Here is a 50,722-nt window from a genome sequence, read left to right on the forward strand (position 1 = left end):
TGTTCTTACAATTACAAAACAGCACAAATCTAGCTACCAATATATTTCTGGACTTACCTATCCATCAACGATTACAGCTTAATAATAAACTTTGTTGGACTTAAAAATCGTATGTACGTAGTGTAAAATTATTGTGATCTTACAATTATAAAACATAATATTACAAATTGCAAGTAACAATATACTTCTCCACTTAACTCATCTGCGTGATATGTCGAGCTTAACATATACCATAAAAAAGGAACTATATTAAGATCCTATTAAGTGTTTCGATTTAATAGGATGATAATAAAATATTTGAAATAATCTTGGTACTAATAAAAAAGTTAATCCGACCTTTTTTTTAGATTTGACAATAATATAATTTGACATGTCCGCTAAATTGGTAGAAAAAAGCCACATATCCACAAATGTTGCTTGACATTTTTAATCTAAACCAAAATATTAGCTTCTAATATTTTTATCTGTTTAGACTGAACCAAAATATATTTTATTACGCAATTTAATTAAATAATATTGCCAAATTAAAGGAAAATAAAAATTACCAAATACAATCCATTTACACCTATTCATATATGTAATTTAAAATAAAATATCACCACTTAACTTATTTCTCAGATAAGTTAATAATATTATTTTTTTTAATATGTATACCTGTATATACCTGTATATACTGATAACTTCCGAGTTCAGTACGTTAATTTGCACAGCACGTGGCCTTTTCGTCGTACACTGTACTTGCATATAATACCTAGCCTAAAATATTGCCCGCGATCTTCTCCAGCACTACACAATCTTACAATTAACGTAGAGTGCTTAGCCGAGCAACAAAGTTACTTTCTTAACAAAGTAGAACCGTCAAAAAACTACTACTGTAACAATACCACGGCTATACAGACCTGTACAATCTTCTTCGACACCTATACAATCTGCTTCAACAGTACAAGAGCGTAATCACCATACACCTGTAACGATCTCACGCAAACTTAGCTGTAAACCCTTATAACTCAGCTATTAAAGATTGGACAAAAGGAACTCATTGTGGCGCATTCAAGTTTGCAAATCATCACTGTAACTTCGGCTATTCTTCAGGTCAGTTAAAGCCTCAACAACTCATCTTTAATTCATCTTGCAGATTCTGTATTTAATACGACAATTTACCATTACTTTTATTGTTAGGGCTTTAAGATGGAGCTTCAAAAATATGATTCAATCCAAGATTTGACAACCACACGGTTCGATTGGAACTGTAGACTACGCTTACAGTGTGTTTGGAGAGCTTCTAACCCAAAAACCAAAGAGCTCTGGGGCTTAAATATGATCTATATCGACGACTCAGTTAGCATGCTAAACTTATATAACTATTTTTTGTTTTCGTGCATTATTCAGTTTGTTATATTAACTATATTCGACAATAAAATTTGTAGAACTATAGGATTCATGCCTTTGCCAGTTCCAAGTACTGCAAAGATTTGATTAATGAGTTGAAGGAAGGAAAAATTTATATCTTAAGCAATTTCAAAGTTAAGAATTATGTCGGAGATGAAACTTATAGGGCCGTTCGCAACAACAAGCACATTTACTTTACTACACACACAAAATTTGCGAAAGATGTGGACAATGGTTTACACATTGATAGACATGCTTTTGATCTCTTCTACATGGGAGAGATGCAAAACCTTGCAGCTGACAATTGTTTCTTAGTTGGTAAGTTTGATTTATTTTACTCGGTCGTAGGCATTTGTTGAAATTATAATATCTTCATTGATGTGTGGTTTTTTTAGATGTCCTAGGTGAAATCCGAAATGTGCGTGCCAACATTAAGTCTACAAAAACTGCTTCTGAGAAAATACTAACTAAATTTGACCTATTCGATGGGAGGTATGCTGATGCAAATGTAAATATAAATTACAAAACTTCATGTATTTAAAACCATTAATTTATCTTCACATGTTAACAGGCATACTCTTTCTGTAACTCTGTTTGACGATTTTGGAAAACAGTTTGAACAAACACTGAGATGTTGCAAAGAGGAACAGGTCTTTGTCATAATATGTGGTGCCAAGATTGGCATGTATGAAGGTTAGATACTCTTTCTGACTAAAAAAATGACAGCAGACTGAAGATCTTAAATGTTTTTTACAGGCTTACCTAATCTAACAAACTACTCTGCTACAAGGATCTACATAAACCCCGGCCATTACAGCGTACGGCAGCTCAGAGAAAGGTTAAGTAATTAGAAATTAAATTTGGGTTGTTAAATGAGAAAATGTCAATATACAAACACTGACACACATAGTTTGCATTTAGGATGGTTGCCATTAAACAGGAGAAGGCTGACTCACCACCTGCTGAAGTAATGATTTATCCAATGCTGACCGTTAAAGAAATACAGTCATTGGCAGCTGATTCTGGCGAGGTAATCTACCTGAAACCTACAATTCAGTAATCCACAAAAAAATTTTGCAAAATTGTTCATGTTTATAATAATATGTTAGTACAGTGTAAAGTTAAATGCAAGGTTCGTGTGACCAAAGTGGAGGAAAATGCATCTTGGTATTATTCAATTTGCACAAAGTGTCCAAGAGAAATTGTGCAAGAAAAAGGAGTTTTCAACTGTGTTGACTGTAAAAGAATCATCCCGTATCCAGACAAGAGGTTAAATTTGAAATTTAATTTATAGGTTCCTCATTACCTTGAGGAATTTAAAAAAACCTTACTAAATTTAAATCTTTATAGGTTCCGCATTTGCACGTTATGCAGCGACAGCACTGGATCCATTGCAATCATATTTCTTGATGAAGATGTTAGCCGAATTCTGGAGAAATCTGTGTTTGACATTGAAGCTGAAGCAATTCAGGTATATAAAGGTTTTTTGGCTAAGATGATATGAAGCATCCAAGAAATTTAGTTGTCAGAAAGAAATATTATAACCACATGTTTATTCCCATTTCTGACACTGTCAATTTACAGGCAAATGCTGAAGGACAATTCCCACATGACCTTAAGCAGTTTGAAAAAAAATTGTATGAAATCACGATAAACATTACAGCTGACAATCTCAAGAAAGGTTCAAGAGTTTACGAAGCTTATCAGATCGTTGACAAAATTGAAAGTGGAGCCAGTTTTGATCCATCAGCTGGGAGAGATAGCGAAATGCCAGATGTACAGACGGTGGACGTAAGATACTATCCATTTGTATTCAAAATTTAATATGATGCACTACAACTGATATTAGTTCTTCCAGCTCCAAGATGACAACAATGACACTCCGAACACTGGGATTTCTTCAACAAAAACAAGAGCTCGAGTTGATATTGAGCCAGTGCCATTTGATCCTAAAGGAGAAAGTCCTGCCAAACTTCTCAGGAAATCAAATGAGAAAAAGGTTTTGTCTTTATTAATTCAAATTCAAAATTTGTACGCATACACAATCTTACTTTTTTTCCTTAAATATATGCAGTAATTGGCCAAGGCGCTCTACTTTTGCTGATTAGGATTGGATGGCTTTTGCTGTTTCGGAGCGTTAAATTATGAACTCTATGACCTTAAATTATGAACTCTATGACTTTTGTTGTCTGTATTAATTCTCTCAACTCTAAGTACACTACTGTATTAACATAACTCCACATCCATCCATCCATTATTATTAATGCATCACTTTTTAGTACATTTGAACCTGAACTAATATATGTCTCATCTATGGCCGTTTATGAGATCATATATCATTAAAATATATTTATTTTCTGAACTATATTAAATGCATTAACAATAGCACCAACATACTTCTGTGCTATAAATTAGTGGTTCCACAGCTCATATTGTTTACCATACTAAAAACACTTTCTACACCATGTCAAGCAAGTTTGCATCAGTAGCAAGCATTCAAACAGGGTTCCATGATGCCAATCTGAAGATCAAAGTTCGCGTAACACGTCTATGGAGGGGTACAACAAAGAAAGGAGAGGAATTTACTTCTTTCAACATACTGCTACTGGACTGCAAGGTCAGCTATGTTTGTTCTGTAATGCTATTATTTATGTTGTCCAACAATTAACTTAAAGTTCATGCAATGCAGAATAGTGCAATTCATGCTTTCATACCATCTGCCTGTGCTTATGACCTAGAAAGGAAAATCACACTGGGAACCGTAAACATTATTTCCGGTTTCACCGTACAAGCTTACAAAGATACCGACGGTTTCCGTTGTGTTCGTGCTGCGAATCAGCTCATCTTCTCGACAGACACAAAGATACAACAGGTTGATGATAAAGGAACAAAAATCGCAAATGAGTTCTTTGATCTTTATGATCACAGTGAAGTGAAACCTTTTGCCGCGCAAACAACTTATCTGATTGGTTTGGAAATGCAAAACTAATCTACATTCTGTTTGCTAAGTTCTTTGATCTTTATTTTTTTAACTTGCTCATCTGCATGGTATGTTACAGATATTGTAGGTGTTATCACAGATCATGAGATTTTTATCAACAACATCACCAACAGACATGGAGAGGCACAAGAGCAAGCTAAGTTTGCTATAACTGATGGAAGGTAAACTCCGACTAAATAATGGTTCATACTCAAGTTGGTAAGGTAAAACTTCTTACCAGGTTTTTGTCTTAAACTGCTACAGTTCACTGTGGAAAGTCACTTTCTGGGATAAGTTTGCAAGGCTGTTTGTAAAGGCCATTTGGGAGAAACTGGAAACACCAGTTATAATCATAATTGCAGGATGCAGAGTTCAAAACTTCAATAGTATGTCTTCTGCATAAACTATAAGTAGACAGTATAAATTTTGTTTAAACTTTGGTGTTTGTATCATTAAGAGACAAATCCTCCAATGCAGGTGAAGTTATTCTTACAAACGTTGCTGGAACAAAGTTCTACCTCAATTATGAGCATCACAGTGTCCAGCAGCTGAGAAGAATGTGAGTTGTAGGTCCACAAAAGCTCCACGCTAAGTAAAATAGCAATTTCTCACCACTTATTATGTAACAGGCTAAAAGATCCACAGTTTGCCAAAAAAGTGGCAGCAAATAACATATCAAGAAAGGCAGAACTACTCACAGTGGAACAGATTAAGGCTTTGGGTGAAGACTTTATTCAGGTACCCAACTGCGACCAAGTTGTTTTCGGTGGTACATTTGCTTTCATGCTATTTTCTAACTTATTTATATCATGTGCAGAGGTATGTTCTCGCACATGTGAACATCATGCATGTTGATGAAACCCCAGGTTGGTTTTTGTGCGTATGCACGTCCTGCAATCTACAAGTTGAACAAAAAGATGATGGCCTATACTTTTGTGAACCCTGCAAGAGGATTGTTCCTTATCCGGAAATAAAGTAAGATCATACATTATGAAATCTTATTTTACATTACCTATAAATTGTAAAATTTGTTTCGCACAGATTCCGGATAGTCGTGCTTGCTTCTGATCTTACTGGGACAATTCAAATTATCCTACATGATCGTCAGATAAGAAGCCTGATTGGAAAAAGAGCCAGACAAGTTATACAAGAGGTGAAATCTTTTTCATTCTTATTCTTCACAGATTTTAGTATTTTGCACTTACACAGACCTTGACCAAAACATGATTTCAGCAAGGACCAGCAAAGCACTTCCCACAATGCTTCAAACTTCTGACTCCAAAACCGTACACTGTCAAACTGGAAATCAATGAGACGAACATTACCAACAAGAATTCATTGTACTGGGCAACCAACATCTGTAATGGATTCAAGCAAGAAGAAACAGAAGAGAAAGTGCAGCAGACAGCTACAACAAATGACCCGGAGGCTACGTCATCAAGCATTAATGTGCAAGGTCTGTCAGGACTCAAGTGCACTTCATCAGAAATGACAAAAGATTAAGTAGAAGAAATTTAATCAAATTTTGAATGTTTGTCTTTCGCAACAAAAAACACCAGCGAATGTGCTCCTTATGTCTGTACTTAGGACATTTTGTTTAAATCGGATAGCGGATGATATGTAATGTTTTCTTTATTATGATGGAATATTATATTTATGAACTTTCTTTATCTTTCAACGCCAAGCAACGCGGGCTTAAATACTAGTATGGAATTACGACTGCTTATTTTTCCTCGTATAATGTTGTTCTGGGCTGGTATTTTAATATACTAAAATAATAGAATTTTATTTTGTCAAAAAATAAAAATAATAATAATAAAATTCTAAACAATTTTTTTATTAATATCGAATATTTTGAAAAGAACATTAATTGATTTTAGTTATAGGGCAAAAAATTTTAAAAGTAAAAGTGTATATTGAAACTCCTATATTCACCCGCTTTCAATTTATACCCATCGATAACTTGGGGGCCATTTGTTTTAAACTGATCGAAGATGAATGAGTTGATTATGATTCGCTCATCTAATTCAGCTCATTTGAAGTTGCTTTTTATCATATAGAATGAATCAGAAACATCTGAATCGGCCAGCATTAAAATTCCATCTGATCGAGTCATACACGCTTGTGCAGTATATCACATGTGTCTTGTTTGTTTGTCTTGTTTTAATTCTTCCTGAGCTTCATAACATAGATCCTTTATAATATTTTATTATTAATTATTATTTTTTTTCATAACATTTAAAACTAAAAGAGATAATTCTAAATCGTCAAAAATCCTTTATAAGTATAAAATAAGTATATCACATGACTAAATGAAATAGTATAGATCATAAAAAGAATATAAGATAGTAATTTTAAAACTTTATTTGCACGCTATTACATTTTATTTCAAAAATGTAAAATTGTATGTTGAAAAAATATTATTCAGATGACTCAGATATAAATACTTAACAAGTAGTATTATCTATACAACATTCAGATTGCTTATTGATTTGACTCATTCGGATATGTTTTACATGATTTAAGGGTCTATTTTTTGTAACTTTTCGCAAGGATTTCAAATATACAATTTATTTTACAGTTTGAAATTAATAAAGAGTAAATTAAAAGTACACGAGTGTATCATAGGGAGTAAATTAAAAGTACGAGCGTACTATCGGTAGAAGTCAAAAATGCGATGATACCATTGAAAAGAACCAATTCTACGAGGATACCATCAAGAATTTCTCAAAATATATCATATATGCAATCGCCATTTTCCGCTACTCCTGCTTTCACAACAAAGAAATAGGATCAATCTTCACTTTAATGAATACCCAATATAATGGAAATAAGGATAGAGTCAAATAAAAATTTCAAAACTTGTTTAGGCAAGAAAAGTTATTCGCACCAAGAAGGCATAAACTATCACGATACTTTTATCTATTGTGAAATTTGTTACTTTTCATGCATTTTTATCCATTTCATTATAAAGTGATGAAATATATGTCAACATGATATCAACAATGTGTTCTTACAATATGACTTTTTAAAAGAAGTATACATACGTATGACACCATTTTTTCAACGAAAAGTTTTCACACGTGTTTGTCATTTAAAATAAATTCATTTACAGTTCGCTTAAATGATTTGCCAAATTTTATGTGTATTTATTCATCAATTGAAAACCTTCAACAATATTTAAAAAACTTACAGGAATTTTATTTTCTTGTCATTCCTTGCCTCCTTCCAATAGCTCATTTGCTCACTCTACTCCTCCACCTTTACAACCGAAAAGTAACCTGCAAGTATTCACTATGCTCCACCGTATATTTTTTTGGGATAAGCCATAATAATATTAATGGCTTTACAAGATAAAATAAGCGCAACCCATTAGATAATATCTCAAGCCAATAATAAAAAAATACCTGAACTGAACTAAAAGGAAACTACTGATAGATAAATGATTATTAATGCGAACATAATCTATGCACTTCATAATTAGATAGTCTTCTCACCTCTATTTTTCCAATTTATTTATGATTTAAAGCAAGTTTTACCTAAATGATTTACCAAATTCTGATCTACACTCATTAATAAAAACTTCTCGGAGTCTTGTGCTGATCATTCTATCCGACCTAAATTTTATTATCTTATTTGATTTTTCCCGTATCAAATACAAAAAATTAGATATAATATATAATTGGGAAAAAAAAATCAAAAATTGCATCATTACAAAGTATTGATAATTTATTTTAAAATATAATTCTTTGTTCTTAAAATTTTGAGAACTCCTGGTGTGTATTTGACCTTTCTTTATATTGGAAGTAGTTATTTGTATTTAATACTATATTGAAACTAGTAAAAAATTGCATGGGTTGAAGATGTATGACACATATTTGGGAATTTTTTTTTGGTAAAGTGGACACTTAAAATGGGATGGAGGGAGTATTTGTTTTGTTTATCGGACATCTTTGTTGTATTATTCATGCATTATAGACCGCTATACAGGAAAATCAATATACTTATATGAAGGAGAAGCGAGGGGCGTGTAGGTGGCGCCTCTCACATCGCTCCGTTCTATTTTTCTAATTTTCTAGAATTTTTGGATGAAAAATATCAAAAATTGCTCCGTCAAGTGAAGGCTGTTTATATAGTAATAAAAAATAAAGGTTGTTAAGTTATAGATCGCTATCTCACGGATTTAAGTTAGATGTTTTTGTGCACAATCAATCCAAAAAAAAATGGAGGAATGTGACAATGTAAGAACATGATTACTTTTAAAAAAAAAACACACAAATAAAATTAAGATTTGTCGTCTTTTAATTGTTAATTACGTGTAGAAATTTATTTTCATTTTTTCACCATGAATTATAGTCCAATTTTAAAATTTTATATATTAGTATTGGTATTACATCAAGATTTTTATAATATAAAATTTATTTTATCTTACAAATATTAATTTTGAATCATTAATATATTTTTTATCGACAGCCACAAAATTATTCCATTCTACAAATATTAATATTGAATCATTAATATAATTTTTATAGGCCGCCGCAACGCGCGGCTTCTCAACTAATTTTCATAAAAAATTAAAAATTTTAATTTACGAGATTCTGACTAATAAACTAGAAGTTGGCTCATAAATCTTTATGACAAAAAGAAAAAAAATCTCTCTTAAATCTTGCCGGGTGCTGTAAACAACATTCTCATCAAATCTATACGGACACAGAACAAGAACAAGATGTATACCAGGACACTTATTAGTCAAACAAAAGGTAAACTACATTATCATGACCGTACAATACATCTAATCCAACGGTGCAAAATCGATGGTCCAAACGGATAATAATATATTACAACTGCTCTTCATCCAACAAAAGAAGCGCTTTCCCTTGAAAATCTGAACTTTAAAATCCAAAATTTAATTAAACTCTTCCCCCCTTCTCCATCTCTCTATCTCTACATATACATATACATACAGTAAATACACATATTCAAAGGTATTTAGTGTGAACTGATTTCGCTGTAGCTTGATTTCAAGTTGGGAAATTTAGCTTTTTGGTGAGCTGAATTTCAAGATTTGCTCAAGGATTTCATCATTTGAAGTTGTTAGGCAAAAAGGGATTTTTTTAGGGTTCTTGATCCGGGTATTCTAAAATTTGGGCTTTGGGTTTTTGAATTGATGGGTGTTGTAAAGTTTTGATTTTTACAAGTGGGTTGTTGTAAGTATGTGTTGTTTAAGTTTATATGAGATTTGGGGTCTTGATCGGCGGGTTTTTATCAAGGGGGAGTAATTTGGGGGAGTTAAGATATGGGGTTTTGTGGTGTTTTTGTTTGAGAATTGTGTAAATTAGGTGTTTTTAGGGAAAAGATTTGAGGGTCCAGTTGAAAGAGGGGAGATATTAGAAAATGTTTTATTCCCAGTTTATATTGGCCAAGAAGGGTCCCTTAGGGACTATTTGGATTGCTGCACATTTGGAGCGAAAACTTCGAAAGAATCAGGTGGCTGACACAGATATTGGTGATTCTGTAGGTAAGTTATGATGCATTGTGCTTCCTTTTTGTTTTTGTGAGTGTGTGTGTGTGTGAGTGAGTGTGTTTTGAATTATAATTTATAAGTAAATTTAATGGAACTTAGTTAAGAATTTGAATTTTGTAATTAAGTACGATGATTTTCAAACAGTTCTTTACTGATTTGAAGTGGTTCCTATTTCAGAGTATGCCTCATTTATTGCTTCTTCATGCATGTTTTAAAGCTGGAAGCTATAATTGGTTTAAGAAAATTAGATTAAGCTTGCCTTCAGGCGTGTAACTGAGTTGCAGATAGCATGGGTTATTGACCAAATAGATTAAGCTTTTTCTTTTCTTGGTTGAGTGGAAAGAGCCAGAATCCTTTTACTCAACTATTAAAATGGTTGTCAGTAGGACTGAAGTAAAGAGGTCAAAATTATATAGAGAGCTTAATGAAGAATTTCAACATCCGTGCATCTATTGTCAAGTGAACTTTGAGCTCATTTTTTGTAATGATTCTTGAAAGAGTATATAGAAGAATAAGATCTTCCATCTCAGTAAGGCAGTACGTAGAGACTTCAAGGAAGACGGTAATTGGCAAAATGCGCTTGAAGTTAAAGATATATTATATGTATTACGGGACTGCAAAGATTTTAGCCTAATAAGTTAGTTGCTGGTGGGGGTGCTCTAGATCCTGAAAGACTGTTTAGTGTTTAACATGCAAATATCTGAACATAGAAGCTTAAATGGGACCAACTATGCTATCACTACTAAATCATAATATATATTTGTAGAAGTTAAATTTGATATAAACCTAATAATACTAATATATAAGATGATCATGGTTGCTGTGTAGCTGATGAAGCTGACATGTCATTACTTATAGCTAAATCCGTACACCATATGATGTGGTTGATACTTGATGCATTAAGTGAACTTCTCAGCAAATATATTAATATTCGTGTAATATTATTGTGCATATTTTATGGTCTAGCCCTACCATGTAGTGAATTTTTTTTAAGTGTGTATTAAGTTCTAAATGTTGCTTTATCAACGACACTTTTCTAAATTTGTTGACAAATACTTGCGTTATTGCTGAGGTGAAGCCAGCCTGAAGCTATACTGTCCAAAGGGAATGAAAGAAAAACCAAATGCCCTCTTATAATTCCTGTGAAGTTATATATACACACATGCACATGTAATCTTACTAATTTCATTTTTAAATGCGAAATATGAAAATATGGTCTCTCTGCAATTATTGAAATATGTCTTTTTTGACAGACTCGATTATCTCTCCTGATGTACCTATTGCTCTCCGTTTGTCGAGCCATCTTCTGGTTGGTGTGGTGAGGATATATTCAAGAAAGGTGAATTATCTGTTTGATGATTGCAGTGAAGCACTGCTGAAGATAAAACAGGCATTTAGATCGACTGCAGTGGATTTGCCACCTGAGGAATCTACTGCGCCATATCATTCTATCACTTTGCCAGAAACATTTGATCTTGATGATTTTGAGCTGCCTGATAATGATCTGGAGGGGTATTTAATGACTACCTCTGGTTTCTAATTAACTATATGTTTTTTTCCAAATCAATTATTAGCTTACAATATTTTTTATCATTATAAAGATAATAGTAAAATTAATTATGAACAACTTTAAATATGAAAGCTATATATGGGTTATAGGTCCTTGTGTTAGAGCAAGTCCAACAATGTCCTAAAATGATGTCCTCACCCAAAATTTGAGGCATTTGGAAGAAATGAGTGCTCCAACAATGTCCTAGTGGTGCCTTAAAACACTAGGAGATCCAACATGTGCTTTATTTTTAAGGCACCACTATGCATGTTCTAAACTATTTTCATCAATAAAAATAATAGTTTCCCTCCATTTCAATACATCTCTCTCCTCTCATCTTTTCCCTTCCCTCCAATACTAATTCAAATATGTAATTATTTTAACAATAAGGCATAACTATAAGGCATATTGTTTGTAATAATTTGCTTACTATGACATTGTGCAGGAATTATGTTGATCATCACATAAGTTCCAAGGACCAGATTACACTTCAAGATACAATGGATGGTGTTGCTTACTCTACATCACAGTTTGGGCTAGATGGTTAGTCTTAATTATAACAGTAATATATAATTACTTGGCATTTTTGTATGTAAAGGTTAGCATGCTGTGCTGATTTTTAATTTTTTTTTTCCATTAGAAAGATTTGGTGATGGCGACACTTCTGGACTGGACCTTGATGAGGTAATGAGCATATTCTTTGACAAGTTCTGTTTTGTTGCAAAATAATATAACAGAGAACATGTCCCATTATGATTCTTGTGCAATCATATTGAGCTTCTTTAGATGCCTATGCTTTAATTTTTTTTTAATGCATTTTTTTTAATAAATTACGTGTAGAAACACATGGTTTTTTAGTAGACTCGTGTGACACTTTCATCGGATCCCCCAATGGAAATCTTTGCTTTTAAATTTTCAGGACAGTGTTGCTGAGTGCTGAATGTCACCACACTTCTACACCAAATGACCAAAATGTTGTTTCCAACTATTTTTCTTTCCAGAATCTAGAAAATCATAATTATTGTTTAGGACTCTCCTCTGTGATTGATCCGTGAAGTGATATTTTTGGAGATTCTCAAGCGTTGTATAGGGCCAATAGTTGCATAGTGACCACTGGCCAATTAAATACTGACATATACTTGGGGCACATTTGCAGTTTGGCTTTACTTATTATATAATTTATTATAAGAATGCTTTTGGTCCACATATACAGTACCGGCCTTTTGATAGACAATGAGTCTATTAGCAGTATGTTAGTATGTTGCATGGTGTTCATATATGCAAGCCTATTCATATAGTCATATAGAATTACATGATTCTTGATTTTTTTTGAACAGGAATTGTTTCTGAGCAAGGTTGCTGCTGGGCATGATGAACTCACTTTTAATTCAGGGTATGTTCTGAAATCAAAGTTATGCATAAGTTGTACTGACCACCTTTTATCTCTTTAGCACTATTGGTTTTATAACTTTTCTCATGAGAAGTAATTATGGGGTGAACAAAATTTTTAACATCTATGTTGAAAAGGCCATTTTGGGCAATTTAAAAACAAATAAATTTATTGTGTTTTCAGAGGTGGAGCATGGGAACAAATCCTGTCCCTAAATATTTTTGTAGAAATGCATTTCCAGCTTGCACTATGGTAGAAACTAGGCAACCTAAAATTTTAGGTGAAAAGAAAAGAAAAGAGAGAAAATAAACGTGACTACTGATACAACATTTTCATTATTTATTTTTTACTTTCAAAATTTTATTAATTTTTGAAGTATAGTTAAATGCAAATTAAATATGCTTTTATATTAAAAACACAAATATTTTGTGCATTTTTCAGATCATATGTCCGAGTTCTGTTTTGGGTTGTTTTACTCGTAGTTGTGCCCAAAAGGGTGAACACCGCTTGAAATCCCATGGGCTTTAAACGTCAAACTTTATCCATTTGTATAATTGAATCCTAAGTAGTACTATACTCGGTACAAGGTTCATGAATTCAAAAGTAATTGTTTATATCTTATCATGAATGTTTGTAAATATCAAGATTTCTTTTGTACAAATATTTCAATCCAAGGTCTAGAGTGTTGGCAACTATATCGTAAATTTGTTGTTTATTCTTCTGATTTTTGTTCTTTCATTACATATGGTTAGCACTTAGCAGCATGCTGAAAAAGTTTAATTGTTAAATATTTATGATTGCGGTTAGCTAGGTATTGTTTCAGTTATCGAATGGAATTTCATTGAAAGAACTGAGACTACGAGATGTACGTGTGTGCTGTCTAGTGTCGAGTTAAGTTCTCATGTAGCTAGATATTGTTTCAGTTACCGAATGCAATTTCATTGAAAGAACTGAGATTACAAGATGTACGTGTGTGCTGTCTAGTGTCAAGTTAAATTCTCATGTAGCTAGATATTGTTCAGTTATCAAATGGAATTTCACTGAAAGAACTGAGATTACAAGAAGTTCGTGCTAGCTGTCTAGTGTCAAGTTAAATTCTCAGCTATGTCAGCTTGTTTACAAACGGTGGAGCCATTATTGTGTTTAGTGTCAGCGCCTAGCTTGTGTTAAGTTAGCAGCAGTTTATAGGAATAGATCTAGCTAGCAGCTTATACACTATGACGTGCTACTAGAAATGATGAAAACTGTCTAGCCAATGCTGAGTTATTAGTGTACTTGTTGAATCTTGTTGATGTTTCCAATCTAATGCAGCAGGTATTATATGTATACATCACTTTGTTTCGTGGACTATTTTATTTTAAATTTTAAATTCAGTATGGTTCGCTGAAATTGTAGTATACATTTAAAAATGTTAAACCAGCACAGTTTGTCCGCAATTATTGGTCTACATAGTGAAAAACTTCTATGTTATCTAGTGAATTAAACCTCATGTCAGTGATGATTTTCAGATGCCTTGTTATATCAGAAGCTGGTATATGATGCCATGATTGCCTAGTTCTGATGATTTTCTTTATGTCTATTATGCATGAAATTTTTAACCAATAATTTTGTGCTTTCAGCACTGATCCTCAGTCATCTGTCAAACCAATGTCATCATTCAATCATGAGGGAATTGATGAGATGACTGAAAAGTCTAAAATCATGAATACTTCCACCAGTGTAAGTTGCATAACTTCAAAGTTGAGAGCAGAAATGAATGGTTAACTTCTATTTCTCTCAGTGCGTTATTTGTTCCCACATTTACATTTCTGCAGAAGCATATTGAAGAAAATGATGGTAATAACAGTAATTCCTATCAAATTGAGTATGATCAGGCTCCACGCACTCCCGGATTACTTGAAGAGCCAAATTTGTCAAACATTCAAGAGACTTCTGCATGTGATGATCATCTGGAATCCGAAAATCAAAATTTAACAGATTTGGCAGGGAAGGAGAACTTGAAAAATGCTTCTAGTAATTCTGATCTATATCTTGTGCATAAGAATGTGGCGAATGATTTGTTGGGTAGCAGAGTGGAGACTGATTTGCCATCTATGTTCTCCCCTACTTCAGGCGATCCAGTTGGAGCAATAGCTGTGGAGAATAATTCATCACTCAATACTTGCCTGGCTCCTAGTATTCCAAAAGGGGTTGAAGATGTGCAGAATGGTAATCACAGTAACCATAATTGTCATGTTAGCTTCGCTGATAAAACATGTGAAGATTGTCAGGAGTTGCAAGAAGTTAGGCCAGGTGAACATAATATTGGTAACCCTAATTTAAGTATCACCTCCGAGCCAGTCTCGGAAGGTATTTTAAAAGAGAATGAAATATTGTATAAGGTAGAGCTCTCAAATAATGTGGAAAGTGAGGTAGATATCATGCAATCTTGTCTCCTTGACAATGCGATGAAATCAAATAAAGAATTTAATGGTACATCTGAGCATGAAAAGTCAGAAACCCAGGATAAGACTGACAAATCAAGAGATATGTTGGAATCGGGTGGTTCTGTTCATGATCTTGTGTCCTGTAACGAAGAGACGAACCAAATTGAGTCATCTGGCGCTCCCATCATACCGTTTGAAGTTGCTGGATCATGTCCGGAAACTTTAGAAAGGGAAGAGGATCCCTTCTCCGTTAAATTATCCACTGTCGTACGAGGTTAGTGCAACTAGCCTATACATATGAGAACTTTAGGTATAATTTAGGTATTTTCATTCTTTACAAGTCTTGATCCCTACTATTCCAGGTGAAGAATGTGGTGAAGGTGATGGGTTAAAACAAGTCGCCGAGGGGAACCACACAGCAGTAGAGGTTCCATGTAACAAGTTAAAAGATAAGGCGGAAAATGTAACTGCATTAGACTGCCAGTTAGAAACCATAAATAGTTCCGTATGTTCAGATTTTCCTGCTCCAGAGAAATTGCTGTCTGTACCAGAGGCGGATGCGCTTAACAATGTGTCGATGGGGACTACTCCAGCCCAAATGTTTGCGCAAAATGACGGGAGTAATGATACCAGTGTGACTATTATAGGGAAGAAGCGAAGTTTTACTGAAAGTTCATTAACAATGCAGAGCTTGACTTCAGTTGACTCTTCAGCCATAGTACGTCATAAAACAACTCCGGAATCTGTTCCTGCTGATGATGATCTATTGTCTTCCATATTAGGTATAGTGAAGCTTATTTCTTGCACTTTGGATTAAAAGCATAGTTGCTTAGAATTGTGAAGGTGGTGTGCCTTGTTTTTCTAAGTGTTATGGCACAAACATTTATTGGCTGTTAAAAGGTTCCCTTGTGTTGTAGTTTTCGTTCTGACAAGCCGTGGCTTTCTGCTTCTGTAGTTGGAAGAAAATCTTTTGCTTTAAAAGTAAAGGAAACTCCACAGCAGGGCCTTCCATATCTGAAACGTCACAGGGCCGCTCCTCGGTCCAGTGCTTCTAAAAGAAAGGTGCTGATGGATGACATGATGGTTTTGCATGGCGAGTATGTGGCTTTTTCTGATTTTACTTAGTTCATCATGATTAATTACATTTTTTCTGAAGGCAACAGTATGTAAGGTTAAAGTGGGTAGGATCATGTTAGCAGTCTATTATGTATGTCATGACAACCGGAATCTATCATCTTTAAAGAAACAGTTGAAGACCAAACACACACACACACACACACTAGTAGCACGTGTACATGAATACTTGGTTTGCCTACATGTATATCTTCACTGGGTGATCAATAATGCTTAACAAGTAATAACTATCTTATCTCTTACATGCTGGGTGGGAACCTATATCTTCCGGCCTCTGTTAAAATTGTCATGTGGACAAAATTATGTATTATTGCTCTATTGACTGACCTTATTTAGTAATTACGATTGATTGTTATACGTTGCTCTGATGATTCACTGATGAAACTTCCTCTGGTGCAAAGTATGATACGACAACAATTGACAAACACAGAAGATATACGCCGATTACGAAAGAAAGCTCCTTGTACCAGGCCTGAAATATTGATGATCCAGAAACAATTCTTGGAGGATGATATGTTCCGTGAAACTCTTTTCACAGGTAATCTTTTATTAGCGAAAACTTTAGCATGTATAGACCTTTTTTTATAGTGAATATTTAACTTAAGTATATTGTACAAGTGAACAGTGGAGGACTTTGAACCATGGACATGGATTCTGACATCATCTCTGTTCTTTGAGAACCTTAATTAATAATTTAGGTAACATTATTAATGTCATAAACATATGCGGACTCCAGAGAGTCTTTTTTAGGACTAAGTATATATATATGTCTAGATTTTTTAAATTTTCCCACAGAGCCAGTCTTTTGTACGCTATTTTTGCTTGTGAAAATGGCACCAGCTATACTAGTAAGAAATTAAATGTTTATTATATGGTTGTTAGAGTTAAAACATGAACATGCCATCTGAGTAAACTATGGGCTATCGGTTGATGTTGAAGTAGTTCCTGCCTGCTGGTACTTTAAAGTGTTTGTGTTCTATATAATTCACTCTTGTTAAATAGTTATGTTTATAATTACGTAGTGCAGCTGATATTTATTATTCAAGGGTTTATCCTTTACACTATAAATAACTAAATTGATATAATGATTCGATTTATTAGGCATGTCACTGGAATTGGCGTCTCTGCACAATGAAACATATGATTTCAGTGAAACTAAAATCTCTTTGGATGATGTCACTATCAATGATGCTTCTCTTGATTTTGGGATGAACCGAAGCATGGTTTCTCTGAAAGACAAAGCTGTAACTTTCTTAGGAGCAGCAAATGATATGGATCTCTATGATGAGTTTGATTCCAGAGTAGCTGAAATGGGTGGGAGTAGCAATATAATGGGAGTTAGAGTCAACAATAAAGCTCAACCTGCTCAGACTCCTGTGCTTGTGGAGAGCCAGCAGGGTGATGGGCAAATTGTAGGCTTGGATCTGACAAATGATGTAGCAGAAGCTAGAGATATACAAGATTTACATTCAGAAACAGTTGAAATGGACGCTGATGCTGCAAATCTTAAAGAACCTGTTGTAGTTTGTTCCTCATCCGCAGTTGATGTTATTGGAAATGGTGTGGATAACCGGACAGATGGTGTTCTCCACTTGGCCGCTGACATTTCCAATGAGGTAGATGCTTCTTTGCAGGTAAAGGAACCAGTTGAGACGACAAATCAAGAAGCAGCTGTGCTCTCTATTGAGATTGATGCTTATACAAATGCTGACAAAAAGGATCTCGACATAGATGTAACAGTGGTACATGATGTTCAAAAGAATGAGGAAATTCCAGTGAATGAAATGGAAACTTGTGCTGAAGTTCAAGTTGAAACAGATAATCAGGCAGATGGTGTTGCACATACTGAGATTGAACCAACTAGCCTCTCATATCTGGACATGGGTGATTGCAGCACCCATATCCTAGGTGATGAACATGTTATGGATGAAAGAAGACAAACTGATCAAGCGCTAATAGAAGAAGATATGTTCTTATATGCAGAAGCTGAGTATAATTCCAAGAACTTGGAAAGGGCTGAGTATAATGCCAAGAACTTGGAAAGGGGGTTCTGTGACGCAGAAAATGTTGTAAACTCTTCAGATTCAGTTATGTTCGATGTGGATCTCAGAAATGCTACATATAATGGGACCGCAAAAGAAGTTGATATCGATCAAGTCGATTACAATGTGAGTCTATTACTTGCAAATATCCCATGTGACCAGTCTAGTAGAGATTGCAGGTTTAATATGTTTTGGCTTTGTTTTTGAATGACTAATTAATCTATCCAGTCTCCACTTGTCCAGCATTAAAAATGTTGCTGCTACAAGAATAAGAAGTTCAGATTAGGCGGAGAAAGAGTCATACGTGGTGTGTTATCGACATAGGCACATAGCAGCTGGAATGTACAAATTTATATATCTACATACTGAAATTTATACCATAAATAAAGTATTCTGATAGGAAAGCCTAATCTGAACAAGGAGTATTACATACCTTATCCTCGGCTCTTAAAAAATAAGAACTTATGAAAAATTTCCGGAACCATAAGTGAATAGTAATAGCATCAAGTTCCCTACACCTATATGATATAAATCTGATTTTTTTTTTTTTTCTGGAAAATGGTCAACTTCCTGCCATATGTTCTACATTTTGCTACAGAATCTGTTATCCAATCTGACATGAAAGTAACAATAACTGCTTCACATGCCCCATGAATGTTCGCTCAAGTTATGTGGTTGTCCAAAAGAGGAAAGATGGATCATCTACGAAAGTAGTATAGAATGTCATAATTCAAATTTTTCAGAGATTGCTTGTGTTGGATTAATAGGCACAAAAACATGCAAACTCATATTCATCTATGTATAAATTGTCTAGGAGGTAACCTTCCGAAAGCCAGCTAAACACTTTAAACAATGAAATTTCCTGCACTTTTAGAAGGCTGACAAAGATACACTTGAGCTAATTAAATAAATTGACGGGTATGAAATTGAAACTTTAGCTAATAGCCACACTAGGATACACTTAATTATGTGATATATATATTTATATGTGTGTGTGTGTATTTTATAAATATGTATGCCTCATGAATTTCAAGGTTCACTTGAAGTCTATTTTCCAGTTCATCCTTGAAGAACATGAAAGACATAATTTTCATGTCCTTATAGATATTAAAAGAAAAGGGGAATTGGAGGTGCAAGATTCAGCACAGGATACTGTGCTAGAAGACTTTGAAAAAGAACAATTCCCCTATATTAAAAATATTAACCTGATGAAGAAATAATTTACTATATTGCATCTTATGATGCCTTTATAAAGTTTAATGCACAGCATTGTTGTTTATTTATTATTGTTTGTACATAGATAAACATATCTTAAGTTAACTGCTATGAAGTTCTCTCTGGAATATGAATTTTGCATACATGTGTGTGTGTGTCTGTGTTCATACAATCCTTCAGTATATGATCTTGTAGTGCATATAGCAGCCTTTGAGACTGTGAGTAATATATTTACAGAAACCAGTAAATGTATAAATTTTTTAACGACAAATTGAGTAAAATAAGATGAAAACATATTGAATCTCCTGATAGTCATGGATTTTCCTGATAGTCATTATGACTAGTGTTGTAACGTGGCACGATAACGTGTATATGTATATATGCTGTTGCATGAGGCTTGCTTAATTAATATCTGTCTATCTGTCTTGATTATGATGAGCTCTTAATTCCTCCCCAGTCTATTTTCTGGCGGCAGGACCTATGTGCAAGTAGTACAAAATTTTAGCCAGAATGCATTCTTTCTTCAACTCACTTTTTTTTGCTCATTGTGCAGAATCTTGAGTATTCAACAGCTGGGAATAATACAGGTTTGTGTTCTCTTCACTGTAAATTTTGGTTGAAATTTGGTACTGCGTGCTCTGTGCTTTAATGCATATACATATTAAGTGCTTGAGTGAACGGTCACTGCTGTGTTCAACTGTATTTTTCTTTATAACTTGTAAGGTCAATGAAAACAAGAGAAGCCAAATGCTTCCTATATGTACCAGTTTGTAATAAACTCATGGTCCACAGTACCAGTGACATCTGGCACAGTTGCGGGCTAATTCAGCCATATATTTGCCATATTCAAGTTTGTCAATAGTTAATATTCTTCCAAGAACCAGTCATCATTTGTAGAATTGCATTATTAGTGCAACAGCTGTTGGATTGCATTGTGCTTCTGAAATTTGTATGTGATTTTGGATTGGTGTTTTTTCTTTTTGACTTCAGACTTCTTGAATTATGATGATGACGAGGGAGCTGAAGCAGATGATGAAGATGTACCTAATGCTGAAGAAGCACTCTTTATTGACAACAGTGGATGGTCATCCCGTACGAGGTAGAGTAGTCAACTAGTGCATTCATCAAATTGCTGGTATTAACATATGGAAAGTAATGAGCTGTATTTATGTTCATTAACAAAAATTGCAAGAAATTTGAAAGTTTATCTTATATTTTGGTTAAAGCTAATTTTTTGGAGATGTCGTTTAAGCAGTGGATGCCTTTTTAAACAAGTTACCTATCAGATTGTTATCATCAAAAAATTTAAGTTCATTTCATAACATGATTTAAGAAAATATCATCAAAAGTATATTTAGGAAATTTCATGCAATTATGCATGTTCAGTAATTGAAAGATGTTTTCATTCTTGCACTTCTTCGGTAGTAGGATTATGCGTCTTGAACTAAATCTCGTGATTGCTCACATTTTGATCAGCCACCATGGGCTAAATCAGTCTTCTTCCTTTTTTACAATTCAATCTAGATTTGCATTATTTTACACCCCTTTCAGTTACTTCATATATGCACATTCATCCCAGCATCTCGTCTTTCGCACTTCCATGATTAAACTTTGTGCCAATCATTAAGTTGCTCTAGTTCAAATTTCTAAATATTGTTTCTCACAGAGCTGTTGCCAAGTACCTCCAGACCTTGTTTGATAAAGAAACAGAGGGCGGAAGCAAGGTCCTTCCAATTGATAGCCTACTAGCAGGCAAAAGTCGCAAGGAGGCGTCAAGGATGTTTTTTGAAACACTGGTATGTTCTGAAATCTCTTATATTGAACACTTGATACTGTAATAGGATCTTTGTAAAATGTGCACCAACATATTAGACGTCTTCTGAGAGGTTTTTTTGCTCTTGCATCCGTTTTACTGTCTCATTATGCATGGGTATAGATTTTCACGTGGTGTTATGATGAGCACAGTGGCTGGTGTAGGTGTTTCATTTATTCCTTCCACTGTTACAGCAATACAGATCGTGACGGGTCTGTTTTTTGTATTTTTCTTGGTCACACTACCAATTTATGTGAGGCCCTCACAGTGAGGGTCAAATACTTGAATAGTATTGGCTATCTTTTTATTCTTCCTACACTAGGGTCAGCATTGTTCACTCACCCGATCTTTCCCAAATTCAGTCTGAATGTCGTATATTTTTTACTCAAGAAAAATATGTTAGAGAAAAGACCAGAACACCTCACTGAATATTATGAAATCCTTGCAGGCAGTACTTTTCCACTTCAGAGAGTAAACAGGTCCTGGATCAGATTAACTGACAGGATTTTCCACTTTTAACGTTTCATGAGTTTGTTTTTTGTATTTTAAATTCATTACGGTTTCGAATAACCAGAATTAGATAATGCATGATTATTACTCTGGTCTTTGACAATGTTTTTAATACTTGGTAATCTTGTTTATCTGATTTCATCTTGAATGTTGTTCCATCCTAAATCCATCGTAGTCGTGTCTTTCTCATACGTAATGTTTTACCAGGACGCTACTTTACCATCTCACTATCTTTCATGTGATTGATTTTCAGGTTTTGAAAACGAAGGACTACATTCATGTTGAACAGACGAGTCCTTATGACAATATTAATGTATTACCCCGGGCAAAACTCACCAAAGTAGATTTTTGAATCGTGCTTCAAGTTTTGCTCTGTTGCTACGAAGGAGCATTTCTCTGTATTCCAGATGTTGGCTCTAACTGAGGGGTAGTTTTAATCCATTCTTTGTCTAACTTTAAGCATTATAATTCATAGCTTACAGTGGTGCTAATTATTACTTTACCAAGCATAGTCTTCTACCACTAGTAATTGTCGAGGTAAGCTGTAATTGTGGATACTATGTTCATCTGTATATATGTAATTAGTAAGTATCGGTTGTAAAGGACTGAATTTCTCCAAGGCAGTGTAATCAACTCTCAGGTCTTTGTAAAGTATTTTCCAGTATAATTCTTATTCGATGTACTATTTCCATCGAAATGATGAGGGAATCTTAAATGCACTTCTACAATTCCATTGATAAAATAATCTGAACGGTCTTGAAAGCAAAAATGAAAATAAGATGACAATGACTACTAGTCAGACAGCCACTCTTGTCCCTTTGTGAGGATATCGAGAATTTGAATCTTTCATGAGATATCAAGAGTTTGAATTTTGAGATATCAAGAGTTCGAATTTTGTCACTTTACATGAGAATTCGAAGGGAATTTTTCCTTGAGAATTCGAATCACTTTACAATTTATGAGGATATTGAGGGTTTGAATCTTGAAATCTTGCCACTTCACAGGGATATCAAGGAAATATTGATATCGAGGATTTGAATCTTGTCGGGGCAAAGTGAATGTTGAGGGTTTGAATCTTGTTGGGGACAATAATGGGCATGTCCCCAGGGATTTGTATTGAAATCTTGCCACTTTACAATCTTGATTTCTTGCCACTTTGAGGGGATATTGAGGGTTTGAATCTTGTCAGGTACAATAATGGCAATGGGTGTCGGGAAGGTGTTTACTTGTATATATAAAAAGAAGAATGACATCTCAAAACATAATCACATGATAGACTTATGATACGGCATCTCTAAGTTCAAAATTCTACTAACATCACAGTCATACACAGTACCTTCTATAAGTAAACATATTTATTTAAAGTGTACAGACCACATTAAAAACAGCAACATACTGCAGGTGCCATATTTTACCAGCAAATCTCAATCAGCTCCCATAGAAGTACATATTCAGCTGTAGTTATAATTGCAATCCAGAACCTGACAAAAGACGAATCCAAATCAGCTCAAGATTCATGATGCAGCAGTAGCTCTCAATTTTACTAAGTAGAACAAGGATAATTCATCTGACATACATTTTGTGCTGCATTTAGAGCTGAACTTCTTTCCCAAAAATCCAGCTGAAAGGGGCAGTTCCCTTCTTCTTGGCACGACCTGCTGCTCTCTCCTCCAACCTTCTTATTCTCGGAGCTAGTCCGCATACATAATCTTGTGCTTTGTTACCCTCGCTCGAAAGGCCTGTCAATTTCTCTATGTTCCATCTTCCCACCAAGAATTCAAGAATATCAGCATAGTCCTTGGCAGTGTAAACTCCAAGCCGTTGAGCGACAGATGAGAAGTTCTCGAAAAGGTTATCATCTTGCCCATCATACATCAGGTGAGCAGGCATTGAAATTTTCTTCCTCATCATGTCAGCGAGAGCCAAAACAGTGTCACTAGGGTCGATCTCTAAGAGCTTCTCCACAATCTTGGTGTAGGCAGTTTCATGGCGCTTCTCATCTGCTGCAATAATACCGCATACTTGAGCCAGTTTCAGATCCCCGTATTCCTTGGCATGCCTAGCTGTGTTACCATGGGAAATGAAGGTTGCCCTCTCTTGAAATGATGTGTAGATGAAACCAAGGTAAGGGCTGTTTTCTGTTCGGGGATCCTGACAATTCAAAGTGGTTAAAAGTTAAACAAGATTAATAGGAAAGCCATATAGAGCATTTTAAACAGCTTAATAGTACATTCTAATAATTGATTAAGCTGATTCCCAATTAATAAAAAGTGATCACAGTATCTTTCCAAGACCAAAACCTTCTGTTACGATGCAAATATTTTTCAAGCTACCTAACTCATAATTAAAATAGAAGTAACCTCAAAATCACAAAACGTAATATAAACTCATCAGACCATCCCCTTCAGCATCTTTATACTAAGACACAAGGATCACCAGGGGCTTATATAAGAGAATTAAAAAAATTTGACATGCAAGTAATTTTTTAATGAGTAAATACAGTGTATAACTATAGGGAGTAGCAACAAAGGGCAGCACTAAAAATTAATAAATAAATATATGTGTGTGTGTGTGTGTGCCAGTTTCATGTTTAAATCATCAGATGTTTAATGTGCAAAGAGTCTATAGTGCAGAAGCTGCTAGTTTGCCCATAATGGAGTAGTGAAGTCAATTAATCTAATCCTGATCCTAATCTAATCACACCATATAGCTGAGACTAACATAATAAAAATAAAATTTAAGATCTCACCATTCCTGATCCTATCAAGTACTGAATTGTCTTCTCAATTTGCCTCATATCAACCCTGCCTGAAAGGTAAAGATACTTGTTAAGAAGGTCTCCATGCCTATTTTCTTCAGCAGTCCATGCCCTGGTCCAGATAGCCCAGGGACTAAGGCTTGCACCAGTTTCATCTCGAACACCATCAAGAGTGTTGAGCATTGTCTGGTAAGTAGGAAGAGCTTCTTCTGTTATCATATCGCCAACTAGCACAACATAGTATTCATCAGGAATTTCCTTTGATCTCTCCCTTAGCTCTTTAACCTGCTCCATGAAACCTTCTGAGGCCGGGTCTGGCAGAAAATCGTTGGGCTGCCAACATTTTTCAACAGGCTTTAGGTGAACCAGGAGGTCCTGCTCAGCCCATGTATGTAAGGATTTAAAGATTTCAATCTTCTCTGGTGGCATAGAGTGGGTCACTTGAACATGTACTTCTCTTGGTGGTGTGAATGGCTTCTTCTTATTCTCAACCTCCCTGCATAAACAATAGACTTAAAAGCTAAGAAGCATGCACAAATTAAAAACATAGAACAAATCCCTTAAAGGGGTGGGTAGGTGACGGGGACAAATATGTCACCATAACAGAGGGATGACTAATCATCTGGTAACAAGTCTCTTGCACATAAACGAAAAGAATATATAAACACAATGACAATAAACTTGAAGAAAAAGAAGGAAATCCATGTAACCCTTTCAAGGTGTATCTATTATAAGTACATAACCCATTTTAAAAATTCGAAAGGAAGGCAGATTATAATAAGTTTAGGCATCCAGTCTAAGATGGTCACATTACAATGTTGTGTATTCATTAATTTATATTACTGATTACTCTCTACTATTGATTATGTGAAGTACATAAAACTTGAAAAATGAAAATTACGGTCTCAGCATCATTCTGTTCAAAAGTTTATAACTAAGATGATTCAATTTAAACTAAGCAAGACATAATAATGGAAATTACTTTATTAGGTAGGATGACTAGAAAGAGCAGGAAAGGCAAACATCTTAATCTCCCTTATATTGCAAAGCTTTAAATTCGCAAGGCATTTTCAAGTATTAATAGTTTAAGATGCTCTAGGACCAGTTCAATAAAATCCTTTGTATCTATATTAAAAATATATTACTTAAACAAGCGCTCGCGTAAAATTATAATATTACACGTAAGAAAACAGGACTTGGAAGTCATATCAAAGTTATCTATATATTCCTATTTCTAGATAACTATTATACGTCATTAACAAAGTGATAAACACCATCCCTCTATAACAAAAAATCGTATATATGACGTAAGTTCTTTATTCTGTGGGCGCAAAACAATGGGCACCGGAAACATGAAAACAAGTATTCCATTGACGACCTTACCATAGAACCCACAGAACCTAAAAACAAGTATGTGTCGAACAAAATTATTTCACCACAAACCACAAACATTTCTACGAACAATATATAGAACACATATATAAGTAAGATGCACAGCCAATTTAATCCAAACTAAAACATAAATCACCAAATGCGATATTATTCAGGTAAACAGTAAACCGGGCTTTTGGTAACAACATCAACCTGCAAATATATAAACCTTGCTGGAAATCAAAACCAAATTAATCAATTAGCAAAAGCATATGAATCAAACTTCAATCAAACAGACATATATATCTCTGCATGCATCAATTCATATCGAAACAACTCAATCCATAATGCAAAGCCATATTCATACACAAAATAATGATTGCATAAAAGCAACACGAAATCTCACAAGAAAAACATAAACCCAGATAAAGACACCTTTTCAATAACATCAAAAACCATATAATCACCATGCATTCCATCAATCAACATTCAAGAACACAAGCCAGCCCAGATCAATCACACAATCAAACACAAAATCAACAACAACCCATAAGCTAAAAAATGATAAAAAGAATCAAGAACTTACAAAGGGGGGGCTCCAAGAGTAGAGGCCTTGAGAAACGTTGGAGATCTGAAAAGGGTCGGTTGATTTCGACCAAAAGGTGAAATCTTTGGGCACTGGAAGCTGGGCTGATTCAATTTGAGAGCCATTTATTGATGGGGTTTTGGTGATTGTGAAGAACAGGGGATATATGAAATGGGGTTTTTTTATTTTATTTTGTTTGAGTAGTTTATAAAAGGGTAAAATTAGAGGCGGAGACAACGAGGTTAGAGAGTGAGTGAGAGGGGTATTAAAGAGCCGCACCGCACGACAACGAGGACAATGAGAAAAGAAGTCACGGGACGCCAAGTTGGACAAAGTTGGTGAGTGCCTAAATATACTCATATATTTACGTTTTATATCACACCAATGCGGAATCTTTGTAAATATTGTGAGTATCGAAAACTGAAATTTTCAGACTAGCAAGTCTCTCTTTTTAGGCAGAATATGAAGTTATATAACCTATTTTTGAAATTTTATTTTTGCAAATAAAATTTTAAACATAAAATTTTCATTTACAAAAAAAAATAAATTAAAAATAAATTTCAAAACTATACGGTCAATTCATTTTAAGTTACGTGCCCAAAGTCAACTAGATCATCTAATTTGGGATAGAGGGAGTAAAATAATAAAATGGAATGAAATATTTCAAAATATTATTTATTAATGTCGAATAATCTTAAATCTTGAAATTTGATAAATAAAATAAAATAAGGAGTTAGATCGTGTTGTATTTATAGGTATAAAAAACACTAAAACATGTAACATCATCTAGCGTTTTAGAAATAGAATGCTACAATTGCGTTTAGAATTTCAAAACGTTTGCATTAAAAAGGAAAAGAGGAGGATAAACTTGCATGATCTATAGTTTTGGATTGTAGAATGGAAGGTCGGGATCATCTTTTTTTGGGAATATTCGAGACCATTTTCCTAAAATTATGATAGCGATGGTCAATAACTTTAAGATAATCTGCTAAGAAATAGTATTCAATAATGTTGTGTTTGGTTGGGGTGAATGATTCCGGAAAGAATGGAATGAAAAATGAACTATATTATGGACAATTGTTAACAAATTTCATTATTTTCTCCATTCCATTCCTTATATTGTGTGCTAGAGGATCATACCTTCAATTTGAGATGGAATGCTCCATTCTCTCCTACCCCCAATTTCTTCTCAAATCTCATCATAGCAATTTTGCCATCACTTACATTTGTTCCAAAATTTCTCCTCCTATCTCTGTTAGTTCCAAGTAATTTTTACTCATTCCATTACATTCTCCCCAACCAAACACAACACAAGAGTATATATTAAATAACATGTACTCCCTCTGATCTATTATATGAGGCATTTGACTTTTTAAATGTATCTTTAAAAGGTTTGATCTTATAACAAATATTAATATTTTTGTAATTTTTTTTCTAAATAAAAATATAACATAAATATATTTATTTAGAATTTTTTTAAAAAAATATTATTTTTAAATATGTGATCAAACCTCCTAAACATACGTGTAAAAAGTCAAATGTCTTATATAATGGACCAAAACGGATAGTATATTTTGGATATATATATATAAACTGAACACACATCTCCGAGAATTCCTACTCGAGTATCTAAGACAAACTGAGAATTCTTGCTCGAAAATCTAAAATCTATCTTTCACATGTGGATTGCAACACAAAACTGTACGATTTGCTGCTATAATATCAATCAATATGAAATATAATTTACAGGGTAACTAACAATTTTGTGATGATGAAGGTGAGAAATCAGACTACCTTTTTGATCTTTAAAATAGCCATAAATTATCGAAATACATGAATAATAATGAGAGGAGAACACTAACCTATTTGATCATGATCAAGAATTAAAAAATCTGTAGAAGAAAAGATAAATTATCATTAATATTTGAATCCAAGTTGTTGGAGATGTGCTGATATGAGGTTCAAAGGTACTGTTTGGGGTTGCTGTTGCAGACATCAACAACAGATTTTTGCTGAAAAGCAGGTGAAAAACTGTTTGGTAAATCTAAAAGCAGTTTTCCCGAACAGCAACTTTTAGCTGAAAAGTTGCTGTTAGAAAAAGCAGGTCCTCCCATGCTTTTAGAAAAAGCTGCTTTTCAGCTTTTGCAGAATGCTGTTATAGATTTCATTATAAAACCTCACCAAAATCATTTTTTTTTTATATTATGACTCAAAATAAGTAAATATCAAAAAATTACCAAACAGTTATCTGATTTTTACAACAGCACTTCTTTTACCAGCACTTTTTTTGACAGCACAACAATTTTTAACAGCACTCCCAAACAGACCCAAAATCAAGACGCACAACCGGAAGTTATTCAGAAACCCGATTTATGACCCAAATACAGTACGGGTTTAATCAAATAATGAAATAAAGGTTTTGTTCCATGGCTCCCGTATGCCATATAAGTCTTAACCAACACACAGTTTCAGAATCGTTAGATCTGAATTTCAAGGGTGCTGATTCAAAATTTTTCTTTTGCCATCCGCTACAATTTTCCGCGGATCAGATTTCTTCCTTTTCGCGGAAAAAATAAATTGCTTGAATCTGGACCCTGAAATATAGATCCGACCCCAAATGTGTATGCTATATAAACTCTCTCGGGCAACCAGTTGTCGGGGACCATCACCCTGAAAATATAGATCCGACCCCAAATGTGTATGCTATATAAACTCTCTCGGGCAACCAGTTGTCGGGGACCATCACCCTGAAATAATATGCAACTCACAAATCAGGTCTGGATCGGGTGAAGCAGGGGTAACCCGGAGTGATAAAAAGACAGAAATGGATAAAAGAAATACTGCACATTTTAGAAAGAAAGGACAATCGAGGTCATTTGAAAAATCCTAAACTAGCAAATTTTAAGAATAATAATATTGATTGATATTGATTGATATTGATAAGCAAGCAGAGAGTCGGGGTGCATAACGAACAAAGACGAGGGGGGAATATTGGGCTATCCGCACCAATTGCCCAAACACACTTGCACAATTTTGTATTTGCATTCCTCAGGTACTTTATTTATCACTCTTTTTTCACTCAAGTCTTTGTTATATCTTGCATCAATTTTCACCGATTTTAATGAAATTTAAGTGTTCCTTGTTGATTATCATTGCATTTCTTAGCTACCCTCGTTCAATAAGAGAGTTGTGGACTAGTTATTTACGTTATTATTGTAGTGATGTGATCTGTATATATGAATAGGATCTCAGCCTCATGGAATGGATAAGGGGTAGTGAAATGCTTTGTGGTGACATTGTTTGAAATGCTTTAGTCCCTTTGGATTGATTCAGCTGTTAGTATTGTAGCTGGGTTTCGATTGTATTATTCAATTGAGACTTCTTGTGGAATTGGGAAGAAGGGTTGGAAACACATTGTTTAATAATCGTAGGGCTGTTTAACGAACCGAGCTGTTCGTGAACAAGCTCGAGCTCGGCTCGTTAAGAGCTCGCTCGGCTCGGCTCGTCAGAAAAAAATTAAAGCTCGACTCGGTTCGGCTCGGTTCGTGAACAGCCCTAAATAATCGTCCTACAATTGACAGATTTTTTGAGGGGTTTTTTTTTGTTGGGGAAGGGGGGGGGGGGGGGGAGTGTAGTGACGGTTCAGACTTCCGACATAATTTAATACCGGCTTCTTGAGTGCTGCAACAGGGGTCTGTAAATTAGTTTTGTATTTGCAAGATGTATTAGATGATAGATGTTAACAATCGCTGATTCACCATGTTACTGTACAAAGCAGGAATGTGGCGGAAATTCTTGAAATGGAGGATACATGAAGTTTGAGATTATATATTTTCGGAAAGTAACTCAAGTGAATGTTTGATGTGTGCGCTATGCAAAAGTCATGCAATTTGCCTTCAGCATTTTTAATATTTTTCATTTGTGCTTTTCTTGTTCATACTGCATATGGCAAACGACATAAAACATAATCATTTAGAGTTATGTTGCACTTGTAGTATTTTTTACACTTTTTTTTTCATCTGTTCAAGTTCAAATGGCTAAATGCACGTACATACATAGACTTATGTGCTCATAATCCTTTTGTTAAAGATGGCTGTAATCTTAAAATCGATTGTATATTGTCTGAATATACTTTTGAAGGAGTTGTGCTATAATCTGACACACAGATCTTTTATATCTATAAAATTTTAACTGCAGAAAGGAATCGCATATACACTTTTTTTCTCAATTATCAGTGGATGCATCACAACTGGAGCCATCTTCCTTCTGGTCAGCATTCTCCCTATATCATCTGCTACATATGTCGGTACATTGATTTTAATTTCATCATTCCTTTAGTCAAGTGTTCTTTATTGTAGCTCGTAGTTCATGTTTGTGTGCAACTTGCAGTATATCTATTTGGTGCAGTAATTTTATCCATTTCTAAAGTTCAATTACACATATGTTATTTTTCATTCCTTTGAGTCATGTTACCCTGCTCTTCATTTGGCCTCAAATACCCATGTCGGACACCTGACACTCAGATATGGGTACGGACACTTGGACACTTATTTTAGGCAAAAAACATGTAAAATTTTTAAACTATTGTCGAGCTCAACATGCGGACACTTATCCATTTTGGACACTTTTAGCCAAGTCCGGGTGATATAACCTTTGAGTCCTTGACAATATGGGGTGTCCTTCAGATAGTAAGAAGATTGTAAGAAAGTAGAATACTAATTTTTCTGAAGTACACTAGCTGAAACAACTGGCCACCAAGGGGCTGGAACTAGGCCCGCTTTTGTAAGTTTCTTAGTTAAAATTGATTTGTAAGTCCAAAATGTAGATAAACTTATAAGACTCTATTGGTCCGTTGTCAATTGAAAACTAGTTACCTAAAATAGATTTATAATGTTGTGTTTGGTTGGGGAGAATAGAATGGAATGTAATGAGTGAATATAAAAATAAACAATGCAAGCAGGAGAGAAGTTTTGCAAAGAAGTGTGACTGCAAAGCTTTTATCATAAGATTTGTGAAGAAAATGGGAATGGAGAAGAATGGAGCATTCCTTTCAAAATGGTGGGTCTGAGCTTTACTTTACTTTCTTAAGAATGCAATGGGGGAAGGAATGAAACCTCTAAACATATACTTATGATATAACTTAGATCTCATTGCATCCATCCAAATTCATTAATCCCAACCAAACACAAGATAAGTACTTCTGTTATTTTTCTTTCCCCGTTTGTTTAATTTGACCTGGACAAAAAATCAATATTACCTTCACAACATATGAATTTTCTTACTTTTGGACACACACACACACACACACGTAAGTGCTAAATTGAGGTATTCTTAATATATAGCCATAAGTAAGAAGTTACTTGTAAATTATGCACGGAAGTGCTAAATTGAGGTATTCTAAATATATAGCCATAAGTAAGAAGTTACTTGTACTTATAGTCATAAGTAAGAAGTATTCTAAATCATATGTACAATATACTACTTTTAAGATAAGCCAAACACTCTCATATTCAGTCCTTATTATTACCGTAAGAGATAAGACTATCATCTAGAAAGTCACTGAATTTGCTTGATTCTTAGTTAAAGGATTCCATTAACTGATATGCTATAATATTTTATAATTTATATGCTGTTTTATGCCTTCCATACTACTGTCAGTAGAATTAGAAAAGCATGATCACAATTAATTCGGTGTAGTTATACACATTGAAATTCAACAAAATAAAGTTAGTTATACATATCGAAAGTGTTGTTAATGATATTTTTACAAATATTGGAAGAATAGCGTATCTATTTAAGTGAAGTATGCTGCTTTTTTATAATGTGTTTTGATAATTCATTTTATTAAAAAAATTATTTTAAGTTTATATTAAAGTAGGAATTAGGAGCTTTTTTTGAGATTTCACACAGTGCCCCCAATAAATTTGCCCCGCCCCTGGTTAGATGGAACAAATTTTAACTTACAAATTGCAAATCATGCTGGTTTTTTTTCCCAATGAGGGGCAATATGATGATATATTTTTTAAGCATATCTATAGTTTCTAATGTTAGTGATTTTGTACATCTTCTACAGTTTGCAGGCTCTACTGCTCTAGTATTGAACCTATCATGCTGCACTTGTCCTTGCCTATAAAGGGAATTGAAATCCCTCAAGCTTCATTTCTCATCCTCAGACACTGTATTACAGTGTTGAATTGGAATAAGAAGCAGATATATAGATGTGTGAACCGACCTGCTTCAAACCAGGGGAACATGTTGTTCTCCTTTCCGCAAAAGAGGTAAATGGTGATGCTAGATTTAACAGGTACTTGTACATTAGAATATTATTGTATACTGGAATCTTATCAGAGGACTGGGGAGAATATATATTCAAGTAAACTTCATTCTTCTGCCTTATATCCTATCCTGCAATCCTTTTGAGCAAAATTCCTAAAGAGTGCTGGATTAGTATCTACATCCCATTTTCTATTGTTCATAATAGAATGGTGATATATCTTAACATAAAAGCATATACACCTATCAGATAATTTTATATGAGTGAATAACTCGCTTCATAACAAGCCAAGAGTTTACTACTTAAGTCCGGTCAATTTCATTGACTTTCCTGTTGTATACCATGGTAGCATGCCTATGTCTAGATGGAGTTTAGGTTCTATTAAGCAATTTGAAGATGACTCGATCCCCTATATTATTTGTTTGTAGATGTTAATGTTTGCGGCTATGTAGTTATAATATGGTCTGAAAATTAATCTTTGTTTTGGGTCAGTTGACCTCCTGATTCTTCCCTATCTAGTTTGGTGAGTTCATTTTTTGTCAAGCCCCCAACTTTAATATGATGCAGATATCTATTGTATACTTAAAATTTGATGCTACTCATTTAGATAACCCTGAAACATATGTAGGTACCACAAAATCGATTCTTAATTTTAGTTGTACTAATAGTCTTTAAACTAAAACCAATTGTTATTTGGTGACACCTCTGCTATCTTTACATTGTAACAGCTCTCATACTAGAAGGCGTGATTGGAAAGTAGCTCTTGCGTTAAATACAGGCGGTGCTCCTGGTAATGGCAGCCAAGAAAATTTAAACAGTGATGGCCCTGGTCTAGGTCAGACTAGGTTGGGTAGACTGTTTAGTGCAGGCGGGCGACAGTTACTTGCAAAGTTGAATTCTACAAGAAAAAACATCCCAATGAAGATATTTCTCCTGCTTCTCGGTTTTTACACAGCAAACGCATTAGCCACGATTCTCGGGCAGACTGGTGATTGGGATGTGTTGGTTGCAGGAGTAGTGGTTGCAGCCATCGAGGGTATTGGTATGCTCATGTATCGGAAACCCTCTTCGCCATCTACTGTCCGGCAGCAATCTCTTATCATGATGGTAAATTTTTGGAAAGCGGGTGTTTGTTTAGGCCTATTCGTAGATGCTTTTAAGCTAGGTAGTTAATTTCCTTCACTCTGTTATTCTTCATTTTAAACCATCAATACTCTTATTTTCTATAAGCCCTCCATTCATTAGCACCTAGTTTCAGAAGTAGTTCAAATAGTATGTGAAAACAGTCACTGCAACTGTGTGTATAATTGTATATTTATGTTGAACAGACACACAAATGTCCTTCATCTCAAGACAAGTCCCAAAATATTGTTGGCAATTTGCAAATTGCAATACAGCCATCTGGTGAGATTTGCCAACTGGAAAATGAGAATCTATTAATCAGTTAATTTATATTAAAGTCCGTAAAATATACAAGTCACTTGATTTTTTGACACACACATCATTTTAAATAACGGGCCCATGAGCACATGTTAAGCACTGAAACTCATAAATTTGGTGTGTTTTGATTGGTGTGGTTGGTGTGAATGCAGGGGGTCATCATTATTAAAGAGGTGTAAGCCAACCAAAACAAGGAAAACCTATCAAATTTTGTGCTTATTGTGTGCACATGCCCATAGAAAAACCGTTTAAATAAATAACCGAATCTACTTTTCATCCTTGTTTTTGGCACACACTTCAAAATATTCCGACTAAAAAACCAAAACTACTATTTTTGATGACCAACTAATCTATGACAAACTGTTTTTACTCCGACCGAATAAATAAAATTATTATCAAAATAATAAATTTTAAGTTAGGCCCATACCACAGACCGACCTAGCATTCACTGGTAGAAATAATTGAGTTTGTGGCTCAGAGTGATCAAAGGTGGTCCAAATAATACAAATTGTAACATGCAGAGATAGAGTCTAAGTTGACGTGTAGTGTCCTCTCGCATGTCTATCAATCTATCTATATGTCATAATCATTGATGGATCATCATTAAAGTACTAGTTATCGTACTTGGTATAAATTTATTTGCTTGTTTGGGTGACTAATGATGAGGTGTTGAAAGAATGAGCAGTAGCAGAGGAGCCAAGAAGGCTGGAGCAGCGCGCATGCGTGTGGGGAAGTATGAGATCGGCAAGACCTTGGGAGAAGGCAGCTTTGGTAAGGTTAAATATGGGCGGCATGTCGAGACGGGGCGGAGCGTGGCCATTAAGATCATTGCCCGTGATCATGTTCTCCGGCACAAGATGGTTGATCAGGTAGAGTGTTTGTTTTGATTTTATTTGTTTCGGATTGGTTTGTTGTATTTGGACATGATTATGATGTTGGTTCTCGGGTTCTTGTCTGAGTTTTTGCGGTGTGTGATTTGGGTTGATGGTTGAGTGTTTGTTGGTGACAGATCAAAAGGGAAATTTCAACCATGAAGCTAATTGAACACCCCAATGTTATAAATCTCGTCGAGGTAAGTACTGCTGCTGCCCCCTTTACTGCTAATTTGCATTCCAGCCACAATTAGTTGCCCCCTTTACTGCTAATTTGCATTCCAGCCACAATTAGTTGCTATATGCTTCGTATGGTATAATGTTAAGTTAAAATCCTAAAAGAATACCAAAAAACATGTACTACTTGAACAAAGTTAGGGGGCTTTGTGTTGTGATCATTTGGGGAAAACGGAATGGTGAAAGAATGCAATGAAATTTGTAGAAATTAGATGTAATAGAAGGAAATAAGGGGCAAGTGAAAAAACTTGTAAGGTTGGAAATTACTTGTGATGAGATTTTTGATGAAGATTTTGGGCTGATTGAATTACCATTACATTGTAATTGGATAGACTGAACTTTGGTATGCAATTCGGGATGGAATCAAGGAATGAATGAATTTTGTGCCTATTCGAAAGTTAGTTCATTTTTCATTCATTTCTCACTTCATATCATTGCATCTATGCAGACCCGACTTTAGAGTTTCCCTCTCCCACATTCCATGATATGTTCAGCATGATCTATATAACAGTTGCTTCCTTTTGGATACCTATCTATATAACAGTTGGAATTTACCGATCTGTAATCAGACATCTTCAGGAAGACTAACATGTAGATTATTCTAGAATATGATGCCATGTTTTAAGAAATGAATGAGCACATTTCGAAAGGCTTACATCTAGAGAGTTTTAGGGTTTCAGGCTCAAAATTTCAACACAGGAATTTAGAAGCTAATATGTGCATTTTATGGAACATGTTAATTAACTTTGCCAACTTTGTTTAATGTGGCCAACTTACGATTAGGTAATGGCAAGCAAAACCAAGATCTTCCTTGTACTTGAGTATGTCGATGGAGGAGAGCTCTTCGATAAAATTGTAAGGTTTTATTATTATTAGGTTTATGTTTCTAGCATGTTACTGTAATAACAGAAAATAAGAATTTAGCTACTGAAATGGGGGGAAAATATAGGCAAGAGTACTAAAATCATCGTGCTCTTTCCATAGTCTACACATAGTTTGTGTTGCTTTAGCTATTAACGGAATGTTTCATGTTTAAAGTATGATACGTAATGGTTCTTCTGATCCTAGGCCCAACAAGGGAGACTTAGTGAAGATGAGGCAAGGGGATACTTCCAGCAGCTTGTGAATGCTGTAGACTACTGCCATAGTAGAGGTGTCTACCACCGAGACTTAAAGGTTGTCGAACTTTACTTCATATTATAATTTGGGGCTGAGAGTAAGACTTTGATGTGTGATACCTTGCATTTACTGATGTACTGCAGCCTGAAAATCTGCTCCTGGATTCATCTGGCACTCTAAAAGTTTCAGACTTTGGATTGAGTGCTTTGTCGCAACAACAACGGGTAAATGTCATGTAATTCTGCAATTTCACCTCATAGGAGGAAACATATATGAAATATGCAATATGGACTATCATTGTGTGAAGAAGAGGGCAGGTCCGTCCATTAAGCCAATTAAGCAATGCGTGAGGCCCCAAAAATTAGTACTAATTTCTATAAAAGTATCTTGAAAAAGTTATTACTGATAATTTTTTTAGTAAAAATAGCTCAAAAGAAGTTCTAATCTTTTTTACAGATGAGGTGATAGTATAGACATACAATAAAAAGATATTAGAGAAAATGTCTAAAATCATACAAATGTAAGTGTTAGAACGATTAAAAAAAGGTATTGATATAAATTTTGCTTGAGACCTCCAAAATGATTGGACCATGAAGAAACATATTACTTGGCAACAAAACACTCAAAAGTTTCACGTTTTGCGTTATTTGAATGAATTATCTTCTTTGGTTTTCAAAATAACTTTCTCTTAATCTACAAAATCTTCCCTGTTCATTGTACAATATGTTCTTACAATCAAATTTACTACTGTCCAAGAGCTTGTTGCAGGTTCATGATTTGAATACAAGCTACTGATATAGCTTTTCATTTTTTCTATCACAAATTTATTGGCATATCTTTGCAGTTATGATTACGATTAATTGCTGCAGGAAAATAATTTTCAATTAGATATCTTTATCCATTTATAATATTAAAATTTTAATTGGAGAGCGGGAATAGAAATTTCATCATATATATCAAACTCACCATCTCTTTTAAACTTCCAGGAAGACGGGCTTCTTCACACTGCTTGTGGTACTCCTAACTATGTAGCTCCCGAGGTACATGCAATAGCTGTACGATATATGAATGCATTCTAAAATTTAAATATTTAAGTATGAGATGGTTTTTATTATCAGGTGCTGACTGACAGAGGCTATGATGGTACTACAGCTGATGTATGGTCTTGCGGAGTCATTCTTTTTGTTTTAATGGCGGGATATTTACCATTTGATGAGCCTAACCTCCCTGCCTTGTATAGGATGGTACGCTTTAACAGTTTGATAACTATTTGGGATATAAATCTTTGACTAACAGATCAATTTTTTAGATACAAAATGCTGATTTCACATGTCCGCCATGGTTTTCACCTGAAGCAACAAAATTGATTAAGCATATTCTAGAGCCAAACCCCAGCAAAGTGAGTTCCAAACTTCTGTTATTGAACTACGGATCCTTCAGCTCTCTGTCCAATTCACATTAAGCTGTTTCTACTTTTATCCTCACTAATATGTGAACGTCCTATTATAATATTTTTGTGTGACTTAGAATTAAAAGTGCATGACTTGGGACTTGAGAGTTGGGAAAGCGCATAAAAGAAATCTTTATGTGGTTGTGTATATGTTGTGAATCCGATACATTGTGTGCTTATTTTGATTATATATATACATATATGTTGCAGCGGATAACAGTTCCAAAAATCCTAAAAAATACTTGGTTTAGGAAAGGATACAAGGCACCGAACTTCGAGAAGGAAGCGAATGTGATGAATCTTGATGATGTCGATGCAGTTTTCAATAGTACAGAGGTGATGCTAATGTTTTGTTTTCTTCTGTTAACCATATATGAAAATTGATTTTATGAGAACTTAAAGTCTTTCTTTCATTTGTCTTGTTGATTGCAGGAAAATCTTGTTACGGAAAAGAAAGAAAAACCTGAATCCTTGAATGCTTTTGAGCTCATTTCCAAAACACAAAATCTAGAAAATTTGTTTGAAAAACAAAAGGTAATATTTTTAATGAGGGTTTCAAATTCTCCAGACTTCTTTTCTTCATATATTGTATGTCGCATGCCCTCTTATTGGCCAGTGAAGCTGAGAATTAGTAGAAATGGTATATAGTTTTAGGTTTCATATATCACCTGTGTGATATATTGTTTTTGGATGTGTATAATAGAACCTAGTTTTAACTTTCTTGACTATATACCTGCACAACAGGGTCTTTTTCACAGAGAAACAAGTTTTGCATCCAAGTGTCCTCCAAATGAGATAATGTCCAAAATCGAGCAAGCTGCAAAACCTTTAGGCTTCAATGTTCATAAGCGGAACTATAAGGTAAACTTTCACGTGTGGATCTTCAAGATATCAGTATCATTTAGGAATTAAACAACTCTGTTACAATGTCAAAAGACATAACAGGAAGAAACATATACGGGTTGTACTTGATCAGTTTTATACATAATAGGAATTAGGAAGCACACACAAACACACAAGTTATGAGTATATCATATTACCGCCTTTTCAAGTATGTAATTTCTCCCTAGTTAAATTGTTGTTCCCTTAAACGTAATAATCATATAGCATTTCACTTCCGCACATACTCGTACATACTTCCCTGAAATTTATCCCCCATGTATATAATTGCTTCTCCCTAGTTATTACACTGGTCCTTAGCTCTCTTTATCTAAATATGTTGCTTTTTATTTTGCTAATTTCTAACTATGTTGTTGCATTTATTAATATATGTTCATATGTACTTTGATCTATATTTATGTGCCTGTAATTAATTTATTGAAGGACTGACAACTAAAAGCATTTATGCTGGCCCTCAAGACCTGCATCGGCAAAAAATATTAAAACACTCATTTGTACAAAACATTCACAAGATCAGATCAAACTTTTCATGCCTGAGCATCACACCAGTTAGTCGGACTGTGAAAGAGTTTATTTAGGCAATTGTAAAGCTAAACTTGGTTATTAGCTAAACTTGGTTATTTCTTGCAACATGTGTTACCTTTGTCTGCACAGATATATAGAAAATTGAATCAATTACACAGATATCTAGCTGTTTGATTACAATAAACTATTGCAGATGAAATTGCAAGGTGACGAAACTGGAAGGAAGGGGCACCTTGCTGTAGCTACAGAGGTACTATCTTGATGCTGGGTAGATTTTAGATTTATACGGGAAATGAAGCTGACTAAAACTTGTAGCATGATGAAGATAAACATTACTAATAAATTTGTTGATCATGTTTGGCGGTATAATTTAGAGAGAAGGTCGCAGAAATTTATTCTGGAGGAAATGGGAACATATTTGAGATTATGTTACAAGGAAACATATGACTGTATGACTAATGCCTTTTAAGTGCAGGTTTTTGAGGTGGCTCCCTCGTTGCACATGGTGGAGCTCCGGAAAGTAGGTGGTGACACTCTAGAGTTTCACAAGGTATATATGATATTCATGATATGAAGGGATCTTTACAATATCAACATTTTAATTTCTTGCCTGACTGCATTCCAATTTTCTGAAATCAAATGGCAGTTCTATAAAAATTTCTCAACGGGGCTAGAAGATATTGTGTGGACTACTGAACAAAATCAGGATGAAAAGAAGTGAGCACATATTATCATTTTTGCGGGGTATGCACGTACTCATCTATTTCAACTTGAATGTAATACTACTTAAGCAGACGAGGAGCATGATGTCTTGTGATATTTAACGCCTAGATTAGTATCTCAGTACAAATTCTCCTGTTTAAGTTCTATAATAACACCAGTACAAATCTCTCAGGAAGTGATTTCTTAAGTTGAGTTATATCAATTGAATCTTCCCCTCGTCATGATACTAACCTGGTTAATCACCAGGATCAATTTTTTCTTTAATTAGTATCTCTTCTTTGCAGGCTTGCTTCATCCATTGCTATATATATTCATGGTAACATGAGAGCATCCCAACAAGGAAATTGTGCTGGAACATATACGGAAATCAAAAGAACTACCCAAACTTGGATTAATCTTTCCTAATGTTTCCCCATCACAAAATAAGCTAGAAGTAAATTTGAAATGCACATGCAGAAGGTTTTTTAAGCTAGTACATCTAGGAAAATCTTGAACATTTTCAGGATGAAGGCCTTGTTGATTTTTACTTTTTAATTTTTTTTGAAGTTTAAACGTTGTCACTCCTAGACAATTTAGTGTTGGCATTATAGAATATATTCATAGGAATCTGTCTGTAGGACAATGCAGACGTTATTTTTACAACTGAATAATATTAGAGTTTCCCCAAGTCCAAACTCGACGTTCTGATATCATGTTACACAACAGATTTCCAAAAACCTTAAACGATTCTAGAGGAACATGATTAGATAACCTGCCAGTGGGGGGAAACAGAAGCTAGAATGTCTGTCATATTTCCGAAAGCCATCTGAATCAGTTGCTTCTGTAGATCTTGCAATTTAGTTTTGATCAATACGACAATCAATTGCATAAATCTCAGTAACTAGGGGTTGTGAAATCCGCAGCTGCTCAAACGGTTCACAAGCCAACTTACCTTGAACCCGAATTTCTCCACGCCGGGAATTACATTCCTGCATTCACACACAGAAATATTGGTAGAGTTATTTACTGAGGTCTGAGGTGCACAATATATTTTAGCTTCACTGTAAAAATTTCTTCTGTGTATGTTCATCATGAGATCATGCTGTTCTCAAAAGAAATCAGAGACTTTGGTAAAAAATAAATGTATCATCACATGATATATTAAGTATCAGTTGAGTAAAAGCTTGTGCATAAGATAAAACAAATAAATTCTCAAGGAAGTCGGAAATCAAATAAATTGCCAACAAAATCATCAAACAAGGTTGAGTAGTATAAAACCCAGGTTGATAATACTATTCTTTCCGCTTCTGAGTCTTGTGAGAGAGATTTTTTGTCATGAAATGAATCCGCTAAATTTTCAACTTAGAAATAAATTCATACGTACAATCAAGCAAAAATCAGAGGGACGATTATTAATGACACATTAAAATTTGGTGATAATTATATCGATTTCATAAATATAAATAAATAAATTCCTAAAATTACATTATATTCTATTTAAAATATCTTTACAACCCTGCCACCATATGGTTTTAAGCTAGTTTTAACTAAATATCCTGTTTGGTTTATTTTATCTTTCCAAAGTAAGATCGTTATTTCTGAAATATTATGCAAATATCTACATTTTTTCTAAATATTTGGTTACGAAATATAATACACATATTACCTACTTATATATAATAAGCGTAAGAGAGATAATTTGGTCGCATGGTCCTTTGGTCTAAAAGCTTATCATCTGTTGGATCGTATATTGAATAAATAAACACCGTTAGATTAGAACAAAATTAATTTCTGTTTTATAAGGCAACTGATATCTACTTGCATTTTAATTCCTTTTCTGAATCCAAAACAAATTCTGTCTTTCAAGTGTTTTTGATTTTTTTTATTAAATCGCATTATAATAATTCTAATATAAAATACATTTATATTAGAACACATATTTTTAACCCCTTTTCCTAATCCAAGACAAATTATGCCTTCTACTTGCATGCATGTTTATGATTTATTTTTTTAGTCAAAAACAAATTACAACCAAAATCTTCGAAACATAAAACTTGTCCAGATCTTCTATATAAACTACTTCATATCAGCCTCATCTTAACCCCATTCTTGCGTCTTCTTCTTCAAAGATTTTAACTTGGAAATCTCCCGGTGTTTCTTTTGGCCTCAATCTTAACAAAATTTGCAACGGTTCTTTCTTCCCCAAACTTCTCCACCAAACTCACAAAGGTAATTAGCTTCTCTCTTTTTTTTACTGCTATTTGATAAATTGCTATGTATTTGTTTTATTAATTTTTTCTGTTTGTCTAAATTATATTGATTTATTCAATTTTTCGTAGATAACGACATGGATTTGCATGACGAATCAAATAATATGAATGAAAAACAGAGAATTGAACGTAACAAGGGGCGTAGAGAACGGTACAGACTACGTCTAAGAACAAAACAAGTAACAACAGGAACCATGTAAGTAAAGTTTAGCATGTGATATGTGCATTAAATATGTGCGACATCAAAATTATTGATCTCTGACATTAGAACAATACAGGGAGAGCAGTAGAACAATCAATACACCAATTCTTAATGAAATTAGGTACTTACTCATCAGTCAGTAGATTACTCCAGATGATAGTGTATTGTGTAAATTTCATTTGAAAACCTATGGTCAGTGTATTTATAATGCAAATGTGTTTTTGAGTTTTTAGTTGGCAAATTAACTTTCCAGTAGGAATATTACCGATCAAATATAAGTGAACTTAAAAAAAAAAATTAAATTATAGAAAATTTATATTTTGGATTCAATTCAACTAAAATTTAAGATAAATTCTAAACTATACGAACATCATATAAAAATTATATAATTTACAAGAGTTCTGACTATGTTTATTGGGTTGTTTATATATGGATTTATAGGTCTCCTTTAATTATAATATGTAAAAAAATATATATTTTAACATTCTCATTAAAACATATATATTTGACCTAATTTAAAATTAACTATTTGAAGAATTTATTCAGCTGCTAAATAATTTTTTTATTTAATCACGTTATTCTATCATAATTTTACTTTCAATAAAAATTAGTTAAATCTAAAATATAAATCTTTATTTGACTGAAAATTTTTAATTTATTCTTTGTAAATTAAATTATTTCACACCATCTAAAATATATTCAAAAATTCATAACTAATTAAAAAGCCTCCGTGAATTGCACGGGCTATAAGCTAGTATTTTTTTAAAAGTAAGAGGGGCATTGGATAACATCAGTCATCACGCAGTACTCAAAGCCTTTTTATGTTTGATCTTAGTTTGGGCTTATGTCCAGATTAAGTCCTGGGCCAAAGAGCGTAAAGAAGCAACGGAGCCCCAACAACACAGGGACTAGTAGTATAATAGTCCAAATCAGTTTCATCTCTCTGCATCTCATTTCTCTCTCTCTCTCTCTCTCTCGGACAAAGACCAAAATCAATCAATAGCTAGGGTTTGAAAGCTTCTTCATCAGAGATGGCAATGGCTGCTTTCAGGCGTGAAGGAAGGCGTCTCGTCGTCGCTTCACCAAATCTTCTCAGATCTTCTGCGCTCCCTTCTCAACAGTACTATCTCACTTCTCTCTCTCTCTCTCTCTCTCTCTCTCTCTCACACACACATTATTCACTTTTATAATTATGCGTGTGTTTAATTACACTCGATTATCAATTTTATGTTGAATTTGATGAAATGTCTTTAATTCATTCATGACATAATACAACACCTTCACTATGTAATAGGACATGTAGCTGTAAGAAGAGATGAACGAAAACATCATCATATAACATGAAAAATATGTTAGTAAACTCGGCACATTTTTGAACGGCAACTAGAGGGGTCACTGAATTGCTTAAGATGTCTTGGGAAAATAAATTAATTTTGCCTCCTAGAATGGTGTATGAAAATCCCCTAATATTTTAAGAAGAGGAATTAAAAATTTATACAAGACCTTCATTCATACTCAATTATATTAGTGTTATTTAACTTAATGCTTTACATTTCTGAAAATTTGTGAATAAGGTATTTGAGGCATACGATCAAGCTGATTAATAGAGGCTTATATGCATTTACTTATTTTAAAAATTGAAATTTAGTTATGTATTGTATTGTATTTCGAATCTTAGAATTTTATTGACATGATTTGAGGTGGATTTATTCTTAGCTTTACAATAATATTTGAATTCCTATCTTTCAAATGAAATTTAAATTCAACTTTTCATGTATCCAAGCATGTCATTTGATCAAATCCAAAACTGCAAATGAAATATAAGTTCCCAAACAAGCTATCAAGGAACTTTGCTTTAAATATTTTAAGCATAAAACCTCAATACACCCATTAAAAATGAAAGATTTGAGAAACTGTCCCATTTCATAGCTAACAAAGACAAAAGATATTGTCTGTCTCCTATACTAGTAGAAATATTATATTACATGATTTTCTTTTACCTTTATAAAATTGGATAAAATGATATGTGCACCTTAGTCAAAATTGTTGTTGCCCCATTTTTCATATACTAGGAGTTTGAATATTAATTGATTGATCCTTAATGGGGTCTTTTAAAGATAAATAAAGGGATTTCCTTTATCTACGGAGTGCATAAACCTCCTGATGTAAATTTTGTGAAACCTACTGTTGTAATTGTTTTTATGGCTGGTTTAAGTAGGTAGGCAACCTCTAAATCAGAGAATAAGATTGTTCACTTGAAGTTGAGTTTGTTTAGAAGGTACACTATTCTGTTGGGACTCTTTTAAGTTATAAATATACGTATGTTTGTAAAATAAATAGGTATATTGAAGTAGATTACATGATCGGCCTATCAGGGGATGCTACATTGAAACGTATTGTTACACAGGGGTATCATTTTATAAAATACTATTTTTCCTCTTGGTATTAAAATTGGAAATTAGTAGCTTTGTTTTGATATGTAATTGCAGAACATTTAACTCTACATTCTCTGCACCTTGAAAGGCTGAATGTTCTTTGCTGCACTATTGATACTTGTATGTTGTCATCTCGAACCAAGTATTCTGGCATTTACTGTTTAGTGGATTATTTATTTTCCATATTTTTAATAGAGTTAATAATAACTCTTAATATAAAATGTTAACTATAACACTTCTTTTATAATATTCTTTGTAGCCTTCTCATTAGTATTGTTGTTCTGTTATATAAACTGCTAAGTGTGAGTATCCGTGTCTTTTATTCCTTGAACAGTTGAAGTGTTGTACCATTCCTCAGCCCTGCAATAGTACATCCTTTTAAGTGTACCAACTTCCTAATATATCCTTCCAGACTATTCTCTTTGTTTGTGTATTGTAATTATAAGTTATGGAAGATATGCCTATATGAAGAATCAGGTTCTATTGTTTCAAGTTTATTTACTTTGACAATGCAGGGAACAAGTTTCTCTGGGAGTTCGCAGTATTTCAACTCAAATCGGTAACACTCGTTACTTTATACACCTGCTATTGTATTTATTTTGTGTTAATACATTTACTAGTCCCCTGCAATTTGTGTACTCTTTACTCTGAGTTATATTGTTTAACGGGTTGCAAGTGCAGTTCGTAACCGGATGAAGAGTGTAAAGAATATTCAGAAAATTACAAAGGCAATGAAGATGGTTGCAGCCTCTAAGCTGCGAGCAATTCAAGTGAGGGCTGAAAATTCTCGTGGTCTATGGCAGCCATTCACTGCTCTTCTTGGTGACACACCAAGTATGTTTCTAATTAAATATTTGGTTAACTTCAAAATGAATTATACAACTATTAGTTGGAAATTTTCAAATTTTGTTACTCTTCGCATTTAGTGCTCGTTCTTTATCAATTTGTTATAATGTTGCTCTTGAAAATTTCAAATGATCTGCATGGTTTATCATAAGTGAGGGATTCTAGTAGTTTCCCAGACATTGAGAAATTTGGTATGAGAAGTGTTAAATTCTATGTACACCATTTGTGTACTCTTAAGTGTGTACTTCCTTCTGCAAGGTTGAAGTAGCATGCATGGGAGATTAGTGTAGACACTTGACAATGTATCAATGATGTGATTTTAGGGTTCTGTTTGTCTCAGCTTTTGTTGGGCATGTTATGATTATATGATGCTGATAGATATTTCCTTTTTGTTAATTGAGCAAGATGTTCTTGTTTCTATTCTAGGTGTGGATGTCAAGAAGAATGTTATTGTTACCGTCTCAGCGGACAAGGGTCTTTGCGGTGGAATCAACTCCACGTCAGTCAAGATTAGCAGGGCTCTTTTCAAGTTAAATTCAGGTATATATAGTGGATGTACATTGGCGCTAATATTCACCTTTGCCTATCGTTGAACTCACAAGTTGATTAATTTGTTGCACAGGAGCTGAGAAAGAAAGCAAGTACGTTGTCTTGGGAGAGAAAGCAAAGGCACAACTGATAAGAGACTCCAAACAGCACATTGATCTAACAATGACAGAGCTGCAGAAAAACTTCCTTAATTATACCCAGGTACCCCTGTTCAAATCTGCATTATATTATATGAGAAGGAATATTATTTGTTGTCTAGAACTCTTATGTTTCTTTCTAAATTTGATAAAGAGCTTCTCTGTAAGGTTAAATGTAGCAACAAGGGTCTCCCGATTTTTATGTTTTAAGGATGTGGAATTTTAAGATGTGTATACTCTTTAATAATGGTCTACTTTATCTCCAATAGTTAGATTGTAATTTATCTTTTGAGAGTGTTTGATTTTTTATTCTTAATTTTGCCTAATTCACCTGTCTTAAAAAACATTGTGCCCTATATATAGCTCCTTCATTGCAAAATTGGCCCCAGGTTTCCTGTCGCCTGGAGGACAGGTAAAAGTAATTAAAACTCAATGTAGAATGTACTTGGGCCATATAAAACTGAAGAACATTGTAGTTATGATATTATTGATGGTATTTATGATTAATTATTATTCTTTTAGAAAAGTTAATGCCTGAATCGTTTAAAAACTAAAAATACTTGAAATTATAATGTTTTGAAGTCTGCATTATAATGGATTTGGAACCAATGAAGCAAGTAGCATAGACCATCTAGAGGACCTATGTATCTTTTGTAAATTATGCCTGTTCTTATTCAGCTGAGCTGAGAGTTTGTTTCATTTTATTTTTTCTCAAGGTTCTCTAGAGTATAGACTATAGATATAACTAGTCAAACAAACTTTTGGCAAAGTTATAAAACTCTAGAGCAAAATTTTGATTTGAAGGAAATTTACATTAATATTACAAAGGAAAAAAGATCCAGACTTATCTATCCAATATTAATTGAAATCAACAAAGTTATTTAATTTGTTCATTTATATAGTTATATACGTAAATTTATTTGTGATAATGATAAAATTAATATTATAATATATTTTTTGGAGAAAAAAATTATTTGTGATAATATTATTATTAATTTAATATACATCTAATTATTCATATGCCCCCCTCATTAATTTTTTTGAATCTCAGCCACTTCACATGCTTATAGTCTATGTTACCCGGCTAAAAGTGTCCAATATGGATACGGGTCTGAGTGTCGGACTCGGCAATAATTTGAAAAATTTTCATGTTGTTGGTCTAAACTAATTGTCGGAGTGTCCATACCCATGTCCGAGTGTCGAGTGTCTGACACGGGTACTCGAGACAAAATGAAGAGTCCGGGTAACATAGCTTATAGTCACTGACCCCTTTTGTTGGCCGCTGTCTGTCGTCACTCATTAAATTATTGATGTTAATCAGGTTTCTGCGCTTGCTGATGAAATCCTAAAGAATGTTGAATATGATGCACTGAGGATTGTATTCAACAAATTCCAGTCGGTTGTCTCATTTTTGCCTACTACTGCAACTATTTTTTCTCCAGAGGTAAATATTTATTGCTCTGCAATCTTCCCTTATCCCTTATACCTGTAGTAGTTATGTTCTTACCTTTGTATGTGCATGCAGATTGTAGAGAGAGAATCTGAAACTGGCAAGCTTGGTGATCTGGATTTATATGAAGTTGAAGGTGGTGAAACAAAGTCTGAAATTCTCCAAAATCTGACTGAGTTTCAATTTTCTTGTGTAGGTCCTTTATTCTTATAGACAACCTTTTCTTGTTGCTGTAAACACACTAGAATATTGAGTTTAATTTGAAATGCAATATGTATGCGCTACTAGCAAATTTCTTAAGTGGTATTTTATTCTAGTTTCTTGAGAAATGTCTTAAATGTTCTTCACAGGTTATGTTTAATGCCGTTTTGGAGAATGCCTGTAGTGAGCAAGGAGCTAGAATGTCTGCAATGGATAGTTCCAGCAGGAATGCTGGGGAGATGCTTGATCGTCTCACTCTTACGTACAACAGGTATCTTCCATTATCTGTACATTTTGTACCAAAATTTTCCATGCTAGGCTGCTAGCCCTTTCTAATACTGACTTTTTGGCTTTTCGTTTTTTAATTAGAACCCGTCAAGCTTCGATTACCACAGAACTGACAGAGATTATATCTGGAGCATCAGCACTCGAGGGCTGATTGCGCAATCTTCTGCAACTTCCGTTTGACGGTGACGAAATAATTCTTTGTACTAATACCTTCTTACAGATATTTTGTCAAGCTACCATAATAATCTCCCGTGTTGACGTTATGTCTGGGAATAATTTTCTTGCATGTTCTATCAAGGTGGTTTGCGAAGTTGTTTTGAAGTGACAATCTGTTTCCAAGTTTTTGTTATAATGCTGTATTATGCTTTTCTCAGATTAATGTCAATAATAGTAATTGCCCGGTGGATTTTCCTTATCAAGTTTGGTGCCATTAATGTTTGTGTTTTATCAGGATGTTTGATCTGTGCTTACATTCTTCTTCCCAAGCCCCTAATACACAATGTGTTGTACCTTGGATGTCTGTCACAATTTTTATGGTTGTATTGGTGTTAAGTAATTTATACTGGGTGAATACTTGGTGTCTGAACAACTTCTCGGCATGTTTATGTTTTAAGTCTCACCCACCACTGAGAAACCAATGAATCTTTCATGTTAAATTCTAGCTGCTTGTAGAATGTAGATTAAGCTCCATATGATGCAATTGTTCTCCTTTATAATAAATTTTAGCCTATTGATTTTTGATGTTATTCTAAGCTGCAATATTTCTTTATGAAATTTTAGCCTGTCAGTCAGGAACTGTCAACGCTTCTTGGTTTTACTTTTGGTTTTAACGTCTCTTGGTGTTTATTTTGGTTTTGACAGTCAGTCAAATAGTTTTTCCCTAAGCTTGTAAGCATGTTATCAAAGATGGAAAATGTTGGGTCATTTATAATAGCTGCCAGTTGTTTTGAAATGACAAGTTTTAGAATAATGCAATTTGGGTAATTACATATGAAAAAATAATAGAAAAACTAAAATAGTAAAATGTGTTTGATTTATAAATTGGATCGTTGTGTTGGTTCAACTATATGCTTGGAAGATTTATAATTTAAATCGATGCAAGTAGCATGGCTTGGGGTTTGTCCTATTGTTTGTCTGCTTAATTAGGTTGTTGATCCAATGAGCAGGGAATATTTTAACACTCCACATTGGATAATCAAGTAATTTTGAATGACTATAAGCATAAACTTACAAATAATGTAGGCCAGGAGCATCTTGATGTCTACTTGGGATGTTAAAAATAAAATTTATAAATAGTATGTATAAATTTCATCATTTCAATGATATATCCTTATTATAATTATAGCTAATTTTATCATGTTATCTATATTTGTCGAACCTCAGGAGATTTGCGTGAAATGTGACATTATTTATTATCAAATCAAAATAATATATTCTTGAAATAATAATAATATATTATTTTTAAGGGGTCATTAAGATGTTTTTTTTTGACTACTTTAACGGGTTTTATATCAAAATGGCCACCTGTTATATTAAAATTTCTCATTTGACCCACCTATCTCATCGGCGACTCATTTGAGCCATTATAAACCAAATATATATCATTTTACTCACATTCGTATTCATACCTCTTTACTTAATGATTTATCAAAAATTAACCGTTTAACTTTTTACTACAAAACCACATCGAGTACTTTCATAATTGTCTTTATTATTTATTAAAATAATTTGAAAATTTAGAAAGAAACATAGCTAGGGTGATCATATAAATATATATTTATAATTATATATATTTTTTAACTACATAGCTATGTTGTTTTATAAATTCTCAAATTATTTTGATAAAGACTAGATACAATTATGAAAGTACTCGAAGTGGTTTTGTAGGAAAAAGTTAAACAGTTAATTTTTGATAAATCATTAAGTAAAGAGGTATGAATAATGATGCGGGTAAAATGATGAGAGATTAACAATTTGCCACCCTTAACTTAAGTGCCTTTTTCGATTTGGTTACGTTTTTATAATTTTGACACTATGCAACCCACAACTTATAAATTTTAAACGAACTGTAACCCGCTCTCCAACTCCCGTTAAAAGTTAACGGTCAACCTGGTTTGACCGCTATGTTTAATACCCAT

General features: G+C 34.0%; 5 protein-coding genes across 10 annotated transcripts; 4 read left to right on the forward strand and 1 right to left on the reverse strand.

Moving 5' to 3' along the window:
• The first annotated feature begins 9,219 nt into the window (after positions 1-9,219).
• Positions 9,220-22,669, forward strand: LOC108204294 (sister chromatid cohesion 1 protein 4). 3 transcript variants are annotated; one of them, XM_064079918.1, is made up of 16 exons: positions 9,220-9,887; positions 10,972-11,063; positions 11,147-11,405; positions 11,888-11,985; positions 12,083-12,126; positions 12,780-12,835; positions 14,452-14,551; positions 14,647-15,532; positions 15,621-16,040; positions 16,214-16,355; positions 16,794-16,930; positions 17,494-18,560; positions 20,203-20,236; positions 20,640-20,748; positions 21,316-21,445; positions 22,226-22,669. In XM_064079918.1, exons 4-16 carry the CDS (start codon positions 11,943-11,945, stop codon positions 22,322-22,324), a joined length of 3,267 nt encoding a protein of 1,088 aa, XP_063935988.1. In that variant the 5' UTR covers positions 9,220-9,887; positions 10,972-11,063; positions 11,147-11,405; positions 11,888-11,942; the 3' UTR covers positions 22,325-22,669. The 3 variants fall into 3 exon arrangements, with proteins under 3 accessions (XP_063935988.1, XP_063935992.1, XP_017229146.1); XM_064079922.1 differs by having other exon boundaries at positions 10,976-11,063; XM_017373657.2 differs by lacking the exon at positions 10,972-11,063.
• A 550-nt stretch (positions 22,670-23,219) lies between these two features.
• LOC108204355 (stearoyl-[acyl-carrier-protein] 9-desaturase, chloroplastic) lies at positions 23,220-27,026 on the reverse strand. The gene is made up of 4 exons (XM_017373742.2): positions 26,688-27,026; positions 24,722-25,226; positions 23,549-24,123; positions 23,220-23,453 (listed from the first exon to the last, which is right to left on the reverse strand). Exons 1-3 carry the CDS (start codon positions 26,810-26,812, stop codon positions 23,563-23,565), a joined length of 1,191 nt encoding a protein of 396 aa, XP_017229231.1. The 5' UTR covers positions 26,813-27,026; the 3' UTR covers positions 23,220-23,453; positions 23,549-23,562.
• A 2,444-nt stretch (positions 27,027-29,470) lies between these two features.
• On the forward strand, positions 29,471-34,318 carry LOC108204356 (ycf20-like protein). 2 transcript variants are annotated; one of them, XM_017373743.2, is made up of 4 exons: positions 29,471-29,739; positions 30,885-30,989; positions 32,761-32,965; positions 33,690-34,318. In XM_017373743.2, exons 2-4 carry the CDS (start codon positions 30,926-30,928, stop codon positions 34,132-34,134), a joined length of 714 nt encoding a protein of 237 aa, XP_017229232.1. In that variant the 5' UTR covers positions 29,471-29,739; positions 30,885-30,925; the 3' UTR covers positions 34,135-34,318. The 2 variants fall into 2 exon arrangements, with proteins under 2 accessions (XP_017229232.1, XP_017229233.1); XM_017373744.2 differs by having other exon boundaries at positions 29,477-29,739; positions 30,885-30,956.
• Positions 34,319-34,848: 530 nt separating this feature from the next.
• Positions 34,849-40,894, forward strand: LOC108204850 (CBL-interacting serine/threonine-protein kinase 9-like). Of its 3 annotated transcripts, XM_017374493.2 has the most exons (15): positions 34,849-35,270; positions 35,411-35,473; positions 36,294-36,365; positions 36,579-36,686; positions 36,773-36,853; positions 37,616-37,669; positions 37,748-37,873; positions 37,939-38,028; positions 38,290-38,415; positions 38,512-38,613; positions 38,824-38,940; positions 39,698-39,754; positions 39,980-40,054; positions 40,151-40,248; positions 40,512-40,894. In XM_017374493.2, the coding sequence occupies exons 1-14, from the start codon at positions 35,079-35,081 to the stop codon at positions 40,223-40,225; spliced, it is 1,338 nt and encodes a 445-aa protein (XP_017229982.1). In that variant the 5' UTR covers positions 34,849-35,078; the 3' UTR covers positions 40,226-40,248; positions 40,512-40,894. The 3 variants fall into 3 exon arrangements, with proteins under 3 accessions (XP_017229982.1, XP_017229983.1, XP_063935995.1); XM_017374494.2 differs by lacking the exon at positions 36,294-36,365 and having other exon boundaries at positions 34,860-35,270; XM_064079925.1 differs by lacking the exon at positions 40,512-40,894 and having other exon boundaries at positions 34,861-35,270; positions 40,151-40,444.
• Positions 40,895-43,587: 2,693 nt separating this feature from the next.
• LOC108205412 (ATP synthase subunit gamma, mitochondrial) lies at positions 43,588-49,003 on the forward strand. Its single transcript, XM_017375357.2, has 9 exons — positions 43,588-43,798; positions 45,629-45,672; positions 45,795-45,947; positions 46,386-46,499; positions 46,582-46,709; positions 47,967-48,089; positions 48,171-48,287; positions 48,446-48,567; positions 48,666-49,003. The coding sequence occupies exons 1-9, from the start codon at positions 43,710-43,712 to the stop codon at positions 48,733-48,735; spliced, it is 960 nt and encodes a 319-aa protein (XP_017230846.1). The 5' UTR covers positions 43,588-43,709; the 3' UTR covers positions 48,736-49,003.
• Positions 49,004-50,722: the final 1,719 nt, after the last annotated feature.

The sequence above is a fragment of the Daucus carota genome, chromosome 1 (genome assembly GCF_001625215.2).
Source record: "Daucus carota subsp. sativus chromosome 1, DH1 v3.0, whole genome shotgun sequence".
NCBI lineage: Eukaryota > Viridiplantae > Streptophyta > Magnoliopsida > Apiales > Apiaceae > Daucus > Daucus carota.

Coding starts and splice junctions, on each gene's coding strand:
- LOC108204294 (XM_017373657.2), top strand. CDS start 9,764: ATGTTTTATTCCCAGTTTATATTGGCCAAGAAGGGTCCCTTAGGGACT. Junction 12,127..12,779: donor CTGGACTGGACCTTGATGAG/GTAATGAGCATA, acceptor TTTTTTGAACAG/GAATTGTTTCTGAGCAAGGT. Junction 20,749..21,315: donor GGATGGTCATCCCGTACGAG/GTAGAGTAGTCA, acceptor TGTTTCTCACAG/AGCTGTTGCCAAGTACCTCC.
- LOC108204355 (XM_017373742.2), bottom strand. CDS start 26,812: ATGGCTCTCAAATTGAATCAGCCCAGCTTCCAGTGCCCAAAGATTTCA. Junction 25,227..26,687: donor ACTCTTGGAGCCCCCCCTTT/GTAAGTTCTTGA, acceptor TTGTTTATGCAG/GGAGGTTGAGAATAAGAAGA. Junction 24,124..24,721: donor ACTTGATAGGATCAGGAATG/GTGAGATCTTAA, acceptor TTGAATTGTCAG/GATCCCCGAACAGAAAACAG.
- LOC108204356 (XM_017373743.2), top strand. CDS start 30,926: ATGCATCACAACTGGAGCCATCTTCCTTCTGGTCAGCATTCTCCCTAT. Junction 30,990..32,760: donor CTATATCATCTGCTACATAT/GTCGGTACATTG, acceptor CATCTTCTACAG/TTTGCAGGCTCTACTGCTCT. Junction 32,966..33,689: donor TTCTCCTTTCCGCAAAAGAG/GTAAATGGTGAT, acceptor ACATTGTAACAG/CTCTCATACTAGAAGGCGTG.
- LOC108204850 (XM_017374493.2), top strand. CDS start 35,079: ATGAGCAGTAGCAGAGGAGCCAAGAAGGCTGGAGCAGCGCGCATGCGT. Junction 36,366..36,578: donor GAGAGCTCTTCGATAAAATT/GTAAGGTTTTAT, acceptor TTCTGATCCTAG/GCCCAACAAGGGAGACTTAG. Junction 40,055..40,150: donor ACACTCTAGAGTTTCACAAG/GTATATATGATA, acceptor ATCAAATGGCAG/TTCTATAAAAATTTCTCAAC.
- LOC108205412 (XM_017375357.2), top strand. CDS start 43,710: ATGGCAATGGCTGCTTTCAGGCGTGAAGGAAGGCGTCTCGTCGTCGCT. Junction 43,799..45,628: donor TCTGCGCTCCCTTCTCAACA/GTACTATCTCAC, acceptor TTGACAATGCAG/GGAACAAGTTTCTCTGGGAG. Junction 48,288..48,445: donor CTGAGTTTCAATTTTCTTGT/GTAGGTCCTTTA, acceptor TGTTCTTCACAG/GTTATGTTTAATGCCGTTTT.